A 71,708-nucleotide genomic window follows, 5' to 3' on the forward strand; every position below is an offset into this window, starting at 1 on the left:
TTGAAATTAGTCAATTTAAGATACAAATTTCAATTGAACCGTTCCTACTGTCAGCTTACTTGAAGTGGGTGTGATCCGTGAAAAACTTCCTCTCTTTGTCCAGGGCTTTGGTCAGAGTCATGTTGTCATTGATGTCCAGTTGGCCTCGACACTTCACCACCATGTATCCTTTCTTGAGTGGGATGACTTCGTTTCTGAGAGTGTTCACTACGCCCTCCTCTGCACCTTTGTCCACCAGGTCTGGTTTTGTCAGGATGCCTGTAGGTGAGACAGTGTGAGTGTTTGCTGTTGCATTGGACCTTTTACCTAGGCTATACCCAGAGCCGTCTAATAGGAGAGTTGTGTCAACCGGGGACCAGGAAGTTGGTTGGTGATGTGATTCACGTAGATTAAATATTTCTAAACAGCAACTTTCTCTTCGCTGGAGACTAACACAGAACCATTACATACCAAACAAAGATTAAGTACAAATGAATTACATTTACCTTTACCACATTTTCTGTGTTCTACGGACACCGTCTAGAACTAAGTAACTACTTCTATTGGACACAAGCAGGTAATTGGAGTGCTTCTGGGTCTTCACCTTTTTTCCTTGGTGCTCATCAGTGTAGGGTAGGGCTGCACAATTAATCGAAAAATAATCAAAATCGTGATAAAATAGTGAAATCGAACTCATGATTTTAATCGTGATTTAATCGTGGCAATAGTGACCTACTTTTGAGAGCGTCCTTGAAGCCAGAACATACTGACAGGCTGGTGTTTCTGGACAGAAATCTGTCCATTTAAATTTCATGCTATTGCCTTTACATAATTATTACAATTCATTTTATTTTGCTCATCCCATATGAAATTCATTCTTGGTTATATTTAATCTTGTTATAATTTTCAAAAAAATCTGCAAAAATCAATAATCGTGATTAATAATCGTGATTATTATTTTGACCAAAATAATCGTGATTATGATTTTTTCCATAATCGTGCAGCCCTAGTGTAGGGGCTCTCAAACTTGGTCCAGGAAGACAGATGCTGAGGCACTCAAGGTTGCAATTTTTTAACTTTTTTATTTGGCTACAATGCTTATGCGTTTCGGCCCTCATGGCCTTCTTCAGGACGTATCAATGGGCAAACATCTTGATACGCGATCTTTGATCAGTTCATTCCCCTTGCCCCCTGTTGTCCTAAAGGGGCATGGCTGCCATCGGATTGCAGTTTAGAGCCTTATATCACATGGATCCTCTGCTTCAACTCCTACAATACCTTACTGACACACATGCCCTCTGCATTCTTTACTAATTGGATGATTCATGACACAATTGTGACTCACAAGTGTCAAAAAATCATTCCACATTCTCTAATATGTTGATAGTCATTTGCACAAAATGTTCTTGTGTGTGATAAAAACAATGTAAATGTGAGGAACACTACATTACCCAGAGATCTTTGCCCATCTGGGTCCACTGTTTTAGCCATCTTCAGAGCCTCAGTGGTGGCGATGTCAACATTTGCCGGTACCACAACCAAATTAATGGTCTCTTGCTTTTTGATGAATTTCTGTATCAGTGTCTTAATCTGTAACAAAATTGTATGTGCAGAATTAGGTTTCTGGTATGTGCCAAGAAGATCATTCCAAGTTTCAGGTTGGAAAAAAAACTATGGGTGGCCCAGCCCAGATTTGCAAGGGAAACCACTTCACTACCACTCCCAGAGACCTCAGGGAGTCCACCAGGTCAATGAAATTTCAATCCTTTCTCTTGGATGTCTACGGAACATCCAGAAAACTTTTGAGAATATTTTGAGACGCAGTTCAATAGATGTGGAGTGACCCAATGTCATTTCAACCATGCTGGAAGAAATGTACTGCCTCTGACCTTTTCTTCGATGTCATGTGACTGGTTGCCCGTGGCAACTCTAGCGATGCCTGGCAGATCGATAAGAGTCAGATCAGGAACGTTGGTCCCATGGATCTCCAGGTTGATCATCTCATGGCTGATGTCTTTCCCCTCTGCGAGAGCATTCTGGGCTGTGGGAAAATAAACTTGTCAAAAAATGATTCCAACTGTGGTTATGGTACATAATTATGATGCTGGTAGAAAACAATAATACATTAGAAAAGACGAAAAATCTATAAAACAGAATAGAACGGAGTAGAATAGAATAGAATAGAATAGAATAGAATAGAATACGTCAGAACAATGTTTTTCATTGTCAATATTCACATGTACAATTCACACTATACATATTCACAATGAGATTAAAATCACTTACTTCAGTACAGACATTTAAAGGAATATGCTGTACAACAGTGTTATTTACAAGAAAGAAAAGAAAGAAAGAAAGAAAGAAAACAAGAAAAGAAAACCTTTGATGATAGCATTGCCAACTTCTGCAGGGTCACTGAGCTCCACTGTGATTTTTTCTGTTTTCTGTTTCTGGTACGACAGCACTCCACGCCAAGACGTGCCAACAGCACTGACACTCTTCAGCTTTAGCACCAGTGGACAGCGCGTAACGATGCCTTTTGGACACAAAGAATAAGGAGAAAATCAGCAAGGCAACAGGACAACAGACAGACTAGGATACTGCCATTGCATGGAAAATGCTACCTGCTCAAACTGTAAAAAGAAACAGCTGCATACATGCAAGCAGGCTTCTAAATTAATACTCGCCAACCGGCCAAATGCTGGTGACATTTCAGTTTGGCTGGTAGAAAAGACCAAGTTACTAGCCACTTTGACACATTATTGGGTGTGTGTTTGGCTGATGAGATTAACATCCACTAGCCATTTTGGCTGGTGATGAAAAAAGTTAAATTAGAGCCCTGCAGGCAAGAGCCTACATCTCAGTGCAAATGATTTCATAGTGACATAGTTAAGTAGCTGCAAATGAGAGCACAATGATGTGTGTCCAGTGCTTTGACTTGCACGTGTGCATTCCACGTAGGCTACTGTATTCTATGGCTGCCTATTGTTGCCTATGACATGGTTGGTTTCTCTGGTTGCCTATGACAGCGATGCACGCCCATCTTGCCCATCCTCATTAAACATGAACATTGTCCGTGTAACAACTGTTGAGATACAGGGTGTGTCTAATGTCATTTCCAAAGGACAATTGTTGAACATGTTTTCTATGCAGGGATGGGTAACTGTCATGGTAAGGAGTGCCACATTTTTTTCATCACCACCATCCGCGGTCCACAAAACCACAGGTCTGATTGCAACTTGCCGATTCAAAGCATAGTTGGTTGCTCACTAACCACCGAAATTGTTTGGAAGAAATATGAGTCTTCTCTATTGGCTAACAGTACAATTTCAACAATTTGATTCAGCAGTAGTTCAAAATAAAGTGAAGTCATTATTTTCTAATGTATGTTTTGTCTATGGGCCACACTCAGTGAGGAGGCGGGCCGCATGTGGCCCCCGGGCCTCCAGTTGCCCATCCCTGTTCTATAGCATTCATGCTTCATGCCAATGTGGTCTTACCTGTGCCCCTGGGCAGTGCCACCCCAGAGAGGGCCTCCAGCACTGAGCTCTTCCCTGAGCTCTGGTCGCCTATGACAGCGATGGCAGGCAGAGCCAGGTCCTGCTCCACTCCCAGAGATCTCAGGGAGTCCACCAGGTCAATGCAAGGCCGCACCTGTTCCTCATAGTGCTGGGACAGACAGCTGCTCTCCTCCTGCATCATGTAGGCTACGTAGTCCACTCCTTTTTAAAACCTCCTCCTAATAAGACTAATTATCAAAATCAGAGTCAGAATCGTCTCTGTGAGGATGAAAACAATTTTACGCTACACATTCAATGGGCTACGTTGAGTTAACATTTTTAAAATCATGATACGTTTGTGTAGGTCCTAGCTACTACGTCATTAATCAGAAGTTCAGTGCACAACACAACAAAACAGAAAAACACTAGGTTAAATACCTTCCAGTATTTGTAGGCCTACATCAAGAGGAAGAACAGAAAATCGAATCATCCATCAGAAAGAAAGAAAGAAAGAAAGAAAGAAAGAAAGAAAGAAAGAAAGAGAGAATTGAAATGATAACAACTCACTCAGTTCGCTGGACACCAGTGCTCTGGAAGGTTGGTTTCTATTATAAGGAAATGAAACCTAGCTGTAGGCTGGTGCGCTAAGCGCCGGGGGAAGGGGCTGAGCCGCGCTGGCTGCCATGGGTGCACCTGAATTCGTTTGAAGACGTGGGCTGTAGCTGTGTCCATTGCGTGCGGCCGGTCGCTTTGGGAACTGTGGGTAAGTTGCATATGGGTATTGCGCGTGTTATCGTTGAATTAAGCAATTACGGAGCCCACGTCCGGCAGCAGTGGCTGAGAGGCCAGCAGCAGCACGGGAATTTGGTTTGGTACATTTTCGGGGGATTGACTACTTCTCCCCCGCTGTTAAACTGTGTGCATGTGTGAGAGTGAGTGCGTGAGTGAGTGGGTGTGTGCGTGTGTGTCCAGCGGTACTGTGCAGTGGCATTTGGGTACCTCCGCTGAGTACATAGGAGGACTGACTGTACAACAGTTAGGCCGAATTTATGGGTGTAGTGAATCCTACTGTTATTGGTGTGGCCCAGTGTGCAACGTGATGTTTTCGGGCATTAATGAGTGTCAGTAGTTAGTGTTTGCCGTGGTTGCCTGTCTTGCACGGATGAGATGAACTGACTATGAACTGTGTGATTTCCCTATTTATAGATTGCAGTGGTGTTACTTGTGAAACTTAACTTAACTTTTTGTACGGTCATTTTGTGAACTCCAGATTGTGATTTATTTATGTAAAAACGCACACAGCACTTTATACCGCTGGTGGTTGAATGACACGTTTGTGTTTTATTTCTATTTTCGATCTTGTATTTTAAATAATGAATTGTGAAAAATAAACTACCATAACCTTTATTCCTTTTGTCTGTCTTTCCTGAATCGTGTCACTAAGTAGTCTACTTGCCAGGATAGGGGACCCGGAAATGTTTGGTACCCCAAAGTTTTTTGATGGAAATGTATAGTATAAGTCCCCAGTACATAGAAACTGCCGGATACTTCTTTGTAAATGTTGAGCAATTTTTTTAATTAGCATAATTAGCATAAATTAACATAATCGCCTTTATGGCCTTATTACAGGATCAGTTTGACCAATCTACACAATCTTGGTGTGGTTTTGGGGGTTTTGGAGGATGCTGAATTCATTTGTGACATTTTTAAATGCCTGTCAGATTCAAAATGCCTCTTAATGTCAAGGGTAGACACATTTTATGCCTTTATCAGCTGATTTTGGCAACGTTTTTGGGTAATTCACATATCATAAACCGTACTTATTTCAATTATTTCTACCCATGGCCTATATAAAGTATATGAGCTACATCGATTGCCAAAGACATAGAATTAAGGTAGAGACTTGAGGTACTGTAGTACAGCGGATGTGGAAAGTGAGTGAGGTCCTGATTTTCAGGAGTTTATTTTATGCAATCATATATTAAACAATTCATTGTTTGTGCTAACTTCAGTTAGGTATTTTAGTTTGAGGATCACTTGGTTTTTTCTCACTTTTTGGAGGGGGGGGGGCACTATTGCATGTGAATTTTTATTAGCATAATTAGCATAAATTAGCATAAGCGCCCTTATGGCCTTTGTTACATGATCAGTTTGGCCAATCTACTCAATCCTGGTGTGGTTTTGGGGGTTTTGGAGGATTCTGAAGTCACTAGTGACTTTTATAAAATGCCTGCCAGATTCACAATTCCAGTCCATATCAAGGGGGGGGACTTGATAAGCTGATTTGGCAATATATTTGGTGAAATACACACCTATTTTTCACCAAATGTAGAGAATAGAGATGATAATGCAGGTCAAGTGCCATTCAAAATGGGCAAAGCCACTGTACAGAAAAAATGTAATCACAATAAGAGAAAAAGCAAATTAAACTAAAAGAATAAAATAACAATAAACAAAGTAATTATATTAATATAATTTCTTAGAGCATACATTACACATTTCATTGGAACACCATGTAACAAGGGTGCAATGATGGGACATTGTTCTCTATCAAAGAGGTATGACCTAAACCAAGAGAGTAAAGGTAAAGCCCCTTTGATGCCTACATATGATATGTAGACATATATCAATTACAACAGTAAGAACACAAACAACACAATTACTCACAACTTGGGCTGGTTGCTATGCTAGCCAGCATCCGTAACTATGACACTGTATACATAGCTTCTCAAAAGAGCCATCATCATCATCGTCATCATCATCATCGTCACTGTCTTCATCTGTTATGGTCTCTTCTTCACCATGATCCCCTTGATTCTTGTAACCTGTTGTTATTGGTTAGGTATATTGCAACATGTAAGGATGAGGTGAGGAAAGCTGAGAAGAAATCAATACACTGGACAATGGTAGACTTGTTGCCCTTACTTAGGCATCCATTTTCATCCCTGATTGAAACTGGGACAGGATTCAGCTCATAGTCAAAGACTGTAGACAACTTTACTTTTCTCTGGGTTCATGCCATCAGCAGTTGAGCAAACCATGCATATATGATCTTTCTTTCGACTTTAAACCCTTTTGTCTTTATTTTCATTGTCACAACTTTTTTTGAGATGGTTGCATGAAATCCCACCGGGTCATGTCTTTGTCCAATTTCCACTGCATCTTGCACATTGACCTTTACATCTGCCACCTGCCCACTGATAATGTGGTGGAGGGTTGAGTCTGTGGTGAGTGAGTTAGAGTTTTCTCATAACATTGTCCCTCCTCATCCTCTTTGTGTATCTTGGGCTTCATGGTTTTATCCAGTGCTTCTGTATCCATCCCACTCAATGACTGGGACAAATGGGAACTGAAAGAATGCTTCATCCAGCTGAGTGGTGTTCTCACCACGCTGTTTCAGCATCTCCTGGACCCCTGACCAATGGAGAGAATCCACCATCATCCCCATCCAGAAGAAGTCAACTGCTAAAGATCTCCAGGACTACAGACCAGTGGCATTAACATCGGTGCTGTGCAAGTGTATGGAGAGATTGATGTGTGGCCTTCTTTCCTCTATGGTGTCAGACCAGCTGGATCCACACCAGTTCGCCTACAGGGAATGCCGGTGTGTAGGATGCAAGCCTCTCACTTCTGGACACAGTAGCCAGGAACCTGGACTCAATACACCCACACACCAGGATCCTGTTCACAGACTTCTCCTCTGCATTCAACACTGTGCATATTGACACACTCCTCCAGCAGCTCTCCAACCTTCAGATCCATCCAGCACTTACCCAGTGTATTAAATATTTTTTGCTGGATAGACCACAGCAAGTATTTTTCAATGGGGTAAATATGCTCATGACATTGACTTGGTGGCACATACAGTATGTCTGTCCCTGATGCTCCAAATCGCTACCTGGAGGTAGTTGACAACCAGCGCCAAACTTTTGTAGAACTTTCCTTTGAGCTGAATATCTCAAGGACAAAGGAGCTGGGGGCAGAGACAAGACATCAACTCTGTTCCAGCCACTCTCCATCCAAGGGCAGACAGTGGAGTAAGTGGAAGTTTTTAGGTACCTAGGCACAGGGGCGTCTGTAGACCCAATACTATACAGGGGCACAATTGGGCACCAAAAAGAAATGCGAGCGCGCGAAGCGCGCGAGCTGGAAAAAATTTGGGCATTTTTTTTTTTTTAAGAATGGGCAGAGATAATGTATTGCTGCTTTATCCCTGTGATATCCGAGAGAATAACTTTCTGATGTCCATCTACAAGAACAATGTTGTTTGAGTTGAATTGGAATTATAGGCTAACTAATACAGTAGGCTGTTATCTAATTCCGGTCATTGAGATAACAAATAATTCAATGCCAGCAAAATATCATAAAATAGCTAACTACTAGCCTACTAGTACAACATAGTCCTACTTCTTCCATAACTCTACATACCTGACACACCAAAAAACTGAATAACAAAAACAGGGCATTCTTCTATATATATGCAAGCTATGTGTGACGGACGTGTACGTTGATGGCTAGTCGCCCCCTCACTGACTATGTGTTCCGGTCAGAGAACCGCTGCGACTAGGTGATATTAAGAGATTTATTGATTGCAGACATCAAAAGTGTTCTTCATTGAACAGTTGCATACATATTCAATGTATGGTAGTAAAGATATGGATACATTACAGAAGGTGTGTGATAAATGTGTGGTTTCTGCAAGATAAACATATACAGAAAGAGTCATTAGAAACTACAGGCAAATTCTACACAATACTAAAATATGCAGAATATACAGTTTCATAATAATTAGGTAGTCAAATATGCACATCAAGTTACATTACAATATATACATAATAATATAATTGCACCTCAGTAACATCAATGTGGCAGGGGAAAAAAACGAATTACTGCAAGTGGCAAGTAATACAGTAATTATACAAGTGAGAACTAGGCACTTAAGGGGTTAATCCAGGGAAATGCAGGTGCAGTACACTTAGTGTCCACAGGGTGGCGCTTTAAGACCACAAATTGAAGAAGGGTTCTTGCCGCCATAATTAAAGTCTAGCAAGACGAATGTTCACGTGAACAGCTTATGTCTCCATAGCGCGACAATGCAATATTTGGAAGCTAAATTACTGACTCAAACAGTCACAAAACGGTGGAAACAACACCACAGGTCGAAACTACTATCGAAGCACTTCCAAACCGGACTACTCATGTAACTTTAAACCAAGAAATTAGCATTTAGGAAGCCATTTAAGAAACAGACATTTCCTCATTGAAATGAATGGAGCTCGCGGTAAAACCAAAGTTACAGGGTTACCAGACTAAACAGCATCTAACAAACACCAGCGGATGAAATACAACATAAGTACAAACAGAAATTATGTACTTACATTGTCATCAACGCACACATACACACAAAATATTAAACATTTCAGCAATATGCTCCGAGAGCTAGTGGCCGTGGCGGCAACTGGATTCTGATTAGGGTAGGGCAGGCTGTGTCCGTGTCAGACTTAAATTCTAACTTAAGTGTCTTGGCCTATTTTAAGAAAAAAAATGCAAGCATGTATTCTGTAGATTGCCAGATGAGTCAGACTTAAATAATAAAAAATAAAGGTATAAATAAATAAATTAATTTTAAAAATCAGTGCCCATTACCCTGGCACCGCAGATCCATACCAGGGCACGTGCCCGGGTAAAAATGGTCTAACGACGCCGATGCCTAGGCACCGAAATGGACACCTCCCTGTCTTTCTCACAGCACATGGACTTGATATTTAAAAAACCTAATTCACCTACTCAGTAAACTGAGGACATTGCAAGTCTGCAAGGACATATAGTTATTAGTACCATTTCATACCTACCTAGATACTCACTTAAGAACCTTGGCACGAGCTACAGTAACATAGAGGATTTTTTGAAATGAAGCTGTACATGATTGTCTGTCAGATCAAATGGCGTGATCCACAACAATGATCAGTCATACAGAGACCTGGGATGATGCAGACCCTCCTGTCATTCATTGGCTCATTCGGTCATATGATTAATTTAACTGGCCTGGAGGAGCTCATAGAGACTGCATATGGAGGTATGACCCCAATCTTAAATCAGGCCTGGCTCATGGACCCGCTATGGGTAGATTGCTTCATCACCCCAGCGTTCATAGCTCACAGATTTGGCTCTTTCAACAACATTGTCTTCAACATATGCTACCAAATGCTTCTGGTCAGCACCCTAATGCAAGTTGGATCACACCTGCTTGTTATGAAGAAGAGACCATAACAGATGAAGACAATGACGATGATGATGATGGCTCTGTAGAGAAGCTATGTATACAGTGTCATAGTTACGGATGCTGGCTAGCATAGCAACCAGCCCAAGTTGTGAGTAATTGTGTTGTATGTGTTCTTACTGTTGTAATTGATATATGTCTACGTATCATATGTAGGCATCAAGGGGGCTTTACCTTTACTCTCTTGGTTTAGGTCATACTTCTTTGATAGAGAACAATTTCCCATCATTGCACCCTTGTTACATGGTGTTCCAATAAAATGTGTAATGTATGCTCTAAGAAATTATATTGCTATAATTACTTTGTTTATTGTTATTTTATTCTTTTAGTTTAATTTGCTTTTTCTCTTATTGTGATGAAAACATTTCTGTACAGTGGCTTTGCCCATTTTGAATGGCACTTGACCTGCATTATCATCTATTATCTATTCATTCTATTCTCTACATTTGGTGAAAAATAGGTGAGTATTTCACCAAATATATTGCCAAAATCAGCTTATCAAGTCCCCCCCTTGATATGGACTGGAATTGTGAACCTGGCAGGCATTTTATAAAAGTCACTAGTGACTTCAGCATCCTCCAAAACCCCCAAAACCACACCAGGATTGAGTAGATTGGCCAAACTGATCATGTAATAAGGCCATAAGGGCGCTTATGCTAATTTATGCTAATAAAAATACACATGCAATAGTGCCCCTCCCCCCCCACCCCCCCCCCCCCCCCCCCCCCCCCCCAAAAAAAAAAAGTGAGAAAAAACCAAGTGATCCTCAAACTAAAATACCTAACTGAAGTTAGCACAAACCATGAAATGTTTCATATATGATTGCATAAAATAAACTCCTGAAAATCAGGACCTCACTCACTTTCCACATCCGCTGTACTACAGCACCTCAAGTCTCTACCTTAATTCTACCTTAATTGTCTTTGGCAATAGATGTAGCTCATATACTTTATATAGTAGGGCCATGGGTAGAAATAATTGAAATAAGTAAGGTTTATGATATGTAAATTACCCAAAAACGTTGCCAAAATCAGCTGATAAAGGCATAAAATGTGTCTACCCTTGACATTAAGAGGCATTTTGAATCTGACAGGCATTTAAAAATGTCACAAATGAATTCAGCATCCTCCAAAAACCCCAAAACCACACCAAGATTGTGTAGATTGGTCAAACTGATCCTGTAATAAGGCCATAAAGGTGATTATGTTAATTTATGCTAATTATGCTAATAAAAAAATTGGTCAACATTTACAAAGTACATCCGGCAGTTTCTATGTACTGGGGACCTATACTATACATTTCCATCAAAAAACTTTGGGGTACCAAACATTTCCGGGTTCACTATAGGGCCCTATGGGCTGGCAAGTAGACTAAAGGGTGGGTTGCACCAACATAGCTTAAAGGTGGGGTTGCAGGTTAACCATTTTAAGAAAATGTACTATTATGACATCATGTTGGGGGTTCCGCAGGCTCATAGGAGTCTATGTAGAACCATAGAATCCTGGGGGAGTTCCCCCAACGTGATGTCATACCTGCAACCCCACCTTTAACTTAACTAGTTTAGGCCTAAACTGAGTTTAGTAAATCCATGCTTAAACAGGGTTTAAGTTAATCCGAGATGTGTTGCACATCTTACATTTAAACCTGGATTACCTAAACTGGTTTAATCAAGGATTAAAGTAAGTTTAAATATGTTCATCAGCCACCATTGACGTATGGTGAAATGAATGCCCAAATAGACAAAACATAGGCTAAAACTATTGTTGTCTATAAAATAAAATAAAAAACGATGAAGTACATGCCTAATATGATTCCCAGTGTGATTGAGGTTGCAATACATATTTTATCTACAATTTCAGAATGGATCTACTTTTCTCAGAGGAAGAATCTTTGGAGGGGCACTGCCCATCTGCCCTTAATGAACCGGCCGCGCCTGATGGTGGAGCAGCTCAGTTAGACATCAGACACAGTGCAGATCCTGCAGCAGGAACACACTGAACGCTGAATGAAACACTACTAATATCATGACTGCAATGACAATATAATCACCACCTTGAGTTTGGTTAAATTAATGGATTATACTTCTGTGCTATGATGTTGTTTGGGGTGAAGGCATAGGAGGCTATTGTTTTTGTTATCTATTTTGTAATGGTATTTGGTGTCAGTAATTGTGGTATAGGCTACTGTATAAACACGTGTTATTACACGACAATCAAGATATCTTGAGATTCAGATTTTATATACAATCTTGGTGTTGTGTTTTTCCAAGTTCTCACATTTGTCAGTAACGCAAACAACACTGCGTTTCCCTCTGTGTAGAAATCATGTAAATTTGAGGGTGATGCTTTCCCTCTGTGGACACAGGTTGCTACAACCTGGATTGGCACTGAAGGTCAAATGTGTGCAGACACTAGCTGGGCCTCAGCGGGCCTACCATTAACCAGCAGTGTCATGCTAGAACTGTGTTTAAGTCAGTCTTGGCTGATTAGAGGGATTTTGATTCTGATATTACACACTGAACAGAGAAGTCCCGAATTTCACTCATCAGCACAAACAGTGTGTGCGCCTGGCCTCCTGCTGTGGTTGATGCTATGGTCTTCTGTTATCAACTTGGTCATCAGTTCAAAACTAATTGCATAACATCAGTCAACTCTATCCATTAGGCCACAGAAGTCCCCATTAGAGTCAGACGTGCAGGGCCACTGTTGACATTCCTTGAATGAGTTTAACTATCCTAACTTAACTTATGTCATCTAATCTATGTGATTGTACAGCTTACCTGAATTGTGTGTGTGTGTGTGTGTGTGTGTGTGTGTGTGTGTGTGTGTGTGTGTGTGTGTGTGTGTGTGTGTGTGTGTGTGTGTGTGTGTGTGTGTGTCTGTGTGTGTGTGTGTGTGTGTGTGTGTGTGTGTGTGTGTGTGTGTGTGTGTGTGCATGCGTGCGTGATATTGATATTATGCAGACTGATGTTCTGGTTGCTATTGTTTTTGTTTGTGTGTTTGTAATGACTGGCAGAATTAATAGTTTGGAGGGGGTGGCCCATTGGTCCATCTTCAAGATAGACAGTGGACTGAGTGAAGTGGGATAAGGTAAGAAAACAGGCTGTACCGTATATTTGAGAGGCCAAAAATGCTTGGGTGGTTTTTTTTTGTCAGTCAAGTGCAAAGAAATCCCGCACACTGTCAAACTTTAATACAACGTTTCGGTCATCCGACCTTCTTCAGGTAAAGTTTGGTCGGATGACCGAAATGTTGTATTAAAGTTTCCTGGTGGAATGGACAGTGTGCAGGATTTCTTTGCACTTGACTGACAACCCCGCTGGGATAACATCCTACGATCTGAGAAGGCTTTTTCATGGCATGCCACAGCTTAGGTTGTTAATGTGTGCGTGTGCCGACTACTACCACTACCGACTACCGTCGTGTGCCGACTACACTACTGCCAACTCTCGGTATTTGGTAGCATAAAGGCCCCTAATGCCATGTACTCTGGGTAGGGACATGTCTCTGCTTCATGGTTGAGTGCTACTGTGTTTCAATCTGCTTGCTATCTGATCTTTACCCACCAGCCCCTACACCGATCTTTGAGTCTATAAACATGTTTCGTCTCATGACCTTGTTTTGCTGTCATAAACCACTGCTTGCTGTGTGCATGTGATGAGACTACCTTTCAGCAATCCCAACCAATCAGAAACCATTTAGGTTCATCAGATCTAGTCCTGTAAAAAAACCCTTACCTTACTGATGTGTGAGTGAATCAAAGCGACACTTTGACACTCAGGCTATTGGAATTCTGTAAAGAACTATTTTGACTAAGTGTATTTTAGAGGTGTTTTGATAGTTGTAGATAGACAGTACAGACACTCAGTGCTCATATGAAAATGATAGGGTTCAAGGTACAGGTTCAGACCCAGTAATGTCCACAACAGTGAACAGGAAATACATTATAGGTACAACTGAAGCGGTAAACTTTTCAACAAAATGGCTTTGAGTCCCTTCTCAGAGGTGGATTTGTCTTGTCCTGTGTGCTCTGAAATCTTCAAGGATCCTGTTATTCTGACATGTAGTCACAGCATCTGTAAAGGCTGCCTGAAGACATTCTGGGAAACTAAAGGATCAAGGGAATGCCCAGTCTGCAGAAGAAGATCTTCGAAAGCTGAGCCTCCGTATAACCTTCATCTGAGGAACCTGTGTGAGAGTTTTGTAAAAGATGGCAGACAGAAAGAACTACTCTGCAGTTTACATCTTTCGGAACTCAAGCTATACTGTGAAAATGACAAACAGCTTGTGTGTCTGGTGTGTCGAGATGCAAAACTCCACAAAAACCACAACTTCAGTCCCATTTGTGAAGCAGCACAGGAGGCAAAGGTAGGAAATCTGGTGAGAACGTTGTAACCTTCTACTCTTAAATGCTTCTTCGTTTGTTTGTCTGTGTTGCACAACAAGTGTCAATAGCAGCCACTCTGAAGATAGTCATGTTCTGTTCATGTTCAACCAGGAGGTGGAGCCATATCATTAGTGCAAACACGACCGGGTCAAAGACGTCCAAAATGAAATTGTCCTTCAGTGTGTAACGGAGTGTGTAACTTCTGCTGACTGTAACTGTAAAAAAAACATGACTCTTTTTATTTATTTATTTTTTCCAGTGAATTCATGAAAGCCTCTGCTGTCATCCATTCACTTGAAACTATTTAAAAATCAAGGTTATTTACAGTTACAGTCAGCAGAAGGTATCCGTTACACTGAAGGACAATTTCATTTTGGACGTCTTTGACCCGACCGTGCCTCCTCTCTCCCCACACCTACACCATCAGTTTGTAGGTTTCTGCATAATTTTGTGCACCTGATATTCGTGTCTCAGTGTCTTCATTTAAACGTATCACTATATTGTCCTCCTATTCTATATACAATTTCGAAATATTTTGCTTAATGTCTTATTCAACTCGCCTCAAGCTTAAACTGCTCACAGTAGCCCTATGTGGTTCTCTCCCTGTATGTATGATGATTCATTGTGCTATTCCAGGAGACACTGAAGACCACTCTGAAGCCCTTACAGGACAAACTGAAGAGATTTACTGACGTGAAAGTCACCTGTGATAAGACTACAGAACACATAAAGGTAATATGGCTTGTGTCAAATAGAACTCAATCTTTTTTTATCAAGGAAAACCTTAAACAAGAGATATGTGTCACATTTCAGCTCCAGACCCAACAGACAGAGAAGCAGATCAAGCAGGAGTTTGAGGAGCTTCACCAGTTTCTACGAGATGAAGAGGCAGCTAGAATAGCTGCACTGAGGGAGGAAGAGGAGCAGAAGAGTCAGATGATGAAGGAGAAGATTGAGGAGATGAGCAGAGAGATATCATCTCTTTCAGACACAATCAGATCCATAGAGGAGGAGATGGAAGCTGATGATGTCACATTTCTACAGGTAAGAAACATTTTGTAATTATTTTATTTGTTTTTAAGTTAAATTTAATGTGACGGTCCTACAGTCTGCACATATTTAGTGAGATTATCATTTCAATTTCAATTATTATCAATCTTTTTTATTATTTCACTTTTACAATGGCCAGCAATGCAAGTGTTTCCACTGTGTGCAGAGTGCAGACCACGGCTGGATAGCTTCACATTCTTGAAATTAAATGAAATGATCTGTGTTGTGGTTGATTTGATGAATAAAAGTCACATTCAAAGGGTCAAGGGTATATTCATACTGTTCTTAGAACACATATAACATTTTTTGCACATTGGCGACTAATTAATAAAAAGCAAAACATCAAAAGTTTATTACATTTCACCTGAACTCAAAATTTCTCTGTTGTTTCTACAGAACTACAATGCCACTGTGAACAGGTGATTATCCTTTTATTGAATATACTGTTCTCTAGTTTCTTGTTCCTATGTGTTTCTGAATCTATTGTATATCCACACCCACTGAGTCCTGTATGTTATTCCAGAGCCCCGTGCACACTGCAGGATCCACAGAGGCTTCCAGGAGCTCTGATCAATGTGGCAAAGCACCTGGGCAACCTGAAGTTCAGAGTCTGGGAGAAGATGAATGAATGGGTGCAACATTGTGAGTTACTGTATATTACACATTGTCACAAAATACCATGGAGTCACGCACACACACTCACTCACTCACATTCTCTCTCTCTCTCTCTCTCTCTCTCTCTCTCTCTCTCTCTCTCTCTCTCTCTCTCTCTCTCTCTCTCACTCACACACATAGCACACACATGCACACATACTTAAATGCTTTTATGACCTTCACCATCAACACCATGTCACCACACGCATACGCACACACACACACACACACACACATACACAAAGCTTCATGTCTGTCATCTGTAACATCAACATCATCATCATCATCATCATCATCATTTCACAATCACTCCTACTACTCCTTACTGTATTATCATATAATAAGTAAGGGATAACGGCCGACGAGGTGACCGGTTATAGCCTACAAAATTAATGGCGAGGCGGCGGCTCCGAACTTAAGCGACGCGCGCAGTGCGGAGACAAAGTTGCCTCCGCCAAGCCATTAATTTCTATAACCGGTCGACCTCGAAGGCCGTTATCCCGCTTATCTGCCGTTATGGTGGGGTACTTTTTTAATCTATTATTGTCTGTAAAGTTGTAGGAACCATGTTCTATCAAGATAGAATGTTGCTGTGCGGGCGTCCAACTTGACGCACCTAGAATCTTCGTTTGGTAGCCTGCCGACGCTGTGATAATTCCATTTTCCTTTGGCCCTATACCACGGCGGGATGGAAGTTTAAAAACAAAAACTTGTACTTGTACATTTCTACATGCTGAATCGATACATGTCGCATCACACGTCTATTTCCCCCTGCTGATCCTCACTGGCTACCTGTCAACTTTGTGCGTAAAAGAGAGAGAGAGAGAGAGAGAGAGAGAGAGAGAAAGAGAAAGAGAAAGAGAGAGAGATTCCCCACGCTAGGGTCATTTTTAGGGTCATAACTCTCCCCTTTCCCCTATCACACTTGTTCCTTCCCCACAAGAGGAGAGTAGCCTAATGAAAAAAAGGGATGTTTTCGGATCAATAACAAAGGGAACAACCGTATCTCACGCCTTTCGTAAAGTCTTCACGAACAAAATAGATTAATTTTCACGCTGCCTATTCACTTGAATTGCCCGACTGTTGCCTAGCGACCCACTACTTTGATGCCCTTTCGGTAGCCTACCGTCACATGGTAATCAAACATTTCAAACAAGCAATTTAGGGTTAGGTTTAGGGTCAAGGTTAGGGTTAAGGTTAGGGTTAGGGTTAGGTTTAGGGTTAAGTAGGGTTAAGGTTAGGGTTAGGTTTAGGTTTAGGTTTAGGTTTAGGGGACATAAGGCGTAAGTACCGAAAGGGCGTCGAATTAGTAAGTCCCGAGTGTATCAGCAGTGTTCTGTCAGCACCCCCTCCCTGCCCCTGCACACGTTTGGATAACCATAGCAGCAGTGGGGCAATTCAAGTGAATAGGCAGCGTGAAAATTAATCTATTATTTTCGTGAAAACTTTACGAAAGGCGGGCAATAACGTGAATGCACCACGAAAATTACTCTATTTTTTTCGTGAAGACTTTACGAAAGGCGTGAGATAGGGCTCAAGGGAAGGCAGTGGGAAATAGCCTACATTTTAAAAACCATGGGAGTGGAGCAGATGACGAGGTGACTCGTTTCGATACAATTGATGGCGAGACACGTGCTTAGAATTTCGGTACAGGGTATTTTTGTCATCTATTGCTAGGCCTATCTGTAAATTTGTAACCAATGAATTATGCCAACTGCAGAATATTTAGTGTGCACGTAATCAGGTGCGCCTCTATCAGATGCATGTAGTAGAACTTTTAGGGCGACAGACTTGACAACGAAATGCGATAGAACTGACGACTGGCTCTTGGCTTGACAACCAAATGCGATAGAATTAACGACTGACTCTTGACTTGATAAACAAATGCGATAGAACTAACGACTGGCTTTTGGCCATAGCAACCTGCAGTTTAGAATTAGTAGGGCCTAACCTAACTTGACTGACAGGTTATAGGGAATTAGTTGCAACCCCATCAGCCAATCAGAAAAGAAGATTCAGTTGCGTAGGCAGATAAGCATTATTAAAGCACTCACTTTCACCTTCATCATCATTTTATTAACGGTAATCTGTTTTATTCAAGCCACACACATCATTCATGTTTCCTCCTTAATTCATCTGCAGCTCCTGTCATTCTGGATCCCAACACTGCATACACATGGCTCACCCTGTCTGAGGAACTGACCAGCGTGAGATGTGGTGATGAGATACAGCAGCTTCCTGATAACCCAGAGAGATTTGATGAGTATGCCTGTGTACTGGGCTCTGAGGGCTTTAACTCAGGAACACACTGCTGGGATGTGGAGGTTAATAACAGTGGTGACTGGTGTCTGGTGGTGCTGACAGAGAGTGCCAGTAGGAGTGGAGCGGATTCCTTCTGGTCAGGATTCTGGCACATCAGATATTGGTGTGGTAAATATGACGCTTGGTGTCCAGACACATCAGACCTCATTCCCCTCACAGTGAAGCAGAAGCCCCAGAGGATCAGAGTGCAGCTGGACTGGGATAGAGGAAAGCTGACATTCACTGACCCTGATAATAACACACACATACACACTTTCACACACACTTTCACTGAGAGGATGTTTCCATGCTTTTATGCTTATGAGTGTTCTCTGAAGATTGTGCCAGTGAAGCCTGCAGTGATGGTGGAGCAGCTCAGTTAGACATCAGACACAGTGCAGATCCTGCAGTAGGAACAAACTGAACACTCAACAAAACACTGATAATAGTACTACATTGACTACTCGCCTGATTATGCTCTATTGGATGGATGATATTGCTGTGTTATTGTGTTGCTTAGTGTGATAAATGTGTAGCATACCCGGGTGAGGGTGTCAGCATATGGGAATTGTGTCAACCTTAGATGTTGTGCACCTTGCATTTTGTTTGTTTGTTTTACAAGGTTTTTCGATTTACTTAACAATTTACAACAATTTGTTTTAAAACTGTTGTGTTCATTAGAGTTGTTAGATACTATGTTATCCTTAATTCCTAGCTTGTAATCATGACACTGTCTATGTACATTTGTCACAAAATGTGCCTTATTGTGGGGTCTACAGCAACCTTGTAGGGGCCCCAGGCTATCTTAATCCCGCCCTGGCCAGGCAGGGACGCTGACAGCTTTGGCAAGGCCCAGGACAAAGGGCTGAGAGGGGTAGCGCCATGCCAGCAAGTGAGGGGAGGGAGTGGGGTGGGCAGAGAGGCAAAGAAAAAAAATTGAAATCTCGTTGCAATATCAACATCACACTGTCTGGGAGCAACAGCCTCACTTATGGCCTGTTTCTCGCTGTTGCCTGTTTATGAATATGCCAATCAAATCATACGTCTAGATAAGTGAATCAGTCAAGCAAGCAAAATATATAAATAGACAAAACCACCCATCTCCCCCTTAACACACAAACGCATACTTCGTACTGTGCTTCCCTTTCCCAAACTGATGCAGTTGACAAGGTGGTAGGTTCGTGGCCCGAGGGGGAGGAATTGTGTAGGAACACCTCTGTCACACTTGTACAGTACAGGCATTTTACTAAAGCGCCATCTATGTAAAAGTGGTTAGTTTTAGTGTCAGAATTCAAGTTACACTTAACTTGACGCTGTCGCTGCATAACACATTAATTGCAGCAGACAAAATGACTGCAACTACATAGAAGTTCAACGATTGCAAAGCAGCATTGCTACTTTTGTTCTGAATCTTAACCTGGTCCTGATTGCAACCAATCTGGATGTATGATTTACTCCTGTGTGCCAGGGACAGAATATGGTCAAGCAAATATTTTTCATTTAAATGTTCGGTCCCTGGCACTGAAGTAAATCCAGTAGGGGTTAGATGATTTAGTGGCATGTGGTATGCAGAAGTGGCATGCCAAAGGAAGGCTATGTTTAGGTTGGTGGACACACATTATTCACTAACAGGTTAGGGTTAGGAATGGGTTTTGATCTAGGCACAGTTCAACATGTTTATAGGTTGGTGAACACACATTGTTCACTGACAGGTTAGGTTTAGCAATGAGTTTTGGTATGTAGGTACATTTCGCCAAAGTGCACCTGGAGTGCACATCTAACCCCCTCTCAGTAATCATTGAGGGTTCAGAACAAAACCTGCAATGCTGTTTAGTTACTTTGATTTTGTCAAGTTGCTGTCCTTCCGTCCACTAGGTTCATGTAAGGTTTGGTATGAATGCATTATGAAACAATCATAAATCCTTCATGCAGATTTTATAACAACTGCTATGAATGTGTTATGCAGGAACACGTCAAGTAACGTGTTACCGAATTCACAATGAGAGTTCTTTCTTATGCACCTCAGTACAGAACATGTAGGTTCACAAATGCCCACAGGAGGGAGTAAGGGAGTCATCTTCTGTCCACCTGATTACATTTCAGATTCACCTTGTCCTTTCTATTTTCCACATACGGGACACACACACACACACAAACACACACACACACACACACACACACACACACACACACACACACACACACACACACACACACACATGCAAGCACACACCTAAATGAGGAAGTATTTTTTTTGCTGTTATGTTGTACGCTACTGCATGCCATACTGGTACAAGAAACACATTTTACTGGAGACCCTCAGATACAGTATAAGTGGAAATTTGTCTTAAGAAGAACAGGTTAAGTATTGTCTTGTCTTGGGGACTTCTCTTGGAATTGAATTATTGGTAATGTAATTTGAATTAAGGAGACACTCAGACAAGTGAAAGTGAAAAGAAGGGTTATAAAAGGCCGAACCACATTGCAGCCTCAACTAGAAAATGGCCTCAAGATCATTCTCAGAGGAGGATTTCTCCTGTCCTGTGTGTTGTGACATCTACAAGGATCTAGTCATTCTGACGTGTACTCACAGTAATGTACTGACTGCCTCAAGAGGTTCTGGAATGCCAAAGGATCCAGACAATGTCCGGTCTGCAGAAGACGGTGTTCTAAGGAGATGCATCCAGTTAATCTGGTTCTTAAGAGTCTGTGTGAAACATTTCAACATGTGGGACGCCAGGCAGAACCACTCTGCTCTCTGCACCGATCAGAACTGAAGCTCTACTGTGAAGATGACAAACAGCTTGTGTGTTTGGCTTGTCGAGACTCAAAACGCCATAAAAACCACAACTTTAGCCCCATTGATGAAGCGGCACAGGAGTCGAAGAATCACGAAATTGCAAATAATATTGACCGTGCAAGGTACAGTTTGCTTTGAATGACAATGGAGTATGACAGTGTGCTATTTTACAGTGTTTTCGTCCATGTGTGTCTCCTTCTATTACTTATTTTGAACCACTGTCCTCCTGTCGAAAGGACCTCCACTTCTGCCGCGGAAATGTTTCTATCTCCGCACTTCCCGCCAGCACTTCGACTGGCGCGTGTGTTCATGTGTGTCCAAACAGGGTGGCGCCTTCGAATTAACATGGCATTTGAATATATTTTAATACCATATATATGGTTACTTGGAGGCGTTTCGGGATGCAAATTACCCCGAATGCGCGCATGCACAGTGATTTGGAAGGTGTGGGATTTATCATGCAGACGTGTGCGTAGGAGATAAATCCCGATTTTTCTGTACTTGCGAACATTCTAAATTTCACTCGTAAGACACAATTTAGAAGACATTCTACGAACTGATGATAAATGGGGCCTAACATTAAGCTCACAGTTCTGCAGCAAATAGTTTAGTTCTGTCATTGACTTTATTTATTCTAACAATATGAACAATCTCATAGACCACAATCAATGTTCCTTAGAACCATTTAACCCATTTGGAACCCATTTAACCCAGTGAAATCATTTAACAACAAAAAAAGAACAAGTAAACCAAAAACAGTTTGCTCTGTGGAGTTGAGGATCACGTTAACTGCTAATTGTGGCATTTTATTTTGTCATGTATGTTTACGAGCAGATTGCAAAAAAAAAAAAAAGTCTAATAAAAAACAAGTTGATAAAATAACTTTTAAACTAATAATGATTTTCCAAGATTTCTAGAAAAGCACTGACCAATATCCAAGAAAATTAGATAAAACTGCAATACTTAAAAAACAATGACCAGCCATTTTGAGAATACATACAGTAAGAATAACGATACTTGGTAACAGTGTCAAGCAGGATTTCAGTATGACATTATGAACTGTGTGTATTAGCAGCTTTTGATGACCTCTACACCCCAGTGAAAAAAATGGAAAGACACATGTGATAACTGGAATAGATGAATGAGTAACATAAACGGTGACATAGTAAACATAAACATAGTAAACAACACAGACTGTGTGACAGAGAAAGGGGACAAGAGCTGTGTGTGTGTGTGTGCGTGTGTCTGTGTGTGTGCGTGTGCATGTGTGTGTGCGCGCACGTGTGTGTGTGTGTGTGTGTGTACGTGCGTGTGTGGTGTGTATGTGTATGTGTGCGTGTGTGCGCGTGTGTGTGAGCATCTGTGTGTGTGTGTGTGTGTACGTAACTAAGCAGAGGGCACGAACTTGGCCAGAACTTGTTGGGCCTTCTTCAGGCGTTCCATTCTGCCCAGCAGGTACCTCCTCTTCTGGGCTACATCCGACCGCTCCTGAGTGAAGCTCTCGGCATTCTTGTGTCTTATGATGCCCAACATGGCCGTCTTCACCTTGGTGATGTACTGCTCCAGCATGTGGTACAGCACGATCAGGGCCACCTGATTGGCTAAACGATCTGTAGTGATCTGAAAATAAATAAATACATAAATGAATGAATGAATGAACAAACAAACAAACAAACAGAAATGCAGAACCAAGTTTGAGTACAGTGTGGACAATATAGCATGAATAATAATGATAATAATAATAATAATAATTGTATTTGTATAGCACTGTATCATACCAGGCATGCAACTCAAAGTGCTTAATTGGGAAAAAAACATCATTGTTAGATGCATGGACATAGAACACAGTACAGTAGTAAAAATACCAGTGTTACCAACCTCCTAAAGAGCTTAAATTACATCCCTTTAGATGACATTTGGTCTCCCTCAAAAATAGTGCTAATTTTACTCTGTGGTTAGTGTACACTTAATTCGACTCAATATTGTGCAATATTAAGAGCTGCAGAGTTGACATTACATTGGCTACCTGCAGAATTTTACACTGACTGTTGACTCCACTATCGGAGTAACTTGACTCAGACTATTGTAAATACTCTATCTGGATTTACACAAGTCTACTCTGAAGCACTGACGCTTCATTTGTTTTTACTGTCAAATGTACTAAGTTGTTAAAAAATCTACATAACAGGATTAAGACAGAAGTTTGAAAATGCGTTTGACCACCAGTGTGCAATGTGCAGTTAAAACTAAAGAAGAACCAGAACTAGAGAATGAGGTAAGGGGGTGACATCCGTACTTTAAAGTAAGCGTTCAGATGATGAGTCATCCCGCGAATGTCTGCGTTAGTCTTGTCTGACTCCTTCACCAACTCATCGCGGGGTTCTGATTTGATGGCGTCTAACTGGCAGCTGTAGAGTCCGTCCTCTGAGAAGATTATTTTCTCCATGGCAAACTGTGTCTTCAGCCTCTCCTCTGCCCTCTTGTACTCCTGATCCCTCAGGTCCTCTAGGTGGTCCTTGGCCTCCCGCATCAGCTGTGGATAAATGTCGAAGAAGGACTTGGTCGTCTTGTTCACGGCCGTGGTAATGATATCTGATTAAAAATAATAAAAAGGACAGAAAAATTCTATATAATCAGAAGTTAAATAAATGACACTTACACACACACTTTTATTGGATGGCCACCACCATGGGCTGACAGATCTTGTGGCACAGTAGGACAGGCTTGCTTGCTATGTCAGGCTTGCTTGGCTATATGGTTGAAATGCATCAACAGTAAAATTGTAATTTCTCCACGAGTCATTCAACATGAAAAAGAATTAGCACGTATTATATCTCTGACTGCAAAACACAGATCTGTGGATGAGATAAGGGAAATCTGAGGCTGCAAAGATGTCCACGTGTCTTGGCCCACTAGGCCTTCTTCAGAGGATATTAAGGGGCTTCAGATGGTTAAGTGGTTCATCTATTCACAAAAGAGTAGTCTGCACTGAATTTGAACATTTCTTTTGTGCCCCTCTATGGGCTAGAACAGCAATACACAAGTTTGCAATATCCAATCACAAAATGACAAATGTGAAATGACAAAAGATACTTCAGCATTGTTATCAAGACAGAAAAGTAGAACATAGATGAGTACTGAACGTATTGTACGTACCTTTACAGTTTTGTAGAAGAGTCAAAGCTGGCTCCTCTAATTCCTCCACATTCTGTCTGACAATGTCTTCAAATATCCTGTAGTTCACAAACCCAGGCAGCTCTTTGCCTCTGTGAATTTGCACAAATTCCATCATATCTGCATCTAACTGTTCCTTCACTGAAAACAGACAAAATGTGACAAAAAGTCATGAGTCTTCAGGATAAACCAGTGTATCAGGCAATCAGCTGATCAAGTAATGACAAACACTTACACCGTACGGCTTTTTCGTCAAGCTCTGCCTTCCAAACACTGAACAGCTTCCGTATGGTCGTGAAAACTCGGGTGCGGGAGTCCCTTATATCCTCCTCGGCTCTCCCCACGTCTGTGAGAGCCTGATTGAAGCTGTTGATTTTCTGCAACATACAAAACAGACATTTAATTTCAATGAACTGAAATAAGACCCTGGGGTCTTATAGGAGATGGACTTTAGATCAGAGGTTTGCATGTTCAAATCTCACTCTCCCACTCCCTACCATACTCTGTAGCTGAGGTGCCCTTGAGCCAGGTACCTAACTGTACGTACTGTACATGAAGGAACATGTCCTTCAGCATACGTGTGCTTCAGTACAGTATATCACGAAAGTGATTACACCCCTCACAGTTTTCTTCAGATCACACAACATGGTTCCAGTGATCCATATCCTTGGTCTGTTCATCTCTCTTGAGACCAAGATAAACAATTGTTTTAGATGGTGTCAAGCATGTGTGGTGGTAAACAAGTGAGTTTTACAAAAAAAGTGTATCCTCTCAATAGCCAAGCATGGTAGTGGGACTGACATGGTTTGGGGATGCATAAATGCTGTCAACATTGGCAATCTGAAATACACCTAAAAGAAACATGCATGTCAACATGCACTGTGACTACTGAAGCAGATCATGATATTTTCCATAGGATTGCATTCAAATCTCACACCAATCTATTTAAGACAGGCGCACACTCAAAATGTAAAAGTTGAATGCAAAGAAAGGTTGAACCACACACTGATGACCTCCCTTTTAACCCCTTTTCATTTCGAGACAATTCGAGCCAACACAGCGCCTTCTCTACCGGATTTTAATCTGGGGTGTACTCACTTTTGTGAGTATATGTTCAAACATTAATGGCTGTATTTTGTTTTTTTCTGAGTGAACAAGAAATTGAAGTGGTTAAATATGTTGTTAAAAGGTCACTAATCATTGTGTCAAAGTGATATACTGTATATACATGTACCGGTATATCATATACAAATATCACAAATTTACACGTTTAGAAATACCCTTTGTGACTTGGAAATTTAAACTTTCCATACACAGATATGCAGATCTTGTCCATGTCCGTTATTTTGAATTCAGTCATAGACAACTTTGGCTGCAAAATGGCTACAATTACAGCAAAAAAGAGAGAAAAAATGCTGAAATTACATACTGGGCCTTTAAAAACATCTTTACCTCAATGAGGAAATTAACCCGTCCGCCTTCATCTTCAGGGATTCCATCTCCCAGCATCCTCAGCTGTGCAGATGTCTGCTCCAGTTTGTCGGTCACCTGTTTCTCCAGCAGTGGAAGGGACCTCTGATAGTGGAGCGAGCACAGAAAAAGGCACAAAAGAGTATGCTTTTATACTACTAAGTCATCATTGTTCAAAGGCAAGCCTTGGCTAGTAAAATTACTTTTTGCATCCATTGTCTGTCATGAGCCTTGTTGTAAAACTGATATTACTATAGATATTTGAGTAGAAGTAACCAAGTATGTTTATGGGGTTTGATGGAATGCTGTGAAATCATTTCCTTTCCATTCCCATTGCACACGTTTCAGCAGTTGAAAAATATGTAAGGAAGAACACTTATGAGGTGTAGAGTTTGTCATATTTTCCTGAAGAAACGACTTCATGTTATGACTGTACTCACGCTGATGTGATACACCAGTTCCTTGGTTAGTCTGTCTGACAGGGAGGGAATAGAGGCTCGTCCTTCATCCAGGAAAATGCTATGGATGAGAAAAAGGTGTCTGTCAAATTATGTGTTGTCCAGCTTGTTAATAGCTGGTCGAGGTACAATGAAAGATTTGTGCTTACACTAATTTGTCACTTCATGTACAGTGTAATCTGTCTAAGATATTGATAGATACATAGCCATTATTGGAAATTTGTTTTCACCACCATCATAACTTGTTACAGCCAACATGAAGACATAAGGCTACAAGACAGGCATGGGGACAACAATACCACAGATACATATACACAAGGACATCAAGCACCATACATGCACACTCAAATACTGTCACAAGCACATACTAACATAATAAGCCATACAACCACACCATAAATGACAGTCACATATTATACACTGGGCCCATATAGGGTTAATGTGGAAGGTTGTTCAGTGCAGTGATAGCAGATGGAACAAAGATTTTTTTGTGCTTTCATGACTTTATTTGACAGGACAGTTCGAGAGGTGGACAGGAAGCAAATGGGGAGAGAGATGGGGAGGGGTCGGCAAATGACCCGGGCCAGGAATCGAACAAAGCTTTTGCTGAAGCATACTCGTTGCCATTTGAGGGATGATTATATGGTAAGTAGTTCTGGCACGTTGTATGTACATAACTAGGAGCAGGCTTCACTTAGTTCAAATATTTTGTATTGAATAACGGTGTTAGCCCAAATGGTACATTGGTACAGTGAACTCAAATGCAATAGAAGAGTCCGCTCGCTTAAATAAAAGAGGTTTCAGCCTCTTTTGCGGCAAAACAGTACAGGCATGAATATACCTACCTAAAGTATGCATGATCTGTGAAGAACTCTCTCTCTTTCTCCAGGGCTTTGGTCAGAGACATGTTGTCATTGATGTCCAGCTGGCCTCGACACTTCACCACCATGTATCCCTTCTTGAGTGGGATGACTTGGTTGTTGAGAGTGTTCACTACGCCCTCCTCTGCACCTTTGTCCACCAGGTCTGGTTTCGTCAGGATGCCTGCAGATGAGACAGTGTGAGCTGAGTATTCCCTATACTCTCAAAAGCTCAGAGATATGTATGTATCTATACAGAATTCTTAAAATAGAATATCCCTTAAAAAAACAGAATATCCCTTCAAAACACTCAAGGACACTATACAAAGATAAGCGACAGTAAAAACAAGACACAATAAAAGCAGAGAGAATGTAAACACACAATTTTAAAGATTTTCGAGTCACAGTGAATACGCTAACAGAAAAAAGTGAGCCTTCAGTTTGGATTTGAACAGGGGTAGAGAGTCAATATTGCGGATGCCGGGACGGAGTGAATTCAAGAGTTGGGGAGCAGAGCAACCAAAGCTCTACTCCCCATAGTACTGACGCGGCAGAGGGGACAGTGAAAAAGATAGCGGAGGAGGCTCGGAGGAGGTCAGAGGTGCTACTAGTAATGTGGAGAAGATTGGACAAATATGGAGGGGAAAGATTGTGGATGGCCTTGAATGGCTGGAAGAGAATGATTCATGTTCCCATATGTGTTACAAAAAAAAATCACAAAATCACAAAATTGACAAAAAATAACAACCTTTCTCTTTGTGCTTAAATGTGCACTCGCTAATGTTTTAGAACTTATAAAGCTTTCCAGAATTTATACTGCCCATTCACAAATGTTAGCTTTTTCATGACTACTTACCACCACCATAAAATTCCAAGTATTCATTAAGACTGGGAAATTTGCACTTTTCATACTGTACATGAAAAGGAGATCTTCCCCATGGTCCGCCATTTTTGAATTTCCAGAAATAGAAATGTTTAGCTACAAGACTTACTGCACTTTGGTCCTACTAGTAAATATTAGTAATATTCAGGAACATATCAAATTTGGCAATAGGCAGTTCCGATGAGAGGTATAGTTGCAATACCTATTCTGGCCACCATCCTACACAGTGCACCTTTAAATATGACACCCAGTAAAAATACAGTAAGGAGAAAAACTGCATTACCCAAAGTCCTTTGCCCATCTGGGTCCACTGTTTTAGCCATCCTCAGAGCCTCAGTGGTGGCGATGTCAACATTTGCAGGTACCACAACCAAATTGATGGTCTCTTGCTTTTTGATGAATGTCTCTATCAGTCTCTTAATCTATAAAACATGTTTTCATGCATAACGACACTTTAACAAACATGGGTCACTTTACTGTATTTTACAATCTATAATGTTTGGAATCTTTGCCTTTTTAAATCATTGTCATTTACTACAGCTAGTACTGCAGCAATCTTGCTGAGCAGTGCTGACCTGTTCCTCGATGTCATGGGACTGGTTGCCCGTGGCAACTCTAGCGATGCCTGGCAGATCGATGAGAGTCAGATCAGGAACGTTGGTGCCTTGGATCTCCAGGTGGATCATCTCATGGCTGATGTCTTTCCCCTCACCTGCAAGAGCATTCTGGGCTGTTGGGGGAAAACAGAAGATAAAAAGAAAGACTTTAAACCAGAGAGAGTAGAGAGAGAGAGGTTCCATTGGCCCATTGTTTCCGGGTTCTATTATTGCAAGGGGGGGGGTCCCCCTTTAGGCAGACCTAAGGACTGTTCTATTCAATGCTAGGAGTATTATGACACGCCCCTTTAGGCAGACCGGAACCTGGTCATGTTAGGTGCCCATAGCAACCTATTACATTGGCATATCTCTATATACTTCTCTGCTTTAACTCTCTGGTGCATGAATGAATTTCAAAGAGAATTTCAAAGGCGCATTCAGCCATGTAGGATTGAATCACAAAAAACCCTCACTGACTGCTATCAGTGCAAAACAAGCATGATGAATGTTAAAACTGTGGTAAGTTGAGGTAAACTGGTTTGAGTTAGATTTTGGCGGTTTCAAATGAATATAGCCAACAACATTAATCAAACAGCTTCAGTACAATTACCTTTGATGACGGCAGCCCCCACTTCTGCTGGTCTTTTCAGCTCCTCTTTGAAGTGTTTCTGATATGAAAGCACCCCAGACCAAGCAGTGCCATTACTGACTCTCTTTAACTTCAGTACCAGTGGGCAGCGTGTCACAATGCCTGGAGAAATGGGAGAAAGATTGTGTATATTGTTTGTATATTGCAGATCTTATGTAAAATAGACTTGTCTAGAGTTTTATTTTTTCACTATCAGTAGGCCCTAGAGCAAACGAGTCTGTGTTTAATGCAACATAAGGTGCTGTGAGCATGGCATTGCATGGACATGGACATGCCTGTTGCATGCTTTAGTGGTCAAATTCCTACTCTAGGTTACTGTCAACGGGTCAATGACGTTTTTTAGTAGGAGACGTCAGTACAACCACAGCTAATGCCCATAAATTAATCAAAAATGGGTAATTCATGTAGGCTCATGAAATGCTTATGCTTCGTACTGTAGATAATGCAGTAAAAAATCCACATAATTATACTATTGACATCAGCTGTTGTTGCCTTGCCGTCTGCTACAGAAACAATATTGACCCAAACTTGACACACACAGTTTTGAGCACAACATTGACAATTATAACTAAACCGACATAGGCCTAATTATGATTAGATTAAACCAAACCAACGATTAGAATGTTTAATATAGGCCTACACCTAGGGTCTACTAGGTCTTACCTGTGCCCCTGGGCAGTGCCACCCCAGAGAGGGCTTCCAGCACTGAGCTCTTCCCTGAGCTCTGGTCGCCTATGACAGCGATGGCAGGCAGAGCCAGGTCCTGCTCCACTCCCAGAGACCTCAGGGAGTCCACCAGGTCAATGCAAGGCCGCACCTGCTCCTCATAGTGCTGGGACAGATAACTGCTCTCCTCCTGCATCATGTAGTTGGTTACGTAGTCCAATCCTTTTTAAAACCTCCTCCTAATAATAAGCGCCTAATTCAGTATCAAAATCAGAGTCAGTCAAAGGCCCAATCTCAATTCACCCCTTGGCCCTACCCCTTACCCCTCCCCTCCATTTTGTGTAGGGGTAGGGGTATCCCAATAGTCGTTAAGACAGAGGGGTAGAGGTAAGGGGGAGGACTTTGTAGCCCTCAAAAATGAGGGGTTCGGCCAGGCAGACTCCGTTTGGAGGGGTAAGGGGTAGGGGTAAGGGGTGAATTGAGATTGGGCCATTGTCTTCTCTGTGACAGTAAAAACAATTTCACACTAAGCGTTCACACTACGTTGAGTTAACAATTTTTAAATCATGACACATTTGTGTAGGTACTACTACGTAATTAATCAGACGTTCAGTTATAACACAACAACCAAACAGAAGATAACTATGCTAAATTGACCTTCCAGCATTGCGTCGTAAAGGAGGAACAGAAAACCGAATCATCCATCATCACCATCATAATCATCATCATTAGAAAGAAGGAAAGAAAGAAAGAAAGAAAGAAAGAAAGAAAGAAAGAAAGAAATGAATACAATTCCTCCACTCACTCTGTTCGCTGTGCACCGATGCTCTGAAAGGTTGGCTTCTGTTCTGTATGTGACCGCATGTAAAGAAATTGACAATAAAACCGACTTGACTTTCTGTTAGGAGGAAATGAAACCTAGGGGAGGGACTTCACCCACAGCCCCTAGAAAATCTGTGGTTCGCCTCTCGCTGCCGTCTGCGGTAAACCAAGGTTCCTGTCAAGCCGGATAGCCTACTAGTGCTCTTCATGCCGGATAGTTCTCTTCATGCCAGATTCAGATAACTTGTACCGGTAATCAGAGAATATATTTGGTGACGTCACGTAGGATGTGGGCTGCAGCTGCTGTGCTGTTACAGATACCTGCTTCGAGGGAGCGGCACAGCCCAACTTTCTTTTTAGGCTAGTGACAATGGCCTCAAAATTTGGAGACACCCCAACCGGAGGTAGAACAAAACCCAATAATGTTTTTCCTCATCTCTAAGGTGTCCCATACATGAAAATGATTCTTGGCCAAAGTGGTTTTAATGCTAAGACTAAAAATTTTACACATTTCCATATGCACCTCCAAACAAAAAAAGCACCCAAAATGTGACTTCTCCGTATGGGAGTAGATATACAAAAAAACATGCAGAAAATTACCAGAAGCTCTGAGAGCTTTGAGAATTGGTATGCTTGTGCCCAGGGGCTACCTGCACCAGGTAGAAGTGGTTTTATTGGACCATCTTGATGTATGAAGGAGATATAGGCATTTAATCACACACCTAAAATAGGCGGAAAATGAAAAAAGTGATATTTATACAGAATGTCATCATTTACATTGTAATTGCTTTGTCAGGGAATGTCATATGCACACATATGATATCTTGATGGAAAGGTGAGATCGTTCTGAATCCAGCAATATCTCATATGTATATATTTTCTGAATATTAAAGATGGCATATTGTTCAATGTATGAGGTGCCCAGAATGAAAAAAAATCGAAAGGGAGTTACAGGACCTATTTCAATGCACTTAAGTGGTGACAGGAATGCTCACAATTGTATTACAGTAGACTATATTACTTCAAATAAACTTATTATTAGTGTGTGGTGCTATAGATTATGCTTGAATGAAGAATCAGATTAGGGTGAAAATATATTTATCACTAGTGTATATATATATACAGTATATATATAATTTCTTGCACATCTGTAGGTATTGTTAAGCTGGAAAATGCAGTGACTCCACCTACTTCCAATGCCTTGCAACTAGCTCATCAGAATATTGCATCACTCCTTTCAGGTAGATATGATAGAGGAAGGGGAAATAGAGTGGATGTTATTCAATTTGTTCAGAGATCTTTTATCTTCCACGAAGTGAAGCTCTCCAGTTCTTCTCCCATGAAAGAGCCAGCTATATATATATTTATATATTTCTTGCATCTGTAGGCAATTGTAAAGCTGGAAAAGATGAGATTGTGCTGAATCTAACATTACCTAATATATATTCTCAACATTGATGATGGTACACCATTCAATACATAATGTGTCCAAAAAAGAAAGAAAATGAACCAGTCTATTCCATAGATATAAAAGTTCAAAGGCTGGTTCATTAATTAACCGTAGTGGTGCTCTGAAGCCTAGTATATATTTAAGTATAATATTATTAACCAATACAACACAGTGAGGGAACTATATGGTATAAGGATATTTGTTCTTAAAACTTCCTTACAATAATATAGCGTACCAGATACACTGCACCAACATACCACTGATGTATACAGGTATCGTAATGGCATTGATAAACCTAAATCAATAAAATCGATCAATCAATCAAAGTACATCATGATACAAAATTGCCATTCAATGTCCTAACGATTAGAGAAAGAGAAAAGAGAAGAAAGAATGCATTGTGTACTGTACTGTATCACTTAAGGCAGATGAGAATAAACCTTTTCACATTTCTTTTTAAAATAAGATACTATCGGGGCAGTTCTAATTTGGACAGGAAGCTGGTTCCAGCATTTTGCATAATGACTAAATGCCATTTCACCCTGTCTAGATCTGGTCAGTATAGGGAACTTAAGTTCATTACATTTCCCTGACTCTTTTATCCAATGGCTACATTCAGTGTGTGTGTAAAATACAGAGTGCAGGCTTATACTGTATATAGGGTTATAAGAGTTGAGCATGAAGATAAATACTCCTAGAAGATATGTGTATGATATGTGTGATATGTGTGTTTTCAGCTTCTTAAAAGTTGAGGGGGATGACCAAACTCTTGTATCAGCTGGTAACTTGTCAGACCATTGGGATTACCTTGTCAGAGGCCAAGGCGAGACTGTTGGTGTTACAGTATTGCGAAGCAACATTACGTTTTAGTGCATCCTCAGATAAAATGAAACAGTTCCTTTCAGGAGAGAATTGCACTCAAGGTACAGAACCTGAGTGGCAGGGTCAGGGGTCAGGGTCAGGTACAGTCTGATTTTCTGTATATTGAACAGTGCAAAAGAGCATCAGTAATTTAAGTGGTGTTTTCAGAAATGATAAGCAGTCATAAATAATAGCACCCAGGTTTATGTAGCGTTTTCTGGGGTAACAGTGGTTGACCTCATGTCTTGCTTGATATAATGGCAGATGATGGGGGTGTTGCTTCATCCATGTGGCCAGGTCTGAGAGACAGAAAAAAAAAGAGGTATCTCACACCAATAAAGTCTTTCTTGAGGTGCTGGCTTCCTGAGCATATAAATGTTAAAGAAAAAGAAAAGAATGCCGCACACTCTGCTCCATGTTTTAATGGTGAAGTGACGTTTCGGCCGTCTGGCCTTCTTCAAACTTACAAAACAACCACATCCACAGTGCCTTTATATAAACCCCAATTAGTGAACACCTGGTCCCCCTAGAGCATAGAGCTCCCCCATTGGTTGGTTACCTTAAATGCTTCCGAGCACAAGGCTCACTCGTTAGCAAATCAGTCTTAATTAGAGGTAACCAAGAGTATTTACAGCTATTTACACAGGTTAACAGATTGAAATTAAAACATCAGTTCATCAAAACATCACAAATAATACAATCTGAAAACACAAAAACACATTTTTTACAGGAAACTCTTCAGAGAAAACATTTAAGGTCATATTCAACATTCAAACCATAAGGTGTTAAGGTTTTTAAATGGTATATCCAGTAGTGTTCTCTTCTGGAGAGTAAGTTGTCTAAATCACCTCCTCTAGGGGGCAAAACCACTTTCTCAATACCAATGTATTTAAGGGATGAAATGGGGTGATTGAATTCAACAAAATGAGCAGCAACCGGATAATTCAAATTTTTGCATCTAATCGTGCTGCGGTGTTCAGCTATACGTGTCTTCAAGGATCTACTCGTTTTACCAACATAAGATTTACCACATGGACAAGTTATTAAATATATCACAAATGTTGTACTGCAAGAAATTTTACCTTTGATTTTAATTTCCTTTCCTGTGTGTGGGTGTTTAAAACTATTACACCTGTATGTGTAATTGCATTGAGCACAGTTGCCACAGCGTCTATTCCCATCAGGGATCGGTGCTAGAATGGTTTGGGACACAACAGGGTCAGGAGACAGATATGAATGCACAAGTTGGTCTCTTAAATGTCGACCTCTTTTGTAAACAATTAGTGGTCGTTCATTGAAGACATTTTTTAATTGATCATCAGATTCCAAAATGTGCCAGTGTTTCATAATTATATTTTTAAACTGTCCACCATTTCTGCAATACTCAGTCGTTAATATTACCCGTCTATTAGATTTCTTTTTTGGTTTATCTTTTAATAAATCTGTTCTTGGTATATCATTGATTTTATTAGCTGCTTCATTCAAAACAGAGTTTTTGTAGCCCCTCTTTGTAAAGTTATTTTTCATGGTTGTCATGTTCTTGTTTAGGTCTTCAGGTTTTTTACAGATACGTTTTAAACGACAGAATTGGCTAAAAGGTAGGCTGTTCTTTAGTGGTAGAGGATGGTCAGAATCAGCCCTTAAGAGGCAGTTTCTCGCTGTGGGCTTTGTGTAGAGATCAGTGTATAATTTCTCCCCATCTCGAATGATCCACAAATCTAAAAAACTCAGCTTTGTGTCGTTGTAATCCATGCTAAAGGATATAAATTCAGAACATGAATTGAGGTAAGCAAAAAAATCTGTTAATTCAGTCACCGAACCTTTAAAGAGGCAAAAAATATCATCCAAATATCTCTTCCAAATAAAGATATTGTCTTTAAAAATATGGTTAGAATAAATATAGTTTTCCTCAAATAGACCCATATATAGATTTGAGAAAGAAGGTGAAAAAGAACTCCCCATAGGAACTCCATGTCTCTGAATGTAAAATGTGTTTTGAAATACCCAGTAATTATGTCTTAAAATTAATTTGGACAATTCCAAAATGCAAGTTTTCGAAGGATTACACATAGAATCAAGTAAGTAATGGTCTAGTGCTTCCATGCCTCCATCATGTGGTATGGATGTATACATTGCATTGATATCAAAAGACACTAAATACATCTCTTCCTCTCCAAGAGAGTTAATGGACTCAATGATGTTTACAATATGACCTGTATCTTTAGTGAAAGAAGGCAAAGCTTCTGTCAAAGGTCTGATAAAGTGGTCCACATAGGTTGACAGATTGGATGTAATAGAACCGATACTGGCCACTATTGGTCGGCCTGGCGGTTGATCAAGATTCTTGTGTATCTTGGGTAAAGTATAAAAAGTTGGAATAACCGGGTGTTCAATGCGTAAAAAGTCATGTTCTTTTCTGGAGATGTCTCCTTTTTCAAACAGTTCATCAATGGTTTCAAAAATAATATTTTTAAAACGTTGTGTTGGATCTTGTGGTATTTCTTCATAAAACATTTTGTCAGCTAACTGTCTTAAGCATTCTTGTACATAGTCAGTTTTGTTCATTACCACTGTAGCTCCACCCTTATCTGCTGATTTTATAACAATAGACTCATCTTCTTTTAGATCTTTCAAAGCATTTCGTTCCTCTTTTGTCAGGTTTTTGTATTGTAATCTCTGTTTTTCTTTGAGATATTTATCAACATCCTGTTCAACTAGTCTACAGTAAGTCTCAATTGAATTGTTTCGATTTATTGGAGGTACAAAAGTGCTTTTGTTTTTAAATACTTTTTTCTCAGTTGTGTCTGTATCACCACACTCAGTAACTTGTTTATCATTTTCTTTAAAGAATTCTCTTAAACGAATGTTCCTAAAAAACTTGAACAAGTCTACTTTCACATCAAAGTCTCTTATGTTATTGGTGGGTACGAATGAAAGTCCTTTGTTAAGTACCGAGAGATAGAATTCATCTAAAGACTTACTAGACAGGTTAAATATTGTTACTTCCTCTGTCGGTAGGTCTGGGACCGGATCCGGCCCAAATCTTCTTTTCATGCCCCTTCGTGTTGGTTTGTGGGTCTTGTTTTTTTGCGACCCCTTCCTTTGTTGTTGTGTACAGGTGGGGTTCGGTCTTGGGCATGTCCTGATAAAAAACTGGAACTTGAGGCTGATGAGTATTGGTCCGACGAAAATTGGTCAAATCGTTGGTGGGTCATCGGTCTTCTTTTTCTTGCTGTCCATTCTGGGTTTCTCCAGCGGTAGATGTTGTTCTCCTTCACGTCTTTCTTGTCTCTGTTGAACTTTCTTATTTTCCTCTCCTTTATTTCTTTTGCCAATTTTTCTTCCAATTTCTGGTTTTGCTTGAGGAGGTCATTGTATTGTCCTTGATTTTCCAATGTCTTTGCCAACAGTTCTTTCTTCTCATTAATTTCTTTGTCCAATTCTACCACTTCTTTTTTTGTTTCTTCAATTAGCAAAGTCATGAGATCAAAGGAACATTTGTTCAATATAGCGCACCATCTTTCATGGAAATCCTCTGTCTTTTGTCCCAGCATAGGCTCTTTTTGCCATCGTAGACCTCTGGGTATGATGCCTTGCCTCACATAATCACTCAGGGTGACTGCATGCAGGTGGATCCTGACTCTGCGCTTGCCAAGGTTGAGCAGTTCTTTGGAGAGTTCAGGTGCTTGTAGAGGGGTCTGATCAAACAACGACTCAGTGTAGAGGATGTCTTCCCTTTGTTGTTGGCTATATTCAGATGACTTTGGACATGCTTCTGTGGAATCCGATGCATCTACGGATTGTGTTAGCGACATCTTTGGAGCTTTTTGGGTGCTGATTACGAAAAAGGTAACTTTAGAAAAAAAGAGGTATCGCACACCAATAAAGTCTTTCTTGAGGTGCTGGCTTCCTGAGCATATAAATGTTAAAGAAAAAGAAAAGAATGCCGCACACTCTGCTCCATGTTTTAATGGTGAAGTGACGTTTCGGCCGTCTGGCCTTCTTCAAACTTACAAAACAACCACATCCACAGTGCCTTTATATAAACCCCAATTAGTGAACACCTGGTCCCCCTAGAGCATAGAGCTCCCCCATTGGTTGGTTACCTTAAATGCTTCCGAGCACAAGGCTCACTCGTTAGCAAATCAGTCTTAATTAGAGGTAACCAAGAGTATTTACAGCTATTTACACAGGTTAACAGATTGAAATTAAAACATCAGTTCATCAAAACATCACAAATAATACAATCTGAAAACACAAAAACACATTTTTTACAGGAAACTCTTCAGAGAAAACATTTAAGGTCATATTCAACATTCAAACCATAAGGTGTTAAGGTTTTTAAATGGTATATCCAGTAGTGTTCTCTTCTGGAGAGTAAGTTGTCTAAATCACCTCCTCTAGGGGGCAAAACCACTTTCTCAATACCAATGTATTTAAGGGATGAAATGGGGTGATTGAATTCAACAAAATGAGCAGCAACCGGATAATTCAAATTTTTGCATCTAATCGTGCTGCGGTGTTCAGCTATACGTGTCTTCAAGGATCTACTCGTTTTACCAACATAAGATTTACCACATGGACAAGTTATTAAATATATCACAAATGTTGTACTGCAAGAAATTTTACCTTTGATTTTAATTTCCTTTCCTGTGTGTGGGTGTTTAAAACTATTACACCTGTATGTGTAATTGCATTGAGCACAGTTGCCACAGCGTCTATTCCCATCAGGGATCGGTGCTAGAATGGTTTGGGACACAACAGGGTCAGGAGACAGATATGAATGCACAAGTTGGTCTCTTAAATTTCGACCTCTTTTGTAAACAATTAGTGGTCGTTCATTGAAGACATTTTTTAATTGACTGAGAGACAGGCAGACAGACACATAGACATTGCAAAAAGGCGGAACCAAGACAATGCATTAGAGCATTATAACACCCTAATTTTCCCAGCTATTTATTGTAATTCAAGTTGTAGACATTGAATGCATAGCTTGAAATGGTACAAAGGTAATTAGACATCTAGAGGTGAAAGAGATGTTCTGAAACGTTTGTAGTGTACACGCAGAAACTATGGAGTTATCTCGCTGGACAGACAGGTGTTTATCATCAACATAGCAGGGAGCAGGGTGAGTGGACAACATTGCCCAGTGAGATGAGATAAAGATGGCAAAGACAGGGGGGCCTAGCACAGAACCTTGGTACCCCTGAGAGGATTTGAGTTGAGGGGTCTTGACCATGGCACATTAAAGGAATGCCCAGTGTGGTCTACCTCCGATGCCTTGTTCCCAATTAATTAAGCCTACATTTGGCAAATGGACCAGGATAGATGACGTCATTACTCTTCTGACTTGCACTTTGGTTGGCCCTTTCTTCCAGGTCCAGCCAAACAATTTGCTTAGCTGTAGAATATGATGTGGTTGCTGGATTGAAGTCTAGTGTATTTGACACACTGTTATTTCCCTTAGTTTAACAAACCCTAGCCTTACCTTTCCGCCTATTTGCCAAAAATGATTTGCCAAAATGATATTGTAAAAATAAAACGATCTGCTAGCCTACCGAATGAAGAAAAGTGTGAGACATCATAGTTCTTTACTTGGTCAATCCAGCCATATAGTCATCAGATGACATGGATAAATTAAGTGAAATGTCATCAGTAGGCTACAGATATGGTGCTTTATGACTTCACTAACATTTAGTGGGTTAATCCATTTAAAAAGCTATGAAACAAATAATTTACTGAATTCAATTCACTAACATGTGACATGATGGTATTAAGTGTAGTGGAAAGTGCGCACATCCAGCAGAAAAGCATCAGCAGGTGCCAAATCAAAAAACTTCTTTAGATCTATGTTCGAAACGTTGCTCCAAATAAATGAAGTCTTTTGCAAGCAGTGTGCAGATCCTTTCCCGCTCATGATGGTATTAAGCCACACCTGAGTGATGTCAGGTAATGCCTGAGTGAACCTAATGAAGAAGCTGTGCATGGATCTATGAACTTTTGAATTCACTGAATATGTTTGCTATTCCCCTCCCTGTTTATTTCAGTAGGCTCATGAAATAAAAGGCCTTTGCTTCCTGCTGTCAGGCTTTGGTAATACACATACCATTTGTATGTAAACATAAATCATTGCTCCTTCCAGGAGCAGTCTTTATTTATCACACTATCACCACCCAGCACCTCCTCCCTCCCTCCTCTCTATAATCACAGCAGACCTGGTTAAAGCCCATTAACTGGATAGGACATCACCAAGACTGCTAAAGACCTGTGGTGCTGAAGTGGCTGAGCTGCTGGAATATTTATTCAGCCGAGTGTACATCTTAGTAAGGCACCAACTCTGAACACATTATGCCTTATCCTGGTCCCCAAAAAGCCACATCCAAAAGAGATAAACGACTTAAACCGAGAGGCCCTCCCTTCACACAGCATGAAGACAGCTGTGGGGCAGCCGTGGCCTAGTGGTTAGAGAGTTGGTCTTTCAATCTGAGGGTTGCAGGTTCAAATCCCACCTGACCTCTCCCTACATCTCCATGGCTGAAGTGACCTTGAGCAAGGCACCTAACCCCACATTGCTCCAGGGACTGTAACCAATACCCTGACAAATAATAAATGTAAGTCGCTTTGAATAAAATGAAAGCGTCAGCTAAGTGAAATGTAATGTAATGTAATGTAATGAAGACAATGCTGTTACATACACTCAGACTGCAGTAAGTCATGCACTGGATCTAGTACAGTTTTCATACCAGGAGAAGGTTGGAGTGGATGATGCCATCACATACCTATTGCACAGGACATATAGTCATGTTCCTTTACTTTTCCAGCGCTTTCTACAACATCCAACCCTCCATTGGGAGAGAGGCTCCTGGGTTTGGATGCCCTCCTTGTGCACTTGATCAGGGACTACCTAACAGAGTGGCCACAGTTTGTCAAACTGAAAGATTGCCTCTTGGACACTGTAGTATGGTACTAAAGCAGCCTGGGGAACTGTGCTCCCTCCTCTCCTGTTCACTTTGTACACATCGGACTTAACATATTTTCAACACAGGCACATACCACATGCAGACATTCTTGGATGATAATACAATTGTAGGCTGTATTAAGGCAGGAGGGGGAATACAGGAGTACAGGGCTTTGTGCAGTGGTGTAATGCACCTACAACACTAAGACCAAGCAGATGAAGGTGAACTTTTTGGAGGTCTAAGCCCGCTCTGCAACCAGTCTCCATTGAGGTTGATGAAGTGGAGATTGTAAGCATATCTGTGGGAATACATCTACTGATGCAATCTGGACACATCTTCAGTGATGTTCCTGATATCATTGGGGGTTTTCGGGTCTTTCAACATCATACCCCCCGTCAACCAGGCGACCCAACCGGGGGTGATCAGGCCCCAGCTTGTGTCCAAATGGCGCGCTAGCTACCACGACTCCATGGTTCTCCTCTCTTGAGCCACAGCCATCTTGAGGCTCTCTCTGCCGCTTCAGTGGTATTGCGGATGGCTCTCCTCTTATGCAGTCCGACGATGCCTAAATGCCCCAATGCACTGGCCAAGGACCGGGCAGCAAAGCCTCTGCATCCTACCTCGACTGGTAGGCACTTCGCCCTCCAACCTGACTGCTGGCACTCATTGGTCAGCCCTGCGTACTTGGAGAGCTTCCTCTCAAAAGCTTCTTCCAGGCGGTCTTCCCACGGGACTGTGAGTTCCAGCAATACGACCTGCTTGGTGGCCTCTGATACAAGGACGATGTCAGGGCGGAGGGTGGTGACTGCAATGTTGCTGGGGAACCTCAGCTGTTTCTCAAGGTCCACCAGAAGCTGCCAGTCTTTTGCTGAGGTCAGTATGCCTGTTGGTGCCTTGTTTGCTGGGGTAACCTGCTCTCCAGCCTTGACAAAGGTGATGTTGTTCTTGGGGGTACGCTGCTGCTTTGCCCATACCAGTCCTGTGCTGATAGCTTCGGCTATAGTCTTCAGGACTTGATCATGCCTCCAGCGGTAACGCCCTTCACCTAGTGCTGTTGTACAGCAACTAAGGACGTGTTCCAAGGTGCCTCTCTTGGAACATAGTGGGCAGGCTGGTGACTCTGCTAGACCCCATGCTTGCAGATTTGACGGACTGGGCAGCACATCGTACACTGCCTGGATAAGAAATTTAATGCGGTGGGGCTCAGCTCTCCAGATCTCATTCCAGGTTACTTTCCGCTCCAGCGCATTCTCCCATCTTGTCCAGGCCCCCTGCTGTCTCATGCCCACGGCCCTACAGGATCGCATCTCCTCCACATCAGCCCTCACCTCCTCTTGAATCTGGTGCCGCCTCTCTTTCCCCCTGGTGTTCATTTTCGGGGTTGGAAAGGATCCCAGACCCGCTCTGCCTCGTGTCACCACTCCCACCAAAGCCTTGTGGCGCAGCCTAGCTTCAGCCGTCTGAACGGCCTCTTCTGCCTTCCACTTCCTGCCCGTCCTCACTTGGATTCCAGCATTGGCCACCTTTGGATCACTGGAGTCCCTGTACAGCACCACCTCTCTAACCCTTGCTACCTTGAACTCCTCCTCCAAGGATTTAAAGGGCAGCTGCAGCTTGTTATTGCGCCCGTAGAGTGCGATGCTGCTCAGACTTTTAGGTAACCCCAGCCATCTCCGCAGGTGGTTGCTGACTTTCCTTTCCAAGGTCTCTACTGTGGAAACTGGGACGGCATAGACAAGGAGAGGCCACAAGATTCTGGGTAGGATGCCATGCTGGTAGACCCAGGCTTTGAACTTTCCAGGTAGCCCAGATTTGTCCACGGCTTTAAGCCAGCCCTCCAACTCAGCACAGGTGGTCTGGATAGATGTTGATCCTTCAGAGAGCTGTCAAACACCTTTCCCAAGCTCTTGACTGGCTTCTCTGTGATCGTTGGGATTGCGGTGCCTGTGATGTTAAACCGGAACTTGTCCTCTACCTTTCCTTTCCTCAGCACCATGGATCTGGATTTGGCTGGCTTGAAACGCATTCGGGCCCACTCCATCATCTTCTCCAGGCCCTTCAGTATCCACCGGCATCCTGGGACTGATTCTGTGGTGACTGTAAGGTCATCCATGAATGCCCTGATGGGTGGCTGACGTTGTCCAGAGTTCATACGTGGTCCTCTGCACTCTGGCTCCGCAGACTTGGTGAGCATATTCATGGCCAAGGAGAACAGCGTCACAGAGATGGTACACCCTGTGATGATGCCTATGTCTACCTTGTGCCAGCTTGATGGAGTTGCTCCTGCAGAGACCCTCATCCTGAAGTTGTTGTAGTAGTCAGCGATGAGGTCTCTGCACTTGCTGGGGACATGGTGTTTCACCAAAGTGAGCTGGACAAGCTTATGGGGGATGGAGCCAAATGCATTTGCCAGGTCAAGCCAAAGTACTGACAGGTTACCCCTGTTTTCTCTGGCCTCTCGGATAAGCTGTGTTACCACACCAGTGTGCTCCACACAACCCGGCATGCCAGAAATACCACCTTTCTGGACTGATGTGTCGATATAGCTGTTCCTTGCCAGGTAGCTGCTCAGCCTCTTGCAGATGGTGCTGAAGAAGATTTTGGACTCAATGCAAAGGAGGGAGATGATGTGGAACTGGTCGAGCTGGGTGGAATCTTCCTCCTTCTGGATCCAGACCCCTTCAGCCATCCGCCATTGTTCTGGGATCTTCACCTTCCTCCAGAACACTCTAAGTATTACACATCTAAGTATTTCAGCGTCTAACAAGACAACAAACTGGACTGGTCAGCCAAAGATGCAGTTTAGAAAAAACTACAGTGTTGGCTATACTTGTCTGCTATAAACTCCTTAATATGTTCTATGAGACTGTTGAAGCCAGTATGTGTCCTTTTCTATGCAGTGGTGTGCTGGGGAGGGAGCACAATGAAGAGGGGGTATTGGGTGTCTTGAAAGACTGATAAGGAAAGCTAGCTCTTTCATGGAAGAAGAACTGGAGACGTCCACTTTGTGGAAGATAAAAGATTTCTGAACAAACTGAATAACATCCACTCTATTTCCCCTGCAATATTCTGATGAGCTAGTTGCAAGGCATTGGAAGTAGGTGGAGTCACTGCATTTTCCAGCTTAACAATGTGCAAGAAATGATATATATATACTCAAACTCGCCTAGGGCACCAAATAAGCCAGAACCGGCCCTGAATAGGCTACCTACAGATGTGCAAGAAATTATATATATACTGTATATATATATACACTAGTGATAAATATATTTTCACCCTAATCTGATTCTTCATTCAAGCATAATCTATAGCACCACACACTAATAATAAGTTTATTTGAAGTAATATAGCCTACTGTAATACAATTGTGAGCATTCCTGTCACCACTTAAGTGCATTGAAATAGGTCCTGTAATTCCCTTTTGATTTTTTCATTCTGGGCACCTCATACATTGAACGATATGCCATCTTTAATATTCAGAAAATATATACATATGAGATATTGCTGGATTCAGAACGATATTACCTTTCCATCAAGATACCATATGTGTGCATATGACATTCCCTGACAAAGCAATTACAATGTAAATGATGACATTCTGTATAAATATCACTTTTTTTCATTTTCCGCCTATTTTAGGTGTGTGATTAAATGCCTATATCTCCTTCACACATCAAGATGGTGAAATTCAACCACTTCTATCTGGTACAGGTATCCCCTGGGCACAAGCATACCAATTCTCAAAGCTCTCAGAGCTTCTGGTAATTTTCTGCATGATTTTTTGTATATCTACTCCCATACGGAGAAGTCACATTTTGGGTGCTTTTTTTTGTTTGGAGGTGCATATGGAAATGTGTAAAATTTTTAGGCTTAGCATTAAAATCACTTTGGCCAAGAATCATTTTCATGTATGGGACACCTTAGAGATGAGGAAAACATTATTGGGTTTTGTTCTACCTCCGGTTGGGGTATCTCGAAAACGAAGGCCTTTTTGGGCCCATTGTCACTAGCCTATTTAGCCACTTCTCTGGAAGAGCACTTGCTCCCTATTTGTAGGATCAGAAACTGAAACTTGGTGTCGTCAAAATGAATCTCTCTTTCCTTAAGTATCATTCTTGCACATGCAGTGAGCGAGTAGCCTAATGTTTGAACCCTTGGCTACGGTTTTGCATTGCATTTATAAACAAAATAATCAATAGGCCTAAATAAATTAAAAATGAACTTTATGGTTATGGTCTCAGTCTGCCATTGCATGCCCTGAAAAATATTCTTTAAATGACACTCCCAGCTGTGTCAAACACTTACTTCCAAGTCTATGCATCAATTATGGCTAAACGAAACAGCCCTTGTGGTCATTAAAGGTCTACTTTTACTTTTGTTATTGAAACTCAATAATCAGATGGATTGTGTTGATGGCAAAAAACATAAACAGAATAGAAATAATTTTATTATTTTAAACTAATAAAACACCAAGTCATCACAGCATTACTTTAAAGGTGCACTGCGTAATATTTTTAGTAGCCTAGTTTATTTCCAGAATTCACGCTGCCCATTCACCAATATTACCTTTTTCATTAGCCTTCTTAGCACCACTATCAATATAAGTATTCATTATGATTGGGAAGATTGCACTCTTCATTCATATATGAAAAGGTGGATCTTCTCCATGTCCGCCATTTTGTATTTCCAGAAATTGACATTTTCAGATGCAAAACTTACTATACCTTGGTCATACTAGTAAATAGTATTATTTATTTATTATCTAAACAGTATTCATGAAACGATCAAATCTGGCAATAGGACGTGCCGTTTCAATTAGCAGCATAGTTGCAATACTCTGACCACAATCCAACACAGTGCACCTTTAAGTTTAAACTAATTCAGTGGTTGATGAGTCATTTCTTTAAAATAGTAAATAAATAAAACACAGTGAACCAGACAGGTGGCATGGAAAACATTTATTGCAAATTCTGTGGTGTATGTACTTTACTTTATGTTGAGGAGGAGAGGAAAGGACATGAACAGAATAGTGTAATCAGAGGTAGAAATAACACACAGGAAATGTTGCAATGTCAGACTGGCTATACACATGTAGTTAGCAAGAGCAGCGACAAACAGGGAGTTTGATGTTGATGTTTTTGTTTTGCTTTTACACATTATGCGTCCAGGGGCCTATACTAAGAAGCTGGTTCAGGAGTAAACCAGGTTACGTTAAGAGGTAAATCATCTAATAGAAGAGTCCTCTTAAAATCCTCTATTAGATTATTTACCTCTCAACTGAACCTGGTTTACTCCTGAACCAGTTTATTAATATACCCCTCTCGGGCCTATACTACAAAACTGGTTCAGGATAAGTTAAGGTAAGGTTAAGGTAAATCATCTAATACAAGAGCTTTTCTTCAGAAATTTTCCTAAGACAATGAGAACTCCAGGCTCTTCTATTAAATGATTTACTTCTTAACTTGACCTTAACGTATCCTGAACCAGCATTGTAGTAGCCCTATCCCTGCATGTGCCATTGTCCCCACGTTCTTCATAACAGAGTGAGGGGCTCCCTCTAGTGGTCGCAGCCAAACAGCTCAGTCGACACCCTCTTCTGCTCAGGCACGTGCTTGGCAGTCATCATGACCATCAGGCTCTCGAAGTGGTAGAAATGGTTGCCGACGATTATCTTGACTCCGTCAGGGCCGCACATGGCGGCGTCCACGTACTTGAACAGGGTGAAGGGCCCGTCCTTTATAGGCACACGAGGGGTTGCCTTCATGTCCACCTCATAGAGGGTTTGGCCTGCATGAAAAAATGAAATACACATTAAAATGCAAAAAAAATAAAATGGCCTGGGGATTTTCGTGAAGCCCACTGTAAATTGTGGGCCAGTCTCTACAAAAAATACAAAAAAATCGAACAGCATTTGCCCACCAGTAAAGGCCCTGTATATCAGATTACCGTTCCAACCCTGTACATACGTACATGTACATACGGTGACTTAAGACATTTTCAATGACAACATGAATAATTTGGTGACAAAAAGAGAGGAAAAAATGAAAAACAAAATCAAGGGCATCATGAAGTGCCAATATCAGCTGTAGGTAGGCCTACCTTTAATGACGTGTGCGATGTGGTGATCTTGACAAATGAAAGCGGCATCCACAGGCCCGTCAAGTCCAAACTCCTCCTTCAGGCTCTTGGGGTAGCCCTCCAGGTGTGTGTGTGGCTCCCCAATTTTGTAGACAAACACTTCGTTGTCCTGCAACACAATCACAATCAAGTAATCACAATCACAATCAAACTTTGTTGTCTGATACACTGGTGTAATGCTTCGTAGTGGCCTGGAAAGGTTTTCAAACTGTGTTGTCAACATGCTAAGCCCATTCCAATCACTCACTACTCAAATTCAGAACTACACGAAGCATTGTAGATTACAAGACATTATCCCCTAGGTTACATGGCGTTAATCCGACATGCCGCTATTCCGACGTTGATGTCTATTGTCGGAATACCGACACGTTTTCCACCGACCGCCGCTATTCCTACCTGCCGCTATTTCGGCATTGATGCCATAAGCTTTTGTTGCATTGTCTTCATTAAAAATATATATATATATATATTCTAAAACAGGGATGTCAAACTCAGGCCCAGGGTTCAAATCTGGCCCACAGAGCCATTTTATGTGGCCCACAAGATCATTTCAAATATGTATTGCTGTTGACCCACAAACACCATTAATGTATAGTGTGAAAATACTTGAACAATAAATTTGGTGTGTCACAGGATGTGCAGATACATCTGAACTACCATATATGATGGGGAAGAGTGTGAGGGAGAGAGAGAGAGAATGAAAGAGTGTGTGTGAAATTTACCTATGAGTATGAAGCGCATGTAGGCTACACATAATTTTAGTCCAATTTTTAAAGTAGGCTAAATGCTGGGTTCGGCCCACGACTTTGTTCCAGATTTTGATTTTGGCCCTCGGTCAATTTGAGTTTGACACCCCTGTTCTAAACCTTTCTGAGAATACTGCCTCTCAAACTGTGAAGCCCTATAATTATCAGAACAGACGAAATTTCCCTTCATAAGGCTGTTAAATCCAAAACAGAGCTGTCCACGCACGTGGTGCTGAAATCAGTGACATAGGCCTAAGACACTTTCCCGCGTTACTGCTTTGAAGGGATAAACTTTGGTGTGAGGGAATACCAACCCACCAGCCAAAAAACCCATAATTCTGCCGGTAGGGTTGGTCAAGTTTACTAGGCTAGATTTGTACTGCTTTCCCCCCACTTCTGGTCCTTCTTACTGTAAGATGAAACACCACAGAGTGAGGTCTGAGAGTTGAAGAATTTTGGCCTAACCGTACCTTGATCATGTGCATGTGTCCTTCGTAGGAGAAGACAGCATCCACCTCACTGTGCAATTCCTTGAATGCACTCTCAATGGTGTCAGAGTGCATTTTCTCTCCTTCCATGTACAAGAAGTGGTGCGCTTTGAAGGGTAAGAAGAGAGAGAGAGAAAGCAAGTGAGAAACAAAGAGAGAAAAATAGCGGTGTAAGTGATGCATGCACATCCAGTGAAAACAGGTGCTGGATCAAACAAACGTGCGTAAAAGAAGAAGGAAAATCCGCACACTGTTGCTGCTCACCGATTCATTGAACACAACGTTTCGTCGTCGTTTTTGTCGTTGTGTAGTCTAATCTATTAGACCAAATGCTAAATGAATAAATGAGTGGGCCTTAACCCAAGTGAAGGTCATCATACTCACATCTGAATGCATACACATTTCCAGCGTCGTCAGATGTGGCAGCATCAAGGTGCACGTGGCTGCAGCGCTCTCTCTCCGCGTGGTCAGCATCATCAGCTGTAGAGTAGGAACAGTGTTGATGAGAGCGCACTGCAGACACTGGTCGGTGTCAAATGGTCATCGATCTCACATCTCTACAACTTGTATTTGTACTGATTTTTAAGTACACCTGTTTTGACCATGTCCACACATTCCACTGTCCATATTGTAAACCCTGACAAGCAATAGTTTCTGAGAACCAATAGTAATTATGATGTACTGTCGTCGCATTTTTAGCAAAGAGGGAATTAGCCAATTTGTGCCAAGAGGCTACAATAAAATAAATATTTAAACATCCAGGGTGCGATTTGTTGAAGACCCAGAAGGGGGGATAAGTTTCAGATTTTAAGCATTATCAATGGAGTTAAATACCCCAAATATTAAAACCCTGTAAGAAAAGTGGAGGTATCAAAACCAGAAGGGGGGACAATCCCCCCCATCCCCCCCTACAAATCGCACCCTGTAAACATCCCTCTCCAAACTTTGGACCCATTAATTAATTAAGATCCATTCACTCACCAAACTTGGGGCACCTCATGAAGTAGCTCCTGGCGTCCTTGGGATATTTGCCGTGCACCTCTCCAGTCATGGGGTCAAACTTGGAGAACTGGTGTCCATGGAAGCAGTAGTAGTGGCCTAGCCAGTGGAAGGCGGAGGTGCAGTTGGGCATGCTGCTGAACTCCTTCTCGTCCACTGTCTTATCCTTGACGTTGAAGTGGTAGATATCATCGCCTGGAATTCATTTTAGCCTTTTAGTCTTTTATATTAGACTTTATTAGTGACAAGACAGTTTAAGAGAGAGACAGGAAACATTTGGGAGAGAGAGACAGGGAAGGGTCGGCAAAGGCCGCATAGCAGACGAGTGCCCTCTATACTGTATATACAGGGCCATAGACAGCTTTGGCCGTACCAAGACAAAGTCATCTTGAAGACCCCCCCCCCAATACGTGCAATTGACTGACTGATCGATCGATTGATAGATAGATAGATAGATAGATAGATAGATAGATAGATAGATAGATAGATAGATAGATAGATTGATTGATTGATTGATTGATTGATTGATTGATTGATTGATTGATTGATTACCTTTGAAGAAGATGATCAGGTCGGCCTTGCAGTCCTCCTCCGTACACTCTACAGCGGCGTCCAGGTGGTCTGGGATGCCGGGGAAGACTTCCTTGATGTCTTTGGGGTAGCCTGGCTCCAGGGTGTGGTTCTCATAGACGAACACCTTGTCGTCCTGATGGCAAGCAAGCAGGGGAAGCAGAAGGAGAATGTAGTTAAGCACATACATAAAGAGTACTCTGGGACCAAATATACGCTATTCTGAAGAAAGCACCCCCCTGACCTAATCATTCAGCATGGCAACGGCCACCTTGGTACTTGGTACTTGGTCCAAGCACTTCAGTTGATTAATGTGCTAAAAAACAACCTTTATTAAATGGGCAAATGCGTTAAAAATCACCAACGCGTATCGGCACTGCGGCCTTTATCAGGGTGATTTTAAATGCATTTTTCCATTTAATAACGTTTTTTTTTTAACCACATTGATCAACAGAAGTGCCTGGACCAAGGATCTTTTTCCTCCATTCTTTTACCCAACAACATGATGTTGAAGGTTATGAAAACAGCACAGGCCAATAATAACAATTCTCTGTATACTACCATTGATTGTGCTTGTCACTTTGAATGATCCTTTCCAACCCCATTTGTGTGTTGTGAGTGTTTTAGAGTGAAACACTGCTCTCAACCATAACCTGTGGCGTTTGCAAATTCACTCAGCTGCACTGTTGGGCAAGTTACTCAAAAACTGTAATTCATTTCTGATTACATGTTACTGTCTTTTCAAAATAATCCCTTACACTACAATATTACTATATTTAAAATGTAAGGCATTACACTATACTTTTGCATTACTTTAGTTACTTTCATCAAAAGAACTGTAGGCCTAAATATGGATCTGGCCATTTATTACAGCGTAAATCAAGCTCATGAGTCATGACTTTTTCACCTCGCTCCCAGGAGTTGTTTTTGGTAGCATGCAGACTAAAAACTACCAGGTTCAGGAATAGCTTCTTTCTGACCAACCACACTGAATACCACTAAAATCCAGGTCATTGTAATGCCTTACAAGATTTTTCCCTGTAATGCCTTACATTACTGCATTACAGCAAAAAGCAATGCATTACAGTAATTAATTACTTTTGTAATGCATTACGGCCCAACACTGCTTAGCTGTCAATGCCTCACTCTATTTATCACCATAAACTAGCTAGCAGAGGGAGCTTACAGCAACTCCAGTGTCAGAGGCCTCCTGCGTAAGGTTAACACTGACCACAACCCTACCCTCAGACAGCCACCACTACCCTTAGTTGTGAAGGAAGAGTATGCACATCCCAGGTTAAGGTGCAGGACAAGGGCTGACTCGGGTTTTATGGTGTAAAGAGTTCATATAATGAGGTGAGGAGCCAATTCTGGGCCTTCTGTCTCCCAGGGCCCAGGACAACTAACCCCAGCCCCGTAGGCTACCCCGTCCCCCACCACCCAAACTAAAAGACAGACATTGAAGACGGGCCAGCCAGGCATGCGCCATACCAGGAAGACGAACATGTGGTCGTGCTCCGGGTGGTCGGGCTGGTGCAGGCGGAAGGCTGCGTCCACATGGCCCAGATGCTGGTGGTCCTTCAGCTCCAGGTAGGAGTCCTTGGCCATCTGGGCCTTCCCGTGGAAGCCTTTGAAGAACCAGCCATCTAGGAACAGCAGGAGCAGATGAGGATTATTTGTGAATCTGTTGTTGTATATTGCTGTATCTGTATGACCAGGTTTTTTTAGGCAAAATTGATCATTTGTAAGGCGTTTATTCAAAATGTTCTTGTTCATTGCCAAGTGGTCCTATATTATCAATATATTCATAATAATGACCTAGTAGGCCCCTGATTTGACATCGTTTTCCATTGTTTTGGGAACATAGCCTCATTTTACACCTCCCCAAATTGAGCTTTACCTTTCTGCTGTTCTCCCGGCCGTTCTCTGAGTCTACCTTCAGCAATTAGTGGCATGTGTTAGTAGTTAACATGTGAACCCTATTCTCATGTGAACCTCTCTCCTGAATTAAAAAAAACAAAAAAAAAACGATTGAGTCCTGCGAACTGGCCATTTCGCTTTAACTTAATTCCCAGCGTCTATAGTTTTTTGCTGATTATTGGTCACCTCCAACGCACCTGCCAGATGAGGAGTGCAAAAAAAAAATATCACAAGTTATCCTGAATTTACTTACCTTTGAAAAAGTATGGAATTCCGTCCATATCTAATGCTACCGCATCCATTTCCATCCCATCACAGCGATCTATCGCTACTGGCGCATCTGGTGGAGCCGGGTCATCTGAGAAGGAGAAAAGGTTTAAATTTAAAAACAGTTTGAATTTCCATCTGGACTCCATCAGATGATGTCATTCATCATCATCCATATTATCATTAAAGAAATTCTAATTTTGAAACATTAAAAGAAAAAAATAAACAATCTGTGCATTCTGAACTCAAACTGACCTGCTTGTAAATGCTCTCCACCATGATGCCTAGAAAAGGAAACAAAAATCAATTTAGGGATTGGCTACTTGTACATTAGAGCAGTCATTTTTGTTGCAGGGGAAGGCAGGGACCCCAGCAGGGCTGGACTGGGGGATAAATAAGGCCCGGGCACTTTTGGATTAAAGGGGCCCCACATAATTAGCGGTGCAGAACTGACTCACCTGTGGGCCCCGCACCCTTGTGAACTCCTATTTTCAGAAATGTAATATATTTCTGAAAATAGGGACCCACAAGGATGGGGGGCCCACCGGGAAATGCCCCCTATGCCAGATGGCCAGTCCAGCCCTGGACCCAGGTTCTATTACAGCTCAAGGTCAGTTCCTGATCCTTCACTGCCTCTCTCTCCCATTGCTTTGCGGTCTCCTTGCAAACTGTTCTGTCATCTATCAGGATATTCTATTGTGTGTGTGCAGTAAATACAGCAAAGGCAAATGAGGTACCCTGAGCATGGTACCGTCCCGCCGCACTGCTCCCTTGGGGCGCCATTGGGGGCTGCCCCCTTGCACGGGTGAGGCATAAATGCAATTTCGTTGTGTGCAGTGTGCAGTGAACAATGACAATGGGAGTTGGAGTTTCCCAGTTGGGCTTTCACTTCACTTCACAAATGAGCACATGGCACATGACAAAAGGCATACAGTCTAAAACCAATGCCAGCATGCACCAGTACAGAATACCAGAACTCCTCGAGTTTAGCCTCTCTAGAGTACTGGATCTTTCTATGGCATAGCTGTATATACAGTAATATTGCATTTCAACATTTTTTTCTTAGTTGAGTATCGATGCCACTTGGGTTTTTGGCCACATAATCTCTTTGTGCAGATTGGCCTGCAGGCAAACCTGTTCACACTTTGCTGAAAACGTTCAGCTACATCCAAACACCACTGCTATGACATTACTGAGAGCTGTAAATAACAGATGAAGACTTAGTTGTTAAAATGTTGGTGACAGTATAATGCTGGATCTCAAATGGTGTACTTGTGCAGTTCAGTGTTCATGTTTCAGTGTGTATGGCATATTAATTAAGCACTGAAACATGGTGCATGAAGTGCACAAGTGCACTATCTGAGACACAGCATAGATAAGTTTATGACAGAGATCCTGTGCAAAGGGGTTGTAGCCCCATGGTGCAAGCAAATTCCATCAGTGGAACACTGTGGTAGTCATCGAAAAGCTAACTGCCATAGTACTACACTACTATGACATAACACAGGGCCTTAAGTAAATCACTACTACTTGGTCATTGTCATTGTGGTAACAGCAAAATTATAATGCTGTGCCTTAACAGGTTAAAGCACTGAAATAAAACACATTTCACAATTGTAAATGTTGAACTCACGGTGTGACAAGGCCCAAGGCCAAGCAGATACACAGAGTCTGGAGCAGCAGCTTCATGGTGAGTTGGACGACCTCTGGTGCGACCTCTGCAGGGAAGACAAGCAAGAGAAGGTACCCGACTCGCACGCATGCTCTCCCTCTTTTATACCCACTGGAGGGCGAGCGTGGGGGAGGTAGGGCAGGACGTGCAGACTGGCACGCGCCACACCAAGCACCCCCTCGGGTTAGAGAGCATGGACACAGCCAGGGCCGATGACAGCTTTGGCTGGGCCCAGGACAAAGTCATCTGAGACGGCCCCAAATCCGGTACATTCAATGTATTAAGGACTCAAGTCTGGGCCTCCTGTCTCCCTGGGCCTGGGACAAGTGACCCCTTTGTCTCCCTCTGTCGGCTTCCCTGGACACAGCCCTGGAGGGCAGACAGTGTTTGCCCTCCTCTGCACTGTGCACGACATGCTGGTCAAGGGGCATCCGTTTCATAGAAAGAGATCAAAAATTCCTCTCCAGGGATGAGGGCAAAATCAATACTCAATTAGGGTTGCATAAGGGCCACAGGCCAGTCGGGGTGTTTTTTGGGGCATTCTTTGCATTTAGTTTACCATCTAAATTACTGTGGTCAACAAATAGATGTATGAGGAAAAGGAAGGAATCAAAAGGAAATAATAGTACTCTACACAGTTGGCAGTTTACTACACACACAAGTACAAGGCCTGCATTGGTACCCCTTCAAATGCATCAACATCCGCTTTATGTTATGTTATGTTATGTTATGTTATGTTATGTTATGTTATGTTATGTTATGTTATGCTATGTTATGTTATGTTATGTTATGTTATGTTATGTTATGTTATGTTATGTTATGCTATGTTATGTTATGTTATGTTATGTTATGCCTGTTATTCAGGTCATTGCAAAGTGCAATCAAACCATCTATGTACTGTACCACACGAAAGTAACTAAAACAGGAACTAAACTAGGCATTAAATAAAATTTCCAACAGACACTGTGGCACAACACCTCACCAGTGCACTACCTGTATGTTACTGCTCAATATGAAAATAGCTAATTATGAGATTTGCTTATACACAATGCACACTGAAGGGGTTTCACTCTTAAAATTACATATTTGCCTGTAAAATCTAACACACTATGTAGTATATGTTCTGTGTATTGCCCAAGCGTGAACTCTTCAAGGTAGTGTGATTGGTTTGGTGGTATGGATTGGAGGAGCATTTGTGAGAGTGTAGGCCTACACGCCATATGTGTTTTTGTGTAATTTGGCGAATGTGTTATCTCAGGGATTTGAATTTGTATTTCATTTCAATTTAAACACTCAAAAGGAACACCTTTCCACCAGCACTAAAATACTCTATAGCGTAAAAAAAAGAAAATATGTAAGAGCCATCATAAAGCACCTGCCAAAGCTACATGTAGCAGGCAATATATTCTATTGGTTAAAACAACATCTACAGTGTACAAAATGGGCACAGGATAAAGTACTGTAAAATGTGCCAGATTAATCACTGGAAAAATAAGTCTTGACATTTTAAAATGGCCTATGATGTTGATAGGGTTGTAAAAAAGCTTGTCATAACCCTTTTCCTTTCTCTTCAATAACCATACAGTAAGTAACCAGCAACATTGAACTGCATCATGGATTTGGAATCAAATAAATATGATTCTTTGACTTTATCACGGCACATTTTTCACCTTTTCATCCTACATACATGTAGCTGTGATTAAAGTGTTCTTTCAAGCATATTCTAGAACTGTGATGAAATGTGGAATGTTTTCTTTTCCATGCTTGACAAGTAAATAACACGAGGTAGACACAAAAATAAACACACCCACAACGACCTCTATCAATGTGTCACAATATTTGTATTTACCCCCTAACCCCCCCCCCACACACACACACACAAATCTCTCTCTCTCTCTCTCTCTCTCTCTCTCTCTCTCTCTCTCTCTCTCTCTCTCTCTCTCTCTCTCTCTCTCTCTCTCTCTCTCTCTCTCTCTGTCATGCACTTACCATACTATTAATTCTAGATGCAGGATATACATTTATTAGTGTTCAGAGGAAAACTGCACCAACACAGTTGAAAAACTTTGCTTGCTTGTAGAGCATGTGATGAAGATCTGTGTGCATGGTGCCTGTGTTTACCAAAGTGTTTACTATTGAGCAGATAAGACAGCCATTCAAACACAGGCAACATTTTGCATACTGAGTTGTCAGTGAACTTTGCTATGCTTCTGCCCACGCTGTGTTGTGAGCAACACCCACGGTATTGAAATTGCTTTGGTTGTGCAGAAAGTTCTATACGGTATGTCAACACCAACGCCCACACACAGGGTTTTAATTTGACATTTTATTCATTTAAATATTCAGCATTGTGGATTTCATAGCTCAATTGATTTCCCAGGAAATCACCAACTGACATGTGAGTCATTTTTATCTTTATTTTTTATTAAATGCAGTCATGCATCTTGCTGCACTTTAGCACCATCTTGCAGATGATTCTGACTCGCAAGAGATTAGCAAAAATGAAAGCATGCATCATTTTGTTACTTGATGTGACTCAGGGGTGGACTGGCAGTATGGCATACCGGGCATTTTCCCGGTGGGCCGACGCCCCTCGAGGGCCGATGCCCCTCTTTAAAAAAAAAAAAAAAAAAAAAAAAAAAAAAATTTTTTTTTTTTTTTTTTTTTTTACAAAAGAGACCGGCGGCCCACGGTGTCATGTTGACGGCCCTCGGCCAGGGCGGTTCTAAGGGGTGGCAGGGGGTGGCATTTGCCAGAAATATGATATGCCAGCCCAGGAGCTCCCTCAGATATAATAGACTCAAGCCCCGAAAAAAACGCGTAATAGCGAACGAAATCGCTAATAGCGGTTCAACAAAACATCGTTTTCCCCACACACACACTTTGATGCATGTTTGTATAGACATCATGGCTGTGAACTGGCACATGTGGGGTACCATTCGAAAGCTTACATTCTCCTCTTTCCAGTGGTATGCATGATATTCAGTTGCCATGTACATTACGACAACACTAACACATAGAAGCAGATGTGTGCTTTTATAGGCCTATCCTGAGGAAGACAAAGTCTCAGAGACAATGCACTGTATTTCATTCTTTTGGTTTTCCTTTTCCAAATTGAATGTGTACCAATGAAGATTTGTAAGTATATGCCTATGCTCTATAGTCCATGTGATAAATATATAGATTTGTTATGATAGGCTAAATGGAGATTAATGGTAAACTTTATGGTTAATTCCGGAGACTTCATTTTATATTCCTCCTGTACATTCTGCTCATTTTTAAGGCCAAAATATTCACAGGCATGTGCTAATTGCTGTCTTTGTGGTGGAATGGTGCTGTCTGTGATTCTGTAGAGTAGCCAGTGAGTAGCCACTAAGCATATTATTGTTACTACCAATAAATATTTCAAGAACACACCTCTGTGGTTGGGCTGGTGGGGTTGTCATTCAAGTGTAAAGAAATCCTGAACACTGTCCATTCCACCAACAAACTTTAATACAACATTTCTGTGATCTGAACTTCTTCAGAAAAAGTTTGTTGTAGGAATGGACAGTGTGCAGGATTTCTTTACACCTGAATACCAATAAATATACATTTGAATATTAAGTTTAAGTATTGTATTATTTGTAGTTAATAATTTATCCCTCTGCTCTTGTCTTGTCAAGCCAGACTGTTGAGGCAGAAGTTAAATATTTTTGCCTCCCAGACTGTACATTGCAAACCTTTTTAAACCACTATCTGAAGCAAGACACTCCAAACCCAATAGTGAAGGTCTACAGTATGTGCCTAACATTAGAATAAGTATGTGCCCCCCTCTCTTTGTGTGTGTCCAAGGAGCTGACTTGACTGAAGGGTGCAGATAAGGGCAGTTCATCCCCATCTGTTAGGGGCTCTCTTCTCTCAACTTCCAGGTTTTCTGCCAGCTTACATGACCAATTCATAGATTCATTTTACATAAACAATTGAACGTGAGATCACTGCACGTATAGTGGAGTTTTTTGGTACCTGAAAGAGAGGGATTTTTCCGTTAGAAGACATTAGTTACGTCAATTTAATGGCGGCGCTCCGCTAATTATCGGTATGTGGGGCCGGTCTGAGGCAAAAATGCCCGGGCCGTTTTGTTGTCCCAGGCCAGCCCTGATGTGACTATACAACTGACTGTGGCAAAAAAATGGCACCTGCTGTGTTGCACCCAATGCTTTATTTTCACTGGGTGACTATTTACAGTGATACTAATAATAGTATAAATATAAACGTATTAAAAAAACACACACACACACAAAAAACAAGATACATTGATGTCATTAGATAAAATGAAGACGAGGAAGCCCTCCTGTTGTTATCATCTGCTGTCCATTTACTCACAGCAGTTTCATCAGCATCTAGCAATCAGTGTTAATAGTTAACATTGTGATATAAGAATCTGAACTACGTAGTAGATGAATACCAGTGAGTGACCTCGACCCAGTCAGCAGAGAGTAAGTCAAACAGGTTCAATGCAAGCATGACGGCAGTATGCACCCCACATAAACACATCGATCATTTTCCTGAAATGGGCAAAATATTTACATGGATATCTGATTTGTTCAAAATAAGCAAGGAGACTTCTCCATAAAAGTCACTCAAAGTGACCCAAAGTGTCCCATTGCAAGGATACCATAAAATGCATGAAATGAAATTTAAAATTTAAAATGAAATGCTGTTTTTTTTTTTTTAAGCAAGATCCATAGCTAAACAAACATGGTGCATATTCAGGTCATGCACAGCTTGCTCTAAAGCACAACACCTTTATGCAACACTTTCAAATGCAATGTCTGAGGACAGACTATAATGCAGTGATCCATTCCTTCGGACTTTATTTGCACGAGTCAGCTAACATACATGTTTTTGTCATGATACTGTAAAAGAAAATGCATGTGAAACCAATGTGAAATGCATGTGAAACCAATGTGAAATGCATATGAAACTAAAAATCAACACAACCACGCTGCAGGCTCACATTGATTTTGTGACATTGCGTCTATGCAGGGGTGCGTTTCTCGAAACCATAGTTGCTCACTACATTAGCTACTTTGTTGTTTCCAATGCAATTTCCCGTTGACAACTAAGCAAGTTGCTAACTGGCTAACAACTTCGTGTTCGAGAAATGCCCCCTAGGGTTGGCCAGGGACCATAAAAAAAATTGTTTGGGCCTTTTTGTGAATCCCCTCTATAATTGTGGGCCAGTTTCTAATGAAATAGGAATAACCTATCAGAATCGGCCCCTGAGGACTGTCTGCCCACCAGGAAATGTAATGCACTGTATGCCAGATAACCAGTCCCAGGCCTGCTTCTATGCAAGACCCTTCTTGTGTGGGTGGCTGTGTTGGTGAACTGGCCTGTTGTTAGTTGGTTTGGGCGGCAGGTTTTTTGTCGAAATGCACTACTTTGTCGAAACTAGCTACAGTACTGTTAATTTGAGGAGTAAGGACTTTCCCCAGGTTCTTCTAGAATTTTACTTGAACACTCTACAGCTCCCATAAAAGTCGGTGTAAAAAATCTTGCAAAGTCCTTATGACATCAAAATTTGGGCAAAATTCTAATGACATATTTGTGATGGTACTCCTCAAAGGGTTAAAACATAGCAGCCCTAACTCTACTCTAACCCCTGATCCAAGAGCAACAGGTTGTAGTTCAGCTCGATGGGAAGGCTATTTCAGCATGGCAGCAGGTAGACAGACAGGCACCCTCCAGGTTAACCCCTTTAAGTCTAGGAAACCTGCAAAAAATGCCTCCTGAAGGCTTAAGCCCTTTTTGGGAAAAGGTGCCCTCAGCCTATAAAATGTGCAGTCTTTGAAGCACATGAAAACATGACATATGTTTCATTTAAAAGCTAGGAGTCTCATCTTGCAGTCGAATGTGTTCATTCAGCCCTAACATACCCATATTTCTTAACAAAAATCTAAAATCTCAAGAGCCCTAAAGCAGCGTCTAAGTCGCTCCAGTCGCTAGGTCAATGCAGCACATATACAGCATCAGGCTTAAATGGCTTCAAGTGCAGATGCAATGCAGGCAGGCATGTGTAGCATATATTGTTTTAGTAAAGTAATGACTGTCAAAATTCTGTTCTTTAGTCTCATACCTTAGGGACAGCTGCAACGACCATTTAGCTGTGGAACCATATTCCTATATGCTCTTGATCACATTTGCTCCACAATAGTATTACATTACCCCCCCTGCAAATGTAGTGTCTCTATGAATAGCTTAAGGTGCCAGCTGTGCCTACATACAAGTGGGCTGGCTGGGGGACAAATAGGGCCGGGTACTTTTGGCTTAAATGGGCCCCTCATAATTAACGGTGCAGAACTGACTCACCGGTGGGCCCTGCACCTTCCTGGGCCCCTATTTTCAGAAATGTAATATATTTCTGAAAATAGGGGCCCACAAGGGTGCGGGGCCCACCGGGAAATGCCCACTATGCCAGATGGCCAGTCCAGCCCTGGAATGTACTGAACCAAATCATTCAATAGTGAGGAAAACAGCTTGGAGACTTGTAGGTCCTATTGTATGTTGGGAGACATTTTAAATGCTGTATTTACAGTGTGTATGCACTACTGTATGTGTTTAGTCTGTCTGTCTACCCCCGAAGTGTTTAGTCTGTCTGTCTACCCCCGAAGTCAGCGGGCGCTTGCAGGTAACCGCGGTCAACCGCAGGCACGGGTTATGAAATAATATTTTTAATGATATTCGGGTCGGTTGCGGTCGGTCAGGACCTTTGAAATGATGCCGAATGTTATAGTAAGCTATAGTCTAGTATACGGAGACATTTTTCTTCTAAATAGATCAAGTTTATTTGGCTGAATAACTACGATGGTGCCACGAGCTCTGCAGGAGACATAATGAGGCTCCTGCATCGTTCGAATCCTCTGCACGCAAGGTGCAGCAGGTGCAACCATTGAGTGCATTTAGGAGAACACAGAGGGTGCTCTCTACACAGTGCAGTAATACATATAGCCTACATGTTTTCTTATACAATTGTAATTGTTTCGCGCTCATGTGTTGCTTACAGAGTTTGTTTTCATTTCCTGTGTTGTGCCACGGATACGAGGCAATCCACTTGACGGCTGGCTCCGTCTGCTCCCCAACTAGTCTACAGATTCATTTCCTCCACAGCTAGGGATTCCCGTGGCAAGGCCTACATTGTCGAAATAGAATAGGTTAATATAGCCTATATAATAATAATAATAATAATAATAATAATAATAATAATAATAATTGTATTTGTATAGCACAGTGTCATACAAGGCATGTAACTCAAAGTGCTTAACAGATGGGAAAAAAAAAACATTGTTAGAGATAGATTTAAAAGGAGAGGTATAGAGGAGAGGCAGAAATAGCAGGAAGGCAGAGGAAGAAGAGATAGACAGAGATTGTAGAGTCATAAGGTCAACGTAGGTTAGGACCAGGATTCTTAGATGCGTAAGGTCCATAGTGGCTGGGCCTATCATAAATCATAGATAGTCACACAGAGATTGGGCGCTCAGGTGCGGCCCCTGGTGGCATCAGGGGTGAGGAAAAACTCCCTTTCGCTTGATTCATAGTTTGTAAGGGGGAAGAAAAAGCTCAGCGAGGTCTGAGAAAAAAAACCCTTTAGTCAGGAAGAAACCTCAGGCAGAGACCAGCGGCCACCTAGGGGAGCCCCCTGCCAGGGCTGGTTGATAGTAGTATCTAATTTGTATAATCTCCAAATTATTATTCCCTTTGAATGCAGTGCTAATTTGAGTAATTTAGCCAACAGTGGAAGAAGGTCATGCGGGCACCTTCACAGTGACTCCTGAAGTTATTCGAGTGGCCAAACGAAATAATGGGGCTGTGTTTATTAGCCATAATAGCTACCTACTATTGTCACTGTTGGAGGACTTTCCATCTCTCTCCAAGTCACATACGCGTGCGCACGGGAAAGGGAAACGGAGATGGTGCGCAGATGAGACAATTTTATTTGTCGATCTCAGAATTTTCAGTGTAGCTTACGAAGCTGAGCGAAACTCAAAGCCTAGCCTACCTAATGAAAGCTAGGTTGCAATTCCCAAGTTCCCAACTATCCTAATCTGCAAAAACACTGTGATTGACTCTCGTCTCAAACCCCACGGTTTAAGAAACATTTGGTGGCGGAGATTCTCCTTCATCCAGTTTAGTGTCAGTCAACTGACACACGATTTGGCTGTCCTATCTGGCTGCGGGTACAGGTCTTTTCGTCCAATGGATTCTTGAGAGGGGACCATTCGAACAAAACGTTGGACCATTCGTATAAGGCAGGGGATCTTTCGTCGAGGACGTTCCGTCTACCGCAAAAGCCTACGAAAGGTCCTTAAAATTGAACGAAAGATCCTTAGGTTTCAACTAAACATCCCTTCAGCCTGCCTATATTAGAAATGTAAATCAGCTTTTTTAATGCTCATTTTAACGGGTTTTCTTCAGCCTGCCTATATTAGAAATGTAAATCAGCTTTTTTAATGCTCATTTTAACGGTTTTCTTCAGCCTGCCTATATTAGAAATGTAGCCTAAATCAGCTTTTTTAATGCTCATTTTAACGGGTTTTGTTTATTTAAATATGTAAATCAGCTGTTAAGTTTTGTTTTTTGTTGATTTAAACATGTAAATCTATAAATAAAATGTACTTACTCATTTTAACTGGTAGGCCTATGTTGTTGTCTTTTTTTACGTTTACGTCGTTACATTTTTTGACAATTTACGTTTACGCCCTTACATTTTTTGACAATTATCTAGATCTAGACAATATTTGAGAAGCTTTTTTTCACTTTTACGCCGTTACTTTACCCCCAGCTGCGGGCAGAGATGCGGGACCAAGCACAGCCTGCTCGCTTTGAATCAGAGCAGTGCGGTTTAATGCGTCTAGAAGTAGGCTATTGACCCTTGTGCTCGCTTTGAATCAGAGCAGCGCGCTTCTAGGCTATAGACTATAGTGCACTGGTCTCCAAACAACGGCCCGCGGGCCAACTGCGGCCCGCGGGCTGCTACTTGGTGGCCCGGCAAGTGACCCCAGAACAAAGGTCGGGCATGCGCAATCTTAACGCGATCCCTCCGCAGCAGTATGTTAAAGCCTGACGGTAATCACAGTGAGTAAAAGGATGTATATATGTGACAGCTTTTAGAACAACAGGCAATGGCCACCTCATCAAAGAAACGGAAAGTTGACAGCGAAAATCGACAGTTTAAACCGGAATGGACAGATCAGTTTTGTTTCATTTTACCGGAGCGTCAGAATGCTAGTCCAACATGCCTGATATGCACGCAAACTATTGCCGTCTGCAAAGTTGAGAACATCAAGAGACACTTCACAACGAAGCATGGCAGTTTTAATATAAATTTCCCAGAAAAGTCTGATCAACGCAGACAAAAAATAGCCACCATGCAGTCTTCCTTCAACCGCTCAGTCCTCACGATTGAAACATGCAACACGGCACATCAAAGGGCAAGAGCAGCATCTTTACGCACTTCGTGGAATCTCGGAAGAGCTAAAAAACCGTTCACCGAAGCTGCCCTGGTTAAAGATTGTGCAATTGGTATGGTGGAAGAGGTTTTATGTCATGACGAGAAAACCAAGCAAATTGTTGTGGAGCTATTAAAGCAAGTGCCATTGTCGGCTAACACTGCCGCTAGAAGAATGGAAGTTTTAGCCGAGGATTGCTCATCCAGACTGAAGGAGGATCTCGTGAAAACAGATGCCATGTCGCTGGCGATAGACTCGTCATGCGACCGAACAGATATGGAACAACTGTCTGTGTTCGTCAGATTTTTTGATGGCAATACCTTCAGGGAAGAGCTACTTTGTTTGCTTCCTCTACCTGGGCGCTCAACGGGGGAAATTCTCTTTAACGAGCTGACACAGTTCTTCGAGAAGACAGGATTGGATGTGGGCAAAATTGTGTCCGTTGTTACTGATGGAGCCCCGTCGATGGTGGGACATCGACAGGGGTTGGCAAGCAGGCTCTGCGCGCTTAACCCACAGATGTTGACATTGCATTGCATTATTCACCAGTCAGTGCTGTCAGGGGCGGAGCTACAGGGGTGGCTACGGTAGCATTTGACCCCCCTGAAATCTGATATGCTACCCCAAGTGCTCCCCCAGAAAATGGACAGTAGCCCCGCCGAATACGTATCTGTTCATATTCAGAATATGTATCTGCCCAAAGCCCTTCTTTAACCCATAGATGACCATCGGAAACCGCTCAATCTGGTAACACTCACAGGTGTCATAAGAACCCGAGAAAATCATTCTCTTTATCTATTCTATAGTGTTTGAGTGTTTTTTTTCTTTGTGTAAGAGCATGCCCCTCTGAAATTCATGTGGCTACCCCATTGCTCCCCCAAGAATAAATGTCTGGTTCCCCCACTGATTGTGAACACAACATTTCCCCCCCTCTCCCTAAAACTCAGACATGAAAAGTGGCAACAAAGTCTTCAAAGTGCCCAGGGCGTGTACGGGCCCTGACCGGGCGTGGCTCAGGAGCAAGGGGCACCGTCACTGAGGCTGAAGGAGGAGCCAGGCCCCGGGCAGCTGGTGGCACCGCTGCGGCAGGCAGTGCAGCGGCCGGATCTGGCAACGGAGGAGGTGCAGGCAGTGCAGCGGCCAGATCTGGCACTGGAGGGGCGGGCTCAGTTGCTGGGTTGATCTGCTCCATTGGCTCAGCAGTTGAGTTTCTCTGCGCCCCTGTCAGGTGAGGTCTCGGCACCGCCCATGTCAGGTGAGGTTGGTGGAGAGGGGAAGGCACCCTGCGCAGGCAGCTGGCGTGCCAACGGGAACCATCCGTCAGCTGAAAAGAAGCCGGACCAAGCTGCCGAGTGACTTGGCATGGGGCCGACCAGAAGGATGAGAGCTTGTTGGCTCTGTGGGGCCGGCGGGCTCTGACCCAGTCTGAAACTTGGATAGTAGGCCACTTGGTCCTGTGCTTTTTGTCAAACCTCTGCTTCATGGAATGCTGTTGTGTCTTGACGTGGGCTTTGACTGCTGCTGGGCCTGGCCGTGGAGCTGTGGCCATTGGCGGACGGAGTCTCGACAGAGGTAGCACCAGTTCCCTCTTCAGCATAAGTGCGGCAGGGGAGACCCCAGTCGTAGAGTGGATAGTTGCTCTGTAGTGGAGGAGAGTCTGAGACAGTGCTGCCTTGAGCAAATATCCCTCTGCCATGTGAGCACGCAGTCCATTTTTCAGGGATCGATTGAATCGTTCCACCCCGCCGTTGGCCTGGGGGTGGTAGATGGAGGTACGGATGTGAGTGACACCGTTGTTGGCGAGGAACGTAGTAAATTCTGAGGACAGAAACTGGGGCCCGTTGTCCGTGGTGATTGCGCGTGGCAGGCCCCAGCGGGAAAACAGTTGGTTGAGGAAGTCAATCACAGCTGCAGAGGTAACTGTACCCATGGGAGCCACCTCAGGCCACTTGGAATGCAGGTCATAGACAACCACGAGGAACCTCTGGTGGTGTGGCACGTTTGGCAGTTCCCCACAGATATCCAGCTGTAAGTAGTCCCATGGTGCAGATGGCCAGTCTATTGGCTGTAGTGGAGTTGGAGTGGGTAGCCCAGTCTCACCGCTGGTGAGCAGGGCTGTAGTGGAGGGTAAACGCACGTAAACGCCGTTTACGCACCTCTGGAATTTAGGAAATAGCGTTTACCCACCTCTAATAGCGTTTACGCAGCTCTTAATGGCAATTACGCACGTCAAAGTTCCCTGCGCCTTGTGATCTGCCGTTGGAATAATCCAAAATAAATTTGGTGTCATTTAAAAAATATTGTTGAACATACTTAACGCTTTAGTAGGAATCATTTTCATCTGCTCTGTATTCGGGTATGTGACCTTCCAATCAGTGCCTTTCGGCTGCGGCGGCGACACCAATCAGGATCCAGGGAATATGTAAACACATACACGTTGTGTAGTTGCCTGCCTGCCTGCCTGCCTACCTGTTCAAAGTTAGTCATCATGGATATTAGGAGATATTTGAAGAGACCATCCAGTGCTTCCACTTCCGCAGATGCCAGCAAAAGGCCTCAAGTACAAAGTAAGACTGACAGAGATCAATTTACATGAGTCGTTAAATGTGCTTCATAAATAAGTTTGACTTGACGAATTATGGCAATGACAGAACGAGCTTCAGATTAGCTAATGTAGTCATGCTATCCTACAGTATTGCACTCGTCATCCACCGCTAGTCATTCTATCACGAAAGCTAGCAATGCCACCAGTGTAATTTTACAACAATAATTTTACAGCACGAGACGTTCTCGTGCTTCAAGGCGAAATGAGAATAGCAAATCAAACTAGAAATGCACCCAGAGTGTGCAGACCTCCGCCAACCTTTCATGTAGCCTGTAGTGAACCGGGTACCTCTCCCTCCTTGGCGCTGTCTGTTATCTGTTATACCACTATTCGCCGTTATTAATATTATCTCCAGCCTTCGTGAACTTCAACTGAGCAGGGAAACACTAGGAGAACAATTAACTCCGCGAAAGCTGATTTGGTTGACAGGGCAAACACTCTGCGACGATATGTGTGCCATATTGTATATTATTATTATATCATTAGGTGTGCTATTGGCTACGCAGCCATGTAGGCACAGCAAATCCGTGCGTAATAGCCTACATTCTGGCTGTGGTCACTGTCCATCAATCCACCTCGCAGGCACGCCCTGTCATAGCTCAATTCACCTCGGCCACCTTGTGGCAGGCCGCGAAATAGCAGCGAACGAACAGAGCGACAGACGGACAGACATGGTAACACAGAAAGCGGGCGATCACATAACCTCCTGGCGGAGTTAATAAAAGGTCAATTGTCATTCTAAATACCGCAAAAATATGATTTATGTGATGGCTTACATATGATTTTTTTTTTTTTAAACAGCCATTGAATTGGCAAGTGTAAAACAAAAATAGCAATCTTATATTTTCTAAATATAAAACAATATAACAAAAAACATGCTGTAGGCCTATAGGCTATTTATGCTGACATAGGTAGTTATAGCCTATGAGTGATTCTTTAACTTATGTTGTCAGTGTAATTGGCAGGCTGCTTAACTGGTGTTCTCAGCCCCACAACACTTAAATTCTACTTTTTCAGGCAGTGATGGTACAGGCAATGAGGCAGAGATCACAGGGAGAGGAGAAACATCAGGAGATCAGAGAGAGAAGAGGAAAGATGAGGAAAGGAAAGAGTACCAACAGAGAATGAGGAAACAGAGAAAGATGAAATAGGAGATGAAGAAACAGGTAGTGCGAGAGGAGACACACACACACACACACACACACACACACACACACACACACACACACACACACACACACACACACACACACACACACACACACACACACACACACACACACACCATATCTACTGTAGCCTGGATAGTTCTTACTCTACACATACTTTTCTTTACTGTTGAAATTTGAAATTTAATTGATTTAATATGACTTCAACTGATAACGTCATGGAATAAGGCCAGGACAGCCATACAGATTCGCGACACCTTGCATTGCTGTTTGCTGTGTCGCGTCACGTTGCGTCGCGTCACGTTGCGTCGCGTCACGGTCTGTCTGATCAAAAAATTCATAGTTTACCCACCTCTAATTTGACCACTACAGCCCTGCTGGTGAGGCACGCATTGCAGTCGCGGTTGAGGTCCTCCAGTGCCCGGTCAATGGCAGGCCACCACACGGTTTCCCGGCACCTTTGCTTGATCTTGACAACGCAGAGGTGTCCCTGATGGGACGCAAAGCAGCTGGCCCAGACAACATACCTGGCCGAGTGTTGAAGGATTGTGCAGAAGAGCTGAAGGATGTCTTCACAGACATCTTTAACATCTCTCTGGAGCAAGCAGTCATCCCATCACTTTTCAAAGCTGCTACCATCATACCCGTGCCGAAGAAATCATCACCATCATGCTTCAATGACTACCGTCCTGTAGCACTGACGCCCATAATCATGAAGTGCTTCGAACGGCTAGTCCTGTCACACATCAAAGCCACCCTACCCCCCACCCTGGACCCCTACCAGTTCGCATACCGAGCCAAGCGATCCACGGAGGATGCAATCTGCTCTGCCCTCCATCCAGCCCTCACCCACTTGGACAATAAAGACTCATATGTGAGAATGCTGTTCATTGACTTCAGTTCAGCATTTAATACCATAATACCACAACAACTCATCAGAAAACTGGACAAACTAGGTTTCAGCACCTCCCTCTGCAACTGGCTGCTGGACTTCCTGATGCAGAGACCACAAGCAGTACGGGTAGGGAATAACACCTCAAGCACCCTGACCCTGAGCACGGGGGCTCCGCAAGGTTGTGTTCTCAGCCCCCTGCTGTTCACGCTGCTGACACATGACTGCACAACGACCCACAGCACTAACCATCTAGTGAAGTTTGCGGATGATACAACACTGGTGGGCCTCATCACTAAGGGCGATGAGACCCACTACAGAGAAGAAGTAGACCTGCTGGCCAGATGGTGCAAAGACAACAACCTCCTGCTGAATGTCAACAAGACCAAGGAGATTGTTGTCAACTTTCAGAGGGTCCAAAAACAACTGCCACCACTGACCATCGACGGTGATGCTGTGGAGAGAGTGAGCAGCACCAAGTTCCTTGGAGTGCACATCAGCGACGACCTCTCTTGGACCACCAACACTACATCACTGGCGAAGAAGGCCCATCAGCGTCTCTACTTCTTGCGCAAACTAAAGAAGGCAAGTGCTACACCCTCCATCATGACAACATTCTACAGAGGAACCATAGAGAGCGTCGTGTCCAGCTGCATCACAGTGTGGGGAGGAAGCTGCACGGAGAAAAACAGGAAGACACTCCAGCGTGTTGTGAACACAGCGAAGAAGATTATTGGAGTACCACTCCCCTCCCTGCAGGACATTTACACCGCACGCCTCACCCGAAAAGCACTGATGATCATCAAAGACACAAGCCACCCTGCACACAAACTGTTCAGCCTCCTGCCCTCTGGAAAGAGGTACAGGCGCCTCCGTTCCCGTACCACCAGGCTTGCAAGCAGCACGATGCATCAAGCAATCAAGATACTGAACACTCAACCCACTCTCCCTTCACTGTCAGCCTCTAGCCAGCCAGGCCACTGACAACGCTCCCCCCCCTCATCCCCACCACCATATCTGCGACTGAACATTCCACCTGCACTACTACATCTGTGACTGAACTTTCAACCTGCACTAACTCAAAACATACACATGCACACACACACACACACACACACACACACACACACACACACACACACACACACACACACACACACACACACACACACACACACACACACACACAAGCACACTGCACTTTCTGCACTAAACCCAAACATACACACACTGACACACAACTCATACTCACACACATACACACACACACACACACACACATACACAGGTACACACACACAGACGCACACCGCACTGTCTACCTGCACTAAACACACACACACACACACACACACACACACACACACACACACACACACACACGCACACAAAACACATACAAACACACACACACACACACATACTGCTGCTGGTGTATTTAATAAAAACCTTTTTTAATTATTTATTTCTTCAAATGCTACTATTACTATGTCAGAACGCTATAAAGGACTTTTAGAAAAAGAACAACAAAATACCTCCTCTTAATGTATGTTCTCTACAAGTCTTCTGTTGTCCAGTCTTGCACTTTAAATGTCTGTATGAGCAATGTCTACGTCCATACTGTCTATGTCCATGTATGAGTACTGTCTATGTCTATACTGTCTATGTCCTTACCTAGATTAGTCTATGTCTGCATGGGAGAGCAAGAAACGCAATTTCAAATTCTTTGTATGACCAGTGCATGTAAAGAAATTGACAATAAACTTGACTTGACTTGACTTGACTTGACTTGACTTGATGTGCCATCTGCAAGACACACTCTCTGAGGGATGCTGGAATGACAGCACGGACGCCACGGGCAATGCAGGCTTCACCCCAGCATGACAGTTAGTTCTTTACTCGATGGTACGGCTCCAATTCTGGTGGGAAATGGGCAGGCCACCCATGTCTGATGTAGTCGCGCAGTCTGCTGAAGGTGGGCTCTGCTGCCGAGGCGGACTCCAGATCCTGGAGGGAAACTGTGTCTTTCAGGGGAGAGTGGACCAGGTGTAAAATCTCCTCCTCGTCCTCTGTGAAGACAGCAGAGCAGTGGACGGTGTCCTGTTCATCCGCTGGGGAGGGAGCCGGACAGTGGGTGGTGACCGGGCGGGACAGGAAATCTGCTACTACGTTGGACTTGCCAGGCATGAATTGTAGTTTGAAATCGTACTGCTGCAGGCGGTCTGACCACCTGTGGAGGCGGAGGGGCCTGTGTCCCCCTCCCGAGGCTGACATCAGGGTTGTGAGGGCCTGGTGGTCTGTACGTAGGGTAAAGGATCGTCCGTACAGGTACAAATGCCATCGTTCACACGCCCAGATGCAGGCAAGTGCTTCTCTTTCACCCACTGAGTATTTCTGTTCAGTGGGGCTTAGTGCGCGGGAGGCGAAGGCTACGGGCTTCTCAACGCCATCCTGAAACTGTGACAGGACGGCGCCCAGGGCGACAGCAGATGCATCACAGGTGACTACTGTAGGGCACTCGAGTTGGAAGTGTGCCAGGACCGGGGAGGTGGTGAGGAGCTGCTTTAGGTCGTCGAATGCTGCCTGGCAGTCCGGGGTCCAGATCCAGGGGGCATCATGCTTGAGAAGCATTCTCAGTGGGGCTGTGACAGTGGAGTACTGTGGCAGGAACCGCATGTAATAAGCAGTCATCCCCAAGAATGAAGCCAGTTGTGAGGCTGTTGTTGGGGCGGGCACTGCACTGATGGCTGCGACATTGGACTGGAGAGGAGAAATGCCCTCTGCGGACACACGGAATCCGACAAAGTCGATGGCAGGTGCGGCGAACACACACTTCTCTGTGTTGAGGGTTACATGGTGGCAGCTGAGGGAGGCGAAAACACGCTCCAGGCGAGCATTGTGTGTGTCAGTATCTGGTCCATGTACAACTGTCGTCTAGGAAGGCCACAGTACCGGGGCAGCTGGCTAGGATTGTGGACATAATTTTCTGGAAACAACTGGGCGCTGAACTGAGCCCAAAGGCCATTCTTGTGTAACGGTACAGGCCGGTGTGAGTGATGAAAGCAGTCAAATCCCGTCTGTCTGGATGTAGAGGGATTTGCAGATAGCCCTGGCGTAAGTCGAGCTTAGAAAAGACCTTCGAGCCATAGAAGTGGGTGGTGAGTTCTTCTGTTGTCGGAAGGGGGTACTTGTCAGGTACCACTGCCTTGTTGACCTGCCGAAGGTCGACGCAGACTCTCAGGCCACCTGACTTATTTTTGGCGATGACAAGGTTGGACACCCATGGGGAGGCATCGATGGGTTCTATGATACCCTCACCCTGGAGGCGGGTGAGCTCCTGTGTAACGCCTTCCCGAAGTGCCAGGGGAATACGCCGGAGGGGCTGGACCACAGGAGGCACACTGTGATCCAGGAGTGGTTTGTGAGTGAATGCGGTGAGGCACCCAAGGCCGTCGAACAGTTCAGGCCGGCGTTGTTGCCATGGTGATGTCACTTGTAGTATCTGTGTTCCGCTGTTGTCATGTAGAGTAAAGCCCAGGCTGAGGAAGAGGTCGAGGCCCATGATGTTCTCGCCATGGCGCGTGATGTGGAATGGGAAGCGGTTCACAGACACAGAGGCATAGCGAACTGGGAGGTAGAGTAGACCGACAACATCAATTTTGCTACGGCCGTAGCCGCACAGAGCAGTGGATGGGGACAACCGTTGTCTGTTTGGGAAGAGCAGTTTACATGTGTCAACATTCAGCAGGGATACTTTGGCCCCTGTGTCAAGGAGAAGAGGAACACAGCCACCATCCAGGTATGTGGGGCACCTGGAGAATGTCACTGGATGAGGGCCTACTGTGCGCACTGGAACCACGGGGTCATGTGACTGTCCAGGATAGTCGGCCGGAGCTGACCGGCAGCATTTAGCAAAATGGTTAGGTTTCTGACACCGTCTGCATGTTTGGCCCCTAGCAGGACAGTCCTGGGCCCTTGTGGCATGGCGGTTGGAGCCACAATTTCCACAGCGTTTCTGTGGTCGTGTTTGTTGGGGGCGGGCGACCTGCACTGCAGCAGGCTGGAGTGGGTTTTCTACCTGCACAGGCTGCACTGACTGACCTAACAGGGCTGTGGACTTGTTGTCCATGACGTTGGTATGGGGCTTGCCTTCAGCTATTTTAGGCGCACATGAAGTTGCTGTCTCTATTTGCAAGGCGAGTGTCAGTGCATCTTCCAATTTTAGTGTGTCATCTTTGAGTAGTAACTCCTCTTGGACTCTGGGATACGAAGTTTTCTCAATGAGCTGGTCTCGTATGAGTTCGTCTCGCATGGTTCCAAAATTACAGTGCTGCGCTAAGGCTTTTAAATCAGTTACAAATTGCCTAGCAGACTCACCAGGGCGTTGACTTCTCTGTCTGAATTCCAGCCGACGGAAAAGTGTGTTCCGTGACTTCTTAAAATGTCCATCCAGTGCCGTGATAGTAGCAGCGTAAGTGTCAAGAGTGCCATCCAAGCTATTGAAGATTCTGTTCCCCTCCGCTCCCAGCAAATGCAGAAGAATGGCGCGCTTCCTCGCGCTCGACGCGGTGTCTAAACCAGTCGCTAAAAGATACTGTTTGAAAGATTTTTTCCACTGGCTCCACGGAATAATGGGTTCTCCAGGGAGGGGAAGAAAACTGTCTGGAGGCGGCAGATTAAAAACGGCAGTATCAGCCATCCTCGTCGCCAATGTTATATTCCCACAAATAACGAGAGGCACAACTTACTTTGTGTGATATCAACTGAACATTTATTTCCTGTAATCCCAATAACCCCTGCGCCACCTATGGTGGCCTTTCAGTGTCAAGCGTGAGCCAACGCGAAACTCAATGATAAGCAGGTATACTACAACATTGTGAACACAACACCCAGTGCCCTCCTGTATTGGTAGTGGGGGCCCTATTGTAACCTTGGGAGGTTGTATGGGGCCCC

The 71,708-nt window shown here is 42.8% G+C and overlaps 4 protein-coding genes across 7 annotated transcripts in view; 1 reads left to right on the forward strand and 3 right to left on the reverse strand.

Moving 5' to 3' along the window:
* The window catches only part of LOC134461059 (interferon-induced GTP-binding protein Mx-like), a 7,474-nt gene extending 3,395 nt beyond the window's left edge, over positions 1–4,079 (reverse strand). For 2 of the 3 annotated variants that reach the window (XM_063213801.1, XM_063213798.1), the window contains exons 1-6: positions 3,918–3,984; positions 3,480–3,727; positions 2,360–2,515; positions 1,869–2,020; positions 1,431–1,569; positions 60–258 (exon numbers count right to left, since the gene is read on the reverse strand). In XM_063213801.1, the coding sequence (XP_063069871.1) occupies positions 60–258; positions 1,431–1,569; positions 1,869–2,020; positions 2,360–2,515; positions 3,480–3,681 (848 nt within the window). In that variant the 5' untranslated portion in view covers positions 3,682–3,727; positions 3,918–3,984. Of the gene's footprint in view, positions 1–59; positions 259–1,430; positions 1,570–1,868; positions 2,021–2,359; positions 2,516–3,479; positions 3,728–3,917; positions 3,985–4,046 lie in introns of those variants that run through there. The other variant, XM_063213799.1, reaches the window with a different exon arrangement.
* Positions 4,080–13,739: 9,660 nt separating this feature from the next.
* LOC134460509 (E3 ubiquitin-protein ligase TRIM35-like) lies at positions 13,740–18,586 on the forward strand. Its single transcript, XM_063212894.1, has 6 exons — positions 13,740–14,126; positions 14,782–14,877; positions 14,959–15,189; positions 15,592–15,614; positions 15,719–15,837; positions 17,992–18,586. Exons 1-6 carry the CDS (start codon positions 13,740–13,742, stop codon positions 18,531–18,533), a joined length of 1,398 nt encoding a protein of 465 aa, XP_063068964.1. The 3' UTR covers positions 18,534–18,586.
* Positions 18,587–21,107: 2,521 nt separating this feature from the next.
* LOC134461060 (interferon-induced GTP-binding protein Mx-like) lies at positions 21,108–30,617 on the reverse strand. 2 transcript variants are annotated; one of them, XM_063213803.1, is made up of 12 exons: positions 30,512–30,617; positions 29,704–29,945; positions 29,002–29,142; positions 28,371–28,525; positions 28,079–28,217; positions 26,898–27,096; positions 26,035–26,113; positions 25,577–25,699; positions 24,360–24,501; positions 24,107–24,265; positions 23,247–23,542; positions 21,108–22,570 (listed from the first exon to the last, which is right to left on the reverse strand). In XM_063213803.1, exons 2-12 carry the CDS (start codon positions 29,903–29,905, stop codon positions 22,337–22,339), a joined length of 1,869 nt encoding a protein of 622 aa, XP_063069873.1. In that variant the 5' UTR covers positions 29,906–29,945; positions 30,512–30,617; the 3' UTR covers positions 21,108–22,336. The 2 variants fall into 2 exon arrangements, with proteins under 2 accessions (XP_063069873.1, XP_063069872.1); XM_063213802.1 differs by having other exon boundaries at positions 29,704–29,959.
* Positions 30,618–44,741: 14,124 nt separating this feature from the next.
* Positions 44,742–52,676, reverse strand: hpxa (hemopexin a). The gene is made up of 10 exons (XM_063213807.1): positions 52,560–52,676; positions 51,182–51,210; positions 50,913–51,017; positions 50,231–50,385; positions 48,722–48,875; positions 48,152–48,364; positions 47,555–47,650; positions 47,153–47,277; positions 45,898–46,045; positions 44,742–45,585 (listed from the first exon to the last, which is right to left on the reverse strand). The coding sequence occupies exons 1-10, from the start codon at positions 52,613–52,615 to the stop codon at positions 45,356–45,358; spliced, it is 1,311 nt and encodes a 436-aa protein (XP_063069877.1). The 5' UTR covers positions 52,616–52,676; the 3' UTR covers positions 44,742–45,355.
* Between the last annotated feature and the right edge of the window lie 19,032 nt (positions 52,677–71,708).

The sequence above is a fragment of the Engraulis encrasicolus genome, chromosome 13 (assembly GCF_034702125.1).
Source record: "Engraulis encrasicolus isolate BLACKSEA-1 chromosome 13, IST_EnEncr_1.0, whole genome shotgun sequence".
In the NCBI taxonomy this organism is placed as follows: Eukaryota; Metazoa; Chordata; class Actinopteri; order Clupeiformes; family Engraulidae; genus Engraulis; species Engraulis encrasicolus.

Bases quoted from the DNA above. Each gene is read 5' to 3' on its own strand.
- LOC134460509 (XM_063212894.1), top strand. From the start codon at position 13,740: ATGGCTTTGAGTCCCTTCTCAGAGGTGGATTTGTCTTGTCCTGTGTGC. The intron at 15,190-15,591 runs GTAAGAAACATT...TTGTTTCTACAG, and splicing joins ATGATGTCACATTTCTACAG to AACTACAATGCCACTGTGAA. The intron at 15,615-15,718 runs GTGATTATCCTT...ATGTTATTCCAG, and splicing joins TACAATGCCACTGTGAACAG to AGCCCCGTGCACACTGCAGG.
- LOC134461060 (XM_063213803.1), bottom strand. From the start codon at position 29,905: ATGATGCAGGAGGAGAGCAGTTATCTGTCCCAGCACTATGAGGAGCAG. The intron at 25,700-26,034 runs GTGAGTACAGTC...CTCCACTATCAG, and splicing joins AACTGGTGTATCACATCAGC to AGGTCCCTTCCACTGCTGGA. The intron at 22,571-23,246 runs GTACGGATGTCA...ATTTATTTTCAG, and splicing joins ATCTGAACGCTTACTTTAAA to ATCACTACAGATCGTTTAGC.
- hpxa (XM_063213807.1), bottom strand. From the start codon at position 52,615: ATGAAGCTGCTGCTCCAGACTCTGTGTATCTGCTTGGCCTTGGGCCTT. The intron at 51,211-52,559 runs GTGAGTTCAACA...TTCCTTTTCTAG, and splicing joins GCCTTGGGCCTTGTCACACC to GCATCATGGTGGAGAGCATT. The intron at 51,018-51,181 runs GTCAGTTTGAGT...TCTCCTTCTCAG, and splicing joins TGGAGAGCATTTACAAGCAG to ATGACCCGGCTCCACCAGAT.